The sequence below is a fragment of the Photinus pyralis genome, unplaced genomic scaffold (assembly GCF_008802855.1).
Source record: "Photinus pyralis isolate 1611_PpyrPB1 unplaced genomic scaffold, Ppyr1.3 Ppyr1.4_LG10, whole genome shotgun sequence".
NCBI lineage: Eukaryota > Metazoa > Arthropoda > Insecta > Coleoptera > Lampyridae > Photinus > Photinus pyralis.
Genome location: NW_022170250.1, coordinates 5489297 through 5556032, shown reverse-complemented (window position 1 = coordinate 5556032; position 66736 = coordinate 5489297). Strand labels below are relative to the sequence as shown.

General features: G+C 37.4%; 7 protein-coding genes across 8 annotated transcripts in view; 3 read left to right on the top strand and 4 right to left on the bottom strand.

Annotated features, from left to right (window-relative positions):
* The first annotated feature begins 6236 nt into the window (after positions 1-6236).
* LOC116161774 lies at positions 6237-8353 on the top strand. The gene is made up of 3 exons (XM_031475237.1): positions 6237-6526; positions 7869-8012; positions 8064-8353. The coding sequence occupies exons 1-3, from the start codon at positions 6469-6471 to the stop codon at positions 8213-8215; spliced, it is 354 nt and encodes a 117-aa protein (XP_031331097.1). The 5' UTR covers positions 6237-6468; the 3' UTR covers positions 8216-8353.
* Positions 8354-13591: 5238 nt separating this feature from the next.
* LOC116162133 (zinc finger protein 99-like) lies at positions 13592-15901 on the bottom strand. The gene is made up of 3 exons (XM_031475671.1): positions 15806-15901; positions 15666-15745; positions 13592-15621 (listed from the first exon to the last, which is right to left on the bottom strand). Exons 2-3 carry the CDS (start codon positions 15678-15680, stop codon positions 14062-14064), a joined length of 1575 nt encoding a protein of 524 aa, XP_031331531.1. The 5' UTR covers positions 15681-15745; positions 15806-15901; the 3' UTR covers positions 13592-14061.
* Positions 15902-18830: 2929 nt separating this feature from the next.
* Positions 18831-25750, top strand: LOC116161483 (gustatory receptor for sugar taste 43a-like). Its single transcript, XM_031474837.1, has 7 exons — positions 18831-19011; positions 19059-19252; positions 19296-19728; positions 19779-19894; positions 19947-20186; positions 20234-20323; positions 25672-25750. The coding sequence occupies exons 1-7, from the start codon at positions 18831-18833 to the stop codon at positions 25732-25734; spliced, it is 1317 nt and encodes a 438-aa protein (XP_031330697.1). The 3' UTR covers positions 25735-25750.
* Positions 25751-25769: 19 nt separating this feature from the next.
* On the bottom strand, positions 25770-26814 carry LOC116161651 (Golgi SNAP receptor complex member 1). The gene is made up of 4 exons (XM_031475076.1): positions 26664-26814; positions 26429-26610; positions 26141-26382; positions 25770-26091 (listed from the first exon to the last, which is right to left on the bottom strand). Exons 1-4 carry the CDS (start codon positions 26692-26694, stop codon positions 25854-25856), a joined length of 693 nt encoding a protein of 230 aa, XP_031330936.1. The 5' UTR covers positions 26695-26814; the 3' UTR covers positions 25770-25853.
* Positions 26815-30084: 3270 nt separating this feature from the next.
* Positions 30085-32083, top strand: LOC116161650 (zinc finger protein 64-like). The gene has a single exon (XM_031475075.1). The coding sequence runs from the start codon at positions 30190-30192 to the stop codon at positions 31486-31488; it is 1299 nt and encodes a 432-aa protein (XP_031330935.1). The 5' UTR covers positions 30085-30189; the 3' UTR covers positions 31489-32083.
* A 12162-nt stretch (positions 32084-44245) lies between these two features.
* LOC116162144 (uncharacterized protein CG3556) lies at positions 44246-59578 on the bottom strand. Of its 2 annotated transcripts, none has more exons than XM_031475683.1 (8): positions 59418-59578; positions 51967-52147; positions 51663-51918; positions 51367-51623; positions 45826-45986; positions 45571-45772; positions 45176-45523; positions 44246-44907 (listed from the first exon to the last, which is right to left on the bottom strand). In XM_031475683.1, exons 2-8 carry the CDS (start codon positions 52070-52072, stop codon positions 44846-44848), a joined length of 1392 nt encoding a protein of 463 aa, XP_031331543.1. In that variant the 5' UTR covers positions 52073-52147; positions 59418-59578; the 3' UTR covers positions 44246-44845. The 2 variants fall into 2 exon arrangements, with proteins under 2 accessions (XP_031331543.1, XP_031331544.1); XM_031475684.1 differs by having other exon boundaries at positions 44249-44907; positions 51367-51614.
* Positions 59579-65259: 5681 nt separating this feature from the next.
* Positions 65260-66736, bottom strand: part of LOC116161811 (fatty acyl-CoA reductase wat-like) — a 2188-nt gene continuing 711 nt past the window's right edge. Inside the window, exons 3-7 of the mRNA XM_031475280.1 lie at positions 66606-66715; positions 66367-66556; positions 65901-65989; positions 65670-65850; positions 65260-65621 (exon numbers count right to left, since the gene is read on the bottom strand). Of these exons, the coding sequence (XP_031331140.1) occupies positions 65276-65621; positions 65670-65850; positions 65901-65989; positions 66367-66556; positions 66606-66715 (916 nt within the window). The 3' untranslated portion in view covers positions 65260-65275. The remainder of the gene's footprint in view (positions 65622-65669; positions 65851-65900; positions 65990-66366; positions 66557-66605; positions 66716-66736) is intronic.

Genomic DNA, 66736 nt, shown 5'->3' with positions numbered 1-66736 from the left:
ATTAGCGCACAAGAATGCATGGCGATGTTATGGGGCATCAAACGCTACCAGCCGTATTTGGAAGACCGCCATTTTACCCTGAAAACTAACAACCTCGCACCCATATGGCTAAACAGGGTAAAAGACCACTGCCCGGAAAGGGACAACGAACTGCCCGACTTTCTATCAGGAAACCCGACGGTAGACGAAATTCCTGGCGACGCCCTCAATATTTATAGAGCTCTCGAACCAATAACGTCGGCCAATACCGCACCCCATCTGACGAGCGCAGCGATCGACATTTCCACCCTAGTGGAAAGGGTCAAACGCAACCAGCAAAGGCTGCTAACTTAACGCGCACACGGCAGGAAATCCAGGAAGAAGGCCTCCAGAACCCAGGACAACGATTGCGACGAGAGTACACGGTAAACGTAGGATACCTACCTAAATTTTTCTCATTGGTGAAGTAAAATGCATCGTTAATTAACCGGACCACCTCCTATCCGGAATGTATCTGAAGGTCCTGGATACGGTAACCTTAAACTATATACATTTCGAGATGAATGCCGCTAAGTACAAACATCTAAGGCAGGGCCCCTCCTTACGTTAGTTGTAGTTGACCTGAAGCACAGTAGGGAAGGAACGTAAAATAAAACACTGAAATTGTGAAAAGTTTGTTTAATAATGATCGCAATTATTAAGATTGTGAAAGCTCGGAAATTTAAGTCGAAATAAATTACATTGTAAAAATAAACTTTGAAAATGGTAGTTCACCGAATAAAAATAAATAGGCTGGGAAAAAAGAACTTACCAATAAAAACACCATTAAAAATTAATTGCTTGTAGTGATGTGAATGCGTAGCTTCAAGAGGTAACATATGACTGCATCATTCATGGAGAAAATTGTTAGTTACAAACAACAAGTCAGTACAATACATCAAACGAATCGGTAATTTCCACATATTAAATAAAATGATCAAAACTTATATGAATGTTACTTCAAGGACAAGACCAAGTAATCAACATCAATAAACATAAATTAAGCAAGCATTACACCAAAAACGTAAACAATTACAAACAATAGCATAACTGTATCACATATGTAATTATGTATTGCGGTTAAACCAAGTAAATTTCAAAAATAAAGATTGAAACACAAAAAATATAAAATGTGGCATACAAAACACAAATACGATATAAAGAAATGCAAAGATTACTACCTGCATTAAATAACACAAAATAACAACAAACGTTTATGGAGCGACACGTTCACGATCGCCATTCAAGACAAAATGATCAACGTAACCTCCGTTCGTGCTTTTTAGATGGCACAGACAGCTTTTTCCCACCTAGAAATTGCATGGTTGCCAACTCTCAAAAATGTATGTATCGTCGTAAGTTGTATATACAGGGTGGAACCTCTCATTATGTTTTCACTTCGGCATGTAGCTCTGCAGGGGGGAAAAGGTAAATGACACAAAAAAGGCAGATTCGTACACAAGGAATTGAAGCCGCTAATCAGTCTAAATGAGTTCAAACATTCATATTAAAATTAATAACTGGCCAATCTCAAATAAATCAAATTAGGTATATCATTTACATTGAAAGCAAATAACACCAAATTCAAGACTCACTTACACCTGAGTTACAAACAGCTAGGCAACATCATACAATATAAATAATTTCAATTAAAACTATGTACATTAACGCTTTCAAAATGGATATTGGCACAAATTAGAACAAATTGAATTTAACTCAATGGATGCAGAAAGCAAAGTGATCTTGGCAAAGCTAATTCAACACCACATCTTCTTCCTATACACACTGTAATGATCTTAGCCTCCTACTATCATGGCGGCTAACGCCAACTTCAAGTCACATCGGGATATTCGACCATATTCTGTAGTAGCGGGAATGCCAAACGAACATGGCTGCCTGTTTGAATATTCTCGCTTAAGTTTCCCGCGAGAATCTGTCACTCGGGGCCACTCCGAGTGCTATAAGATCGTGATCGTCATGTAGGACACCTACGTTGTGTAATAACTGGGTTCTCAGCAGGCACTGAGGGCGGTTTATGGATAAGGAAACCAAAAGCAATAGCTGATTAAGTTTACTTTTTGGCCCTCTCGAAACCGGGTTAACTACTACAAACACGCTATGAGTAACCAAAATGGAATCGAGCCATTCCCCAGGTATTACAACACATACATATCAGACAAAACTAAGAGATGTTAAATATTCCTCGCCGGGCAGGAACGGGTGAAAATGTTAGTGTTAAGGTTCACCAAGGGCCGTATAAACTTGAATAACTCGATCCCCTCTAAACAAGCACACGTCCCTCTTGATTACTGACAGCCCAAAATAAGCAAATATAATGATATGCAATGCAATAATCGAGAGTGACAAGATACAACCCTACCGACAATGAAACATGATTGCCAATACCAACAAAAGTTACACATTAACAGGTACAAGTGATTGAATTCAGTAAGTACATAAGTGTAAAGGGTTACAATCTGCATTCAAGTTACACACATTTATAGATTAATTGAATAAAGCAAATACCTCACCTGATATAAAAAGCAAAAGCACACAGCAATGATTAAGGTATAATAAAATATTTCAAGATAAGCCGTACTTTACACTTCAGGCGGTTACAAGAAAAAGACCATGAACACACATGTTAAATCGTATTTATTGACGGACCCAAAAAGGAAAAGGGAAAAAGACCAACGTGTTTCATTCCTCCGGCACCCCTGACTACAGGGATACCGGAGGCGTGCTGCTCAGGGCTTCCTGGCCCTCTTCAGCCAGAGAACGGGATTGAAAGGATGGGTAAAGTTGGGGATGGGAACGAAAGGAACGGAGTTAGGGTGCTGAGGGGGAGAGTACTGCTCCAGCATTCGCCTCGTAGATTTCAACATAATGCTAGCATTATGCGAAGCTACGTATGTCTGAGGAAAACCCCCTGACAAAACCCCAGACAGAGCAGTCGGCAGCGGGATTCGAACCCACGACCTCCCGAATAGCATAGGTGAGCGCAACCACTGCGCCACGCGCCTCGGTGACGGACCCAAGCCACGCGGTAATTTGATCTAACGCCCCTAAAAACCACCCGAAAATCCCCCATTCCCTGCATTTCACGCATTTTTAGGAAAAAACTGGACTGCAGGTGTTTGAAATGGTAAACACATGTGGTCTTCCGAGAAATTCCATCCGCCTCATCTTCGCTCTTTCCCTTTTCTGTAATCCCACCAGATTTCGGTTGGCAGCTTTCGTAACCAACATGATGTATAGGGTGCTTCGTATCGACAATCATATTCACAGGACGTTGTTAAGGTTGGGGCATCTCAACACTAACATTGTTTTCAAATGCTGACATCGAAAACTATTATATTGTGAAACAGCCCTCATTGTTTCATACTCTTTCCTCGAGACTTAGTGATTGTTCACAATGGATATAAGCATAACAAAAACATAACAGATACATAATTCATAATGTTGAATAGTAGCACACCAACGTACCTATTTGTTCACAATGATTACATAATTTTTGTTTTTTTGTAAATGTCCGCGTATCTTTTATGTCATACCGAAACGGTACATAAAAAATACATAAAGTTGGGTCGGTTTCAACTTTACGTAAGTTTTATGAAAAATCTAGTGGAATTAGGTGTATTTCTGTTGGGCACAAAGATGCAGCACTGCGCTGTTGGTTTGACATTTCAGTTACTGCGTCTAACATCTGCAAACATAATCTGGTTATTTTTAAATTGGTAGGTACATAGTTTTTGGCGCATTATTTCATAGTTTGGGGTGGTGTGGTCGTTCGTGGGTTGTTCTTGGATTATATCCAACATGACGTGGAAAACATAGACGTCGAGTTACTAATTAGTTTGGTGCGATTACAACCCCATTTGTTTAATAAAGGTAACAAAAGACATAAGGTTAATAGGTCACAACCGCGTCTATAATTATTGACCGCTGTGAATAAGGTGATCGAATAATGCTGGAGTCATCCTGGTGTGTGAAAAAAACCATTGTTCATCATGCAGCTTCATTTCTAGACACAATCGCTTAAATTCTCCTCTTTTCTCTCGGTCTCGATTTATAGGTCTGACCCACCAACGCCGTTTTTGTTTGGTAACAACTTTGTCTCTCTGTCTTCTTAACCGCAAAAGCAATAAATCCGATGAAATTTCCATCTTAGTGACACACACATATACACCACAAATAATATTGCTATGTTCTTGACGTTTTGCCGGGTTTAAATTTCGGATTTGCGCCTACGCAGATAATTACAATCTTACGGTCACTGTGAACACTTTCTCCACCTGCGTAAAATTATATCTTATGTCAATATTATGTTTTATGTATCTGTTATGTTTTTGTTACGCTTATGTCCATTGTGAACAAGCACTTAAGGATCGCATAATCACGAAAATGAAAAATTAAACAAACTTTGGCTCCGAAAATATGGCCGCCCCAGGCTTCAACGCGCAGTATTGCCCTGATGAGATATTATCAGTCCCCTTTCTTTTGTAGTCTAAGGTTTCACTCGCAAATACTTTCGAACGGCGTCTCTATATATGCCAACGGTACTTGTCGCTTGAACTATGTCTCTAGGTACGCCAACGGTACTGGTCGTTTGAAATTTGAAATCGGACATGTCAGTGTCATTTGAATTTTTGGTCAGGGGGTGATCACATGTCTACAGTATTAATTTCCTACTTCTTCCTTGACCACATTTCAAAATTTCAAGTTCATATCTTTTAAAACACCAAATATTAGTCCATTTAAGGTTTTCGCGTGGACACCCTGTATATTGGAATATCTAAATTAAATTAATATATTGAGATGCCGCAACCTTAACAACATCCTGTGAAGATGATTGTCGATACGAAGCACCCTATACATCATGTTAGTTACACAAGCTGCCATTCGAAATCTGGTGGGATTACAGAAAAGGGAAAGAGAGCGAAGATGAGACGGATGGAATTTCTCGGAAGACCACATGTGTTTACAATTTCAAACACCTGCAGTCCAGTTTTTCCCTAGAAATGCGTGAAATGCAGGGAATGGGCGATTTTGGGGTGGTTTTTAGGGATGTTAGGAGATCAAGTTACAGCGTCGCTTGGGGTAGTCAATAAATACGATTTAACATGTGTGTTCATGGTCTTTTTCTTGTAACCCGCTTAAGTGTAAAGTACGGCTTATCTGAAACATTTTGTTACACCTTAATCATTACTTTGTGCTTTTGTTTTTTTTTATATCAGGTGGAGGTATTTGCTTTATTCAATTAATCTATAAATGTGTTTAACTTGAATGCAGGTTGTAACCCTTTACTTGTGTACTTACTGGATTCAATCACTTGTAAATGTGTAACCTTTGTTAGTATTGGCAATCATGTTTAATTGTCGGTAGGGCTGTATCTGTATTGTACATATTTGTACGTGTCCCCTTATTTGTGTATCGTGCTTTTTAGCCACTCTCGATTATTTCATTGCATTCCATTATATGTGTTTATTTGGGCTGTGAGTAATCAAGAGGGAAGTGTGTTTGTTTAGAGGGGATCGAGTTATTCAAGTTTATACGGGCCTTGGTGAACCTAACACTAACATTTTCACTCATTCCGAAGCCCAACAACTTTAGCCCACGTCTACAGGCACCACACTGGGCCTACCGCCCGGCGCGGCATATTTAATGTATCTTAGTTTTGTCTGATGTGTGTGTTGTAATACCTGGGGATGACTCGATTCCATTTTGGTTACTTATAGCGTGTATGTAGTATTTACCCCGGTTTCGACAGGGCTCAAAAGTGCTGTACTTTAGATGTTAGCTGTAGGCTTTGTTCATTATAGGACTACTCCGAATTAGGTTTTCCTGCAGTTTAGCTAATTCGTAAGGTAAATGCCGGAGTAGTATAGAACCCTCTGCAGGGGCGTCGTATTGGAATTGGTGTCAGCTTCAATATAATCTTAATCAGCTATTGCTTTTGGTGTTCCTTACCCATAAAACGCCCTCAGTGCCTGCTGAGAACCCAGTTATTACACAACGTAGGTGTCCTACAATGACGATCACGATTAGTGCACTCGGAGTGGTCCCCGAGTGACAGATTCTCGCGGGAAATAGGCAGCCATGTTAGTTTGGCATTCCCGCTACTACAGATTCCGGTGTGACTTGAAGTTGGCGTTAGCCCGCCAAGATAGTAGGAGGCTAAGATCATTACCAATATGAAAATAAAATATAATAAAAAAAATTAATAGATTGAAAAATACAACAAAATGAAAGCTCTGTATATCTCGAGGCAACGCTCACAGGCATGTTTTGAATATTTTTTTCCTTATGAACGAAAATACTAAAATAATGATAAGATAAGGAGATAATTATTAGCTATAGTTAAGATATGTACCTATCTAATCTGTTAAACCTCTTGAGGCGTAGGTATAAATGTGTGTGCAAGCTGCCTCATAGACGAATATTCTCACCATGTATTTTAAACTTGTATTGGTTTCAGTTGTTCTCGTGTGTGTAGGTGTTGTCTCAGGTATGTAACGACACGTTTATATTTTATGCACGAACGGTCTCTAAATTGGAGGCCTTCATTTCTTGCCAGTTAAGCATCCACGACCCAGACAACACAAACATATCTTATGGACAGCCATTTGCAATACAAAAATGGACACGTGTTATATCCTATGAATGTCCACTTTTGGATATGGTACATAAAATGGATGTCCATAGTATAAATAAATTTTTATTCGTGCACTTACTCTAAAACAAAAAAAGACAATTTTCAAAAAAATTAAGAAATCTAATATATTACTTCATAACTTCATGCCTTTCTTTAGTTCCTCGCAGCCATTTTTTATTGCCTCTTCGGTTGTCTTGTCACTTTTTAAGGTTTAAGATTTAAAATACTTGTCATACCTACAAAAAGCAAACCAAAACATCAAGGAACCACAATAATTAATTAAACGATCGACCGCGTGTGTCAACAGTAAAACGTTCATCCAGCGAAATGCTCTTGTCGTTGGTATGGATATCCAAAATTGGACGATGAATGAAAATGCTATGGATAGTTGTATAAAAACATCCAAAAACAGATAATATATGTACGGTGTTCATTAGAAATCAAATGAACATGAACCGCATATCCATTGGATATCATGTGTTGTCTGGGGAACTTAAGCGCTTTCAGGCTTCAAGTGGTTAGAATTAACATAGATTGCTGTGATGATTACTTTCTAATTATTGACTCTTCGCTAGTATAGGTTCCTTATTTACCAGGTGTTCCTGTTCACAGTTGTAGCCGAAACGTGTCAAATGCTTTAGAAACATAGCATTACCATGATTGTCACCAGACCCAAACCGGTTGCTTGTAATATACACACGTGGTGCTTTACAGTCACTTCAGTGAATTTAATCAGTTTTCATCATAATTAAGTTGTTGTACGCTGTGATACAAAGCAACAATAAAACACTTAAAACTTGATATGGGCAGATTAATAGATTCGAATACGAAATTAATGCGTTTAAAATGGAGATAGCTTGGTGATAAGAGAGATAGTAAACATTGTTTACCAACGAGCATGTTATTAACGTAATTTCACTATGCACTATGTCCTAAGGTATATTTCCATGCTGCTCTGAAAAATGATCATATATATGGTCGATTCCGACACTGTGTCCAATGTGCCAATTTTGTTAGGAAAACGAGAGAACGCACATGCCAGCTGAGGAAGTCTAGCATATTAGTTTTGGAAATTATTTTGGAGGGGTCAAACTTAATTATTCCTTTTTTTGTCATGGCGTGTGTTTCTACACTTTTTGAAACATATCGAATGCATTATTTTAAAGTTGATTTCTGTTGACGTATCGATTCGTAGGTTCTCAAACCTCAAGGAAGTGCTATTCTTGCGAAGCTAATTCGTTGGAGTCCTCTGATGTTGACTTTAAGCAATGTCGTAGCTTTGTTAATCTTACCGCAACTACGAGTTGTCCAAACGGAAAATGCATATTTTATCTTGAAGGTACGTATAATATGTTAATCTAATACACGAATATCATCTAGATCCTTTTAGAATATCTAGGCGGCAGCTATAACAAACAGATCGTTTATAATACGGTGAGATTATGTCATATCTATGATTGTAACTACCTGAAGCAAAATGGCCGCGGAAAGAAACACTGTGTGGAGTGCGACAGCGACTACTGCAATACTAGCAAATATTGATCAATACGACCAAATCTCTACAAGGATTGTGAACATTATTGTCTGCACACTACTACCACCATTTTGTTATTGTTCATTATTATTTTTGTTCTTTTTTCTTTGACATGATCCTCTAAACTAAACTGTAAAATGAAATAATTATGTTGTAATATTTACCTTTGGAAACCTTATTCCCCCGCCAGAACTCCAGACTTCTCAAAGATCTATAGATTTTTTAAAACACTTTGACCCTTCTAATGGAAGATTGTGTGATGGTTTTTCGAAGAAAAGGCGGCGAGTGTGTTGCAAAGACAAAAATAAATTAAAGGTCTGCGCATATGTGAGGACGACGGTACCCAATTTTACATACGTAGATTATTATCTTGCCCCTGCCTATTGTGATAGCGCTTTTTGCTATGTTCCCAACGAAATTCGCCAAAAATTAACCATGCAGGAAAGAAAAAGCGAATCAGTTTGTACCTACTGATCTTAACCCACCCCAGGCTCGAAGTGAAGATGACAGATTTTACGGCAAAGTGGCAACGTTGCAATCCCAGTATCAAAACACGGTTCCCGCTCAAATTTCGAAAAAAACAATGGCACGTGATTGGATCGTCTAAGGTAGGGCCCCCTTACGTTACACGAAGCTAATACAATGACTCGGGACCCAGTCGGGCAGGAACACTAAAATAAAACGCTGTAATGTCTGCGAGTTTATTTATTATAAACTTATTCTGAAAACCCGGGAATTTGATGGATGCAAGCAAAACCTAAAGTGCCGCACTCTCGCAAAAGCAGACTACCAAGGAGAAAAAGAGCACGACTTGAGAAAAAACCTTGGCCTTGAATAAAACCCAAACTATGCTAATCACAAGCAAATTAAAACACCAACCACCTAAGCAGAACACGTAACACTGCCTTAATTAATTAATGAATTCAAGTAGCGGAGTACGTTTGAACAGTATGCGTAGAGTATTCGTCACAACATGTCATGTACTTTCCTTTAATCGCGGCTAGAAGGTAACTCACTTTTTAGTTAGTCATTGGGTGGTGAATCTGGTTATTCGTTAGGTTTGGGCCAGCGTCTTCGCTTGATTGCCCTCCTGTTTCACGGTTATATTCATGTTGTGACGTAACAATAGGCAGTTATGACAATACACAGTGTGCCCTCAATTATGCTCAGTTTCCACATAATGACATTGGTATAAATCCCAGACTTCCGGAACTACTACCTGTGCTTCGTAACTCCCCTGACATCGGTCACGTAACGACACAAAACTGAAGATGGTTAAGAGATGGGTCGCCGCCCATGGGTAGGACGGCCTTGGTTACAGCACTTCGTCCCTAAAGTTGGAGATTCGAGGGCCCTCAGATCCTTTTATGCCTTAGCTCTAGAATACCTTTCTATTCTAGCGTCCGAGCTCCCTCTCACGGTAGAAAGATATGAGTTACATACAACAAGGCACACGCATTCGCGAATGTTACGAGTCACCCTAAACTAAATACACCTAGCATTGCATGCCCTACTTCACGGAAGTCGAGGTTCTACATAGGTACACCCCCGTGCACCGTGTAACTGAGTTAAACGTGGTCTAAACCTGAGATATCGTAGACTTCCACAAGCACATGGATATTAGTTAACACCTCGCATGTTATAAATTACATATTAGCATAATGGTAGTTGGAAAATATCTGATTTAACAAAAGGCACAATTCATATAAGTACCTACACAAGAGTAAACTACATAAAATATTTTACCCGACACCAAAGTTGTTAAATCCTACGCACAAACACCAAAAACAAAGCTAAACTAATACAACTCAAAATACAATACCTAATTCCACCAACAAGCTTTAACAATCAATAAGTGACGCCAAGCCCCCAAATCCCAAACATCCTCCGGAAATTACAAAAAAAAGATATAGACATTAGTGATTCTATACTCCTCCGGCATTTACCTTACGAATAAGGAAAACTGCAGGAAAACCTAATTCGAAGTAGCCCTATAATGAACAACGCCTACAGCTAACATCTAATGTGCAGCACTTTTGAGCCCTCTCGACAAACAGGGGTAAATACTACATACAAGCTATGAGTATCCAAAATGGAATCGAGCCATTCCCCAGGTATTACAACACATACATCAGACAAAACTAAGAGGTATTAAATGTGCCTCGCCAGGCGGTAGGATTACCCAGGGCCAGTGGGTGCCTGTAGACGTGGGCTAAAGTTGTTGGGTTTCGGAACTAGTGAAAATGTTAGTGCTAGGTTCACCAAGGCCCGTATAAACTTGAATAACTCGATCCCCTCTAAACAAGCACACTTCCCTCTTGATTACTCACAGCCCCAAATAAGCAAATATACTCGTAATGAAATGCAGTGAAATAATCTAGAGTGACTAAACAGTACGATACACAAACAGTGGGACACATGTAACTATGTACAGGGTGTAAATCGAAAAGTGGAACATATGCGTTTAACATGGGAAATTACTTTTTCTTTGCGCAAACGTTTCGTAATTATTTTACGCAAAAATACTTCAAATAAAAGTTATAGAGATATAAATTCTGCATCTAAATCATGTGACACGATTATTCTACCGAAAAAATTAATTATAAAGATTCTGTTTGGCGTCCGACGTCCGACGATCCGAAAGTGTTCCTATTGGTTGAAAATTTTAAAAATTGAATTTTTTAACATTGAATATTACAACTTTTGCCACAAAAAGTACTTATATAACGTAAATGTAACTTCTGATTTTCTGAATGTGAAATGAAATCCGAAGAATACTAAAATAGAAATACATAAATTTGAGGTTTGACTATCAAAACACGCAGGTGTGCCATTATTTAACAACGACACTAAAATTCGGTGAAGTTTCCCTCGATTTGTCACTAAAACATTTTGCGAAATTCGGACGCATGTGAACTCTGGCATATTTTTTATCCGATAAAAAATTTCCGAATCGGATGGCGGACATCGGATGCCATGAGAACTAGCCTAAGTAGCCAAGGACTATGTTTTTCTTTTATCATAGTCCATGGATAGACTAAAAACGCGATTAAAAACATTATTGGACAATGGTACATTGTAGTGCACGGAAGTGATAGTTAAAAAACACACGAAAGTACATCGTTTCACAGGTATATAAATTATAGGTTAGTTTTCGGTGAAATAATAAACAAATGTGGGCTTCACTTTACGATCATTATTATCACTCCTCACTCTTTCCTTCTCTAAGGGTTACACATTGTGATGATCCTAGCCTCCTACTATCTTGGCGGGCTAACACCAACTTCAGGTCACACCGGAATATTTGACCATGTTCTGTAGTATTGGGAATGCCAAACTAACATGGCTGCCTATTTGAATATTCTCGCTTAAGTTTCCCGCGAGAATCCGTCACTCGGGGGCCACTCCGAATGCACTAAGGTCGTGATCGTCATGTAGGACACCTACGTTGTGTAATAACTGGGTTCTCAGCAGGCACTGAGGGCGTTTTATGGGTAAGGGACACCAAAAGCAATAGTTGATTAAGTTTATATTGCAGCTAATACCAAAACGGTGCCCCTGCAGAGGGTCTTAAGTGGTTCTATACTACTCCGGCATTTACCTTACGAATTAGGAAAACTGCAGGAAAACCTAATTCGGAGTAGTCCTATAATGAACAACATCTAATGTACAGCACTTTTGAATCCTCTTGAAACCGGGGTAACTACTACAAACACGCTGTGAGTAACCAAAATGGGATCGAGCCATTCCCCAGGTATTACAACACATACATCGGACAAAACTAAGAGATGTCAAATATACCTCGCCGGGCGGGAGGAGTACTCACGCCCAGTGGGGTCCCTGTAAACCTGGGCTAAAGTTGTTGGGTTCGGAACGAGTGAAAATGTTAGTGTTAGGTTCACCAAGGCCGTATAAACTCGAATAGCTCGATCCCCTCTAAACAAGCACACTTCCCTCTTGATTACTCACAGTCCCAAATAAGCAAATATAATGAAATGCAATGGAATAATCGAGAGTGACTAAAAAGCACAATACACAAATTAAATATGTACATATGCAAGTATGTACAGCACAGATACAGCCCTACCGACAATGAAACATGATTGCCAATACCAACAAAGGTTACACATTAAAGGTACAAGTGATTGAATTCAGTAAGTACATAAGTAAAGGGTTACCATCTACATTAAAGTGACACACATTTATAGATTAATTGAATAAAGCAAATACCTCACCTGATATAACAAAGCAAAATCACACAGTAATGATTAAGGTATCACAAAATATTTCAAGACAAGCCGTACTTTACACTTCAGCCGGTTACAAGAAAAAGACCATGAACACACATATTAAATCCTATTTATTTGACCAACCCAAGCCACGCAGTAATTTGATCTGCTAATACCCCTAAACCACCCCAAAATCGCCCATTCCCTGCATTTCACGCATTTCTAAGAAAAAATTGGACTGCAGGTGTTTGAAATTGTAAACAGATGTGGTCTTCCAAGGAATTCCATCCGTCTCATCTTCGCTCTCTTTCCCTTTTCTGTAATCCCACCAGATTTCGGTTGGCAGCTTGTGTAACTAACATGATGTATAGGGTGCTTCGTATCGACAATCATATTCACAGGACATTGCTAAGGTTGGGGCATCTCAACTTTAAAGGTACAAGTGAATGAATCCAGTAAGTACATAAGTAAAGGGTTACAATTCTGCATTCAAGTTAAACACATTCAGAGATTAATTAAATAAAGGAAATACCTCACCTGATATAAAAAGGAAAAGCACACAGCAATGATTAAGGTATAACAAAATATTTCAAGATAAGCCGTACTTTACACTTAGGCCGGTTACAAGAAAAAGACCATGAACACACATGTTACATCGTATTTATTCATTACGACGCTGTAACTCGATCTCTTAACACCCCTAGAAACCACCAGAAAATCGCCCATTCCCTGCATTCTCTTTCCCTTTTCTGCAAACCCACCAGATTTCGGTTGGCAGCGTTTGTAACTAACATGATGTGTAAGGTGATTCGTATCGACAATCATATTCACAGGATGTTGCTAAGGATGGGGCATCTCAATACAATAATGCGCTTTTTTCTTACTACCTAAAATACATCACCAAAGATGGGAAAGTGCTCTTATGCTTATATGGAGTTTAAAGAAAAAATGGAACAAGCTATAATCCTTCATTTTCTATGTAAAACTAAAGTCGTTTATATATTTTAGCAAGGTCTGATGATGAAGTGAACTTCGAAATGGATAACCTATAAAGAAAAAAAAAAAAATTATTTGCCTCTAACTTACCTGCTACATTAAATATATCCAAAATGATTTTCACATGGAGCAATACATCAATAAAAATAAATAAAACACTTCGAATTGTTGTTGTTTTATTATAATTTCGGATCAATTAGACACCATTTCTAAAACAAAATTAAATCACCGAAAACATGGAGAAAATGATAGTACCTACAAACATTTAAAAATCATAACAACAAAGACAAAACTAAATGCTAGACTAAATGTATACAATTTTTTGTTTACTTACAGTGGTTAATAAATTATTCTAATTCTAATACCTAATTGTGGCTGTGTGACGGAAAGGAAACAACAAATGGTTTGCATGTGTTGCCGTGTATCTGATAATAAGTGTGCTCATTAGCCCCCCGGGAGGTTTTAAATTTGGGTATGCTAAGGACACACTAAGTGGTTATGGGTCCTGTTTAGTGTTCCACAATTATGAGTGATAGCTTTAGATGCGCCACCCTGTAAAGTTACAGGAGTTCCAATCAGAAAAACACGTAGTAACCTAACGCTAGAGAATTGATTATGGCACGGCGATCTTAGACAATGTGCGTCGAGAGATGTTGCTGAAAAGTAGACTTAATGCTTGTCGTATAATTGCAACTGCATTTAAACACTTCTGTAGAATGGTATTTCGACATATGATCTCGCATATCAGACTTAAGGTGGCAGGCATAATCGCAAATGTGACATTTATACCTGTTTAAAGCATCGTGCGAGTGCATCGCCGCGAAGTGCGATTTGAGATTCCCTTTAACATTCGTTGCGTAATCGCAACTGGCACATTTAAAATCTTTAGAAATTTTGTGTTTTAAGAGATGGTGTTGAAAATTTCGCTTAATTTTTGTTTCATAGTCACAACTTGAACATTTCAGATTTTTATAATGTTTCAATGTGTGTTTTACGAGATTGTGTTGTCTGAAATTCCATTTAATATTCGTTCGATAATCACAAATGGTACATTTAAAATCTTTTGAAACCTTGTGTAGTACGAGATGTTTTTTTAAAGAAGGTTTATATTTTGAAGCAAAATTACAATGTGCACACCTGAAATCTTTGGAAGGTTTGTGCATTCTGAGATGTTGTTTCAAATTCATTTTTGTATTTGTTTCAAAAGGACAATTGTGACATTTGAAATCCTTAGAAAGATTATGTATTAGAAGATGCCGTTTCAATGTAGTTGGACGATTTGTAACAAAATCGCAAATGTTACATTTAAGATCTTTGGAAACGTGCACATATGTTGGATGATGTTTCAATGAGCTTTCAAACGATGTGGAATGCATTAAGAGATGAATTTTCAAAGCACGTTTCCAGTTTGTGGCAAACTTACAATGAGCACATCTAAATAAATCTTTAGAAATTTTGTGCGTTAAGAGGTGAATTTTTAAAGTACTTTTAAAGTTTGTTGCAAAATTACAATGTGCACACTTCAAATCTTTAGACGTCTTGTGCGTTTGGAGATGTCTTCTAAAATTCACTTTCATATGTGTCGCGTAATCACAAATGTCACATTTAAAATCTTTTGCGACGTTATGCGTCAGATGATGTGCTTTCAATGTACTTTGACGGTTTGTGGCAAAATTGCAAATGTTACATTTAAAGTCTCTTGAAAGGTTATGCGTTAGAGAATGTGATTCCAATCTACCTTTAATGTTTGTAGCAAAATCACAAACAGCACATTTAAAGTTTGCCGGTCGACTCCACTGGTGTGTCGACACATGTTTTTCAAATTTGTATTTATGATTTGTTTCATAATCACAAACCTTACACGTAAAATTGGAAACCTTGTGAGTTAACAGGTGGCTTTGAAATTTGTGTCTATAATGTGATGCATAATCGCAAATGTCACATTTAAACGCTTTAGCAAGACGGTGCACCAAAAGGTGTTTTTCAAAGTTTGATTCATTATCCGCCACGTAACGACAAAGGCCACATTTTATAGTTTGAATATTTGGCAAATTGTTTTGTTGCTGCACTCGTTCTTCTTTCACAGTTACCAAAACATCATTGCTTATAAAAACATTTTTTCCGAGAGACAAATTTATGTCGTCTTCTTTTTCCGGTTCAACTTTAACAACGCCATCAACCATTACTGCCTATAAATATGTGTAAATGCTACGATTAGAAACTTAGGACTTACCTCCATCGTAGCCATGCCTTAGGACGGGTATTAAAATAAATCGAACAAAGCTAATAGTAATGGACTCCGTAATGGATGCACTAGTAGTTTCAATTGGGGAAAATTTGTTGGTGTTGAACACAACTTAAAACTAAACTAACCTGCGACTCAGCATTATGAAGCAAGAACATCTAACTTCTGTGTTACGAAAAAGAGCCGATTGCGATGGAAATGCCGTTTTTATACACATGTATGGATGTGGCTCTTGTACATGACGATGTTTAGTAAGAGTTGTAGGGACCTCCCTGTATGTACAATATAATAATAGCGTTTTCGATTGGCAAAACTCGTACTGCACGAGTGTTGCACGAGAAACTGAAGAAATCCATATGAAAATTGCTCTCAATGGAACATAAATATTCGTAAATATTTGTTGTCATTTGTCCATAACCTCATTTTAGATGTAGGTAATCGACAAATCTCTATTCTAAAAAATTACAAACGATTTCAGTATTATTTATGATAAACGATGAGGAATATAAATTTGAAATTCCTGTAAAGGACCAATTTTTGGCGTTCAGTTTAATGAGTAAGTGCAACTTTTTGTAAAATAGAAGCTATTTCACCATCTTCGCTATCGCAAGATGACGACAAAAAACTCTCCAATGCAAGAAACAAATTCAAATTGCTGCACGTTTGTTTTGAAAATTTGTTAACTAGTAGCTCCACGAGCTCTCGGACCTCGTGCGTTGAAATTTGCACTGAGTGCGTAATTGTTGCATCACATTTGCCAATGGAACACAGAAAATTGCCCTAAAACTACCAATAGAACGTAAAAATTGCACTCGTGCAGCACGAGTTTTGCCAATCGAAAACGCTATAAGGTATTTCACAGTGTATATTTGGGGGCATGTGTTGTACTAACACTGTAAATTAAGTGCTTAAATTCCGTGCTATTTTACTTCTGACAATTAAATCTCAATTAGATAGATAACCTGCTTAGTAAAGAACGGTTAAACACATCGGCGCCTTATTTAAACAATTTAAAATGTCCCGAGCGGCTACAGAGAGTAACTTCGGTGATGTTGGTTGTTTGTTTTCGAAAAGAAGCAAAACGAACTGTGACATATCTTATACACGAGACTCTGTAAATACTGCAAATGCAAGGAATAGGTACAAACCGCAGTTACTCTCTGTAGCATCATTTACGTCGGCAATGAATACTTCTACACATTCCGATGATTTGGTATTTAAAACACTGTCGAAAAATAATACATTTGCACCTCATACAGGATTACAACAAAGAGCACTTTGTTATCCATTACTGCTGCACACGTTTGAGCGTTGAATGAAAAATAATTAATAATTAATAATTTAACAGTCTAAGGTTAAGCTGTACAAAATTTAGACATTATGTTATCCCTCTAGAGGCGCTGTAGGCCAGTCATTGTGGATCTTTACCTGGAAATAAGTCCGGAAGTTTTGAAACTTTGTAGGTTCATAGGTTTTGGGATCTACAACTAAAATTCACAAAATGCACAATCCGAGATGCCGCCGGCGCCGCCATCTTGCCAAGATGGCGCCCAAAAACAATTTTTTGCAAATATCTCCAAAACTATGCGTTTTTCGAGAAAATATGTAGAGCGCAAAATTAAAGAGGAGGAAGTTTCCTATAAGTTCCTAGTAAATATTTATCACGAAATAATGGCACATCTTTTATTCAATTAATCGATTAATTCATTAATCAATCCATGTTAATAATTTATGATCAATTAATTTATTTATTTATGTAGGGACCTTTAAAAACCGAAAAAAAAGTGAAACCGGAACCGGTACCGAAACCCTTAAGAAATAATTCTACCTAAATAGTGCGAGACCGTAACCTATACCTATTTTATGTGGGTTTCAACCCTCTGGATTTTGGTACCCGCCGCGGGGGAACTTTTTTTGTATGTACAGGGTAAGTCAACAATTGCGCGGAGTAGCTTAATGCCTTGAAGATAAGATTTTTCGATTGAATGCTTCTGTATTATGATATGGTTGAATATTCTCCACATTTTAAAAATATTTGGAATTATACAGGGTGCGCTCACAAAGTAGTACGCTAAAATGGTAAATTTTTTTTAATGAAACCCCTGTATTTGAATGCATATTTGAATTCTACGTGTAATTGTACGACTTTTTTTTATTATATGGTTAATATTCGAAAAAAGATAATTCGTTTTGTAAGAAAAATTTGGCATTGGCAAGCGTCAGTTTATTGTCAAAATTATTACTTGAATTTTGATTCCAGGTTCTATATCCTTGATCCTGTGTAAAGTAAAAGCAAAGAGATTATGGGTACTCTTTGCTAAAAGTCAAATAAATAGATCTACTATGAAACATTAAAAAAATAGCATACAGGGTGTTTTTTTGTAGGTCCAAATTTTCATATTAAAAAATCTCACTTATTTAAATGGAACACCCTGTATATTTTTCTGTCATCTTTTAGCTGCTCCAAAAGCGTTCAACTTTTGATAATCATGTCCTATAGCTATCTTTGATAGTTTTCGAAACATCTTGGTTTTCCTGGTTTTTTATATTCTAATCTTAAATACGTTATATGTAATTTACCTACTAACGAGGCGGCCATGCAAAAAAAAACGAAAATCATCAATTAATTTATTTTTCAAACAATTCAACTTCAAGTTCAAAAGCAACAATAGTAACAAAGGTTTATTGTGCGTCGTTAACCAACGAAACCATGACTTTGTTTCTATTGGTTATTTCATACTGATCTAATGATAGTAAACTAATGATAATAATGATTGTATAAATCCACCATAAATTTCTGTTAAATGGATTTTCATTACGTTGGAAAAAAATGTGCAAACACAGTATGAGTCCATTAGAAAATTCATCTAGCCTTCCGCGAAACCCATACAAATTTAAAAAGCGCTTTTAAACCCGGATGTTTTTCCAACGCCAACTGTCGTGCACTTTCATAATAAATTTCGCGATAAAACTACGGATAAACATTTCTAATATTTACCCTGGTAAACGGTAGATTGCAATCAATTCCGGTCGAGCTGTTTGTCCACACGTATCTTTCTTACACGCCATAGATTTATTATTTATTCAGTCGAGCACTCAAACGCGAGTGATTGCTTCAAAACAACCCTCGCGGACATTTCGCACCGCTCGACGATGTTGGAAAGACGGAACGTTTTCATTTCCGACGTGATGAAGGAGGCCTCCTCCCCAATGGTCTACATCGGCCGATTTTGGGGCCTCTTTCCGCTCACCATCGAGAAACGCGGTCCGTATTTCACGCTGAGGTGGTCGCAGAAGTACTCGCTCTACAGTTTTCTGCTGGGGGCCGCGCTCGGTAAGCGTCGCTCGCCTCCTGGCCCCGTTTATCGTATTCTTTCGCAGTTTGCTTGACCGTCCACGGGATGGTGAACGACCTGCAGGCCGGCAGCACTAAGTCAATTCGCATGAAGCAGCAAACTGGAAAGTACGTCACAATTGGGGACATCAGCATTGTGGTCCTTATCGTGTTCATCGGAATATTTGGAACTCCGTTTAGGGCCAACGATTTCTTCTCGTTCGTCGACGCCATGAACGAGGTAGGGCCGATCTGTGCGTCTCGGGTTAAATTAATCTTGACAGGTCGATTCGATCATCGTGATTTCCGACGCCAAAAGGGCGAGGAGGGTATCGATTTTGCGACTGTGCACGGTCTTAACGGCGGCGACCGCCATACTCATATCCGATTTGGCTATGTGGTGGACCATAGGTGATCAGTCCCAGGGTAGCGATTTTTTAATCGGTAACTACGTCCCGTTCTACACCTCTTACTACGTCATCCTTTTCCTCGAGTGCCAATATTGGCACTTGCTCTACTGCATCAAGCGAAGGTTGCAGCTGCTGAACGCCTGCTTGAAAATCAACGGCGTGACTCCGGAAGATGCCATTCGAGGTGTCATCAACAAACCCTTTAGCCTCTTTAGGAAGACGCAGAAATCGGAACCGAAGGTGATTAGCGTAATCGATGCGCTTGGTAGGCAGAAGACCATCGTGGACATCTTCTTCATACGCAACGGTAAGTACGACCCCACCGAAACTACCTAGGTACCTCTCGAAAATCTTCAGCGGGCAAGTTGCAAGACAAATCGGTCAACGACTACATTGTGAAACTGACGCGGGTCTACCTGAAGCTGTGCGATGCGGCGGACTGCGTCAACAACTGCTGCGGTCTGAGCATTCTGGTACCTATGTGACCCGGTTATTTGCCCGTGCTCAAAATGGCGACGGTTTCAGATTATTTTAACCAGCTGTCTTTTGCACCTGGTGGTTACCCCCTACTTCTTGGTCTTGGAGATTTTGGGTAGGAAAAACGTTCTGGTCGCGACCATACAAATGGTGTGGATATTTACGCATTTAACTCGTCTGGTGATCATCGTCGAAGCGTGTTACGCCTGCACGTCGGAGGCGAGGAAAATACGTCCGTCTATTTGTAAGTTGCTCTGCTACGATTTCGACGAAGACACGAGGAAACAGGTTTTAACAATAATGTTTTGTAACAATTCCGCAAGTGGCTGTTGTAGCTGGAGCTGTTCGCGGCTGAGTTGAATCACCGGCAGATTGAGTTTACTGCTTGTGGGCTCGTCAGAATAGATCGAGCTTTAATAACATCGGTACGTATTCGCCGAGGTAAATGCAGTAAGTACAAAATTATGTCATCGCACTTACAAGATTTTGCTCATATTTTCCTAACTAGCCTCTTTGTTAGACACAATTTGGCCAATCGGGTAAAAGGCAATACGATATCAGTCCCCGCCAATTTTCATTTCATGACACATTATCAATAGGATACGAATATCTATCGCATACGATTTTCAGTAAGGGAATTTTTGGACACGGGAACGCGACTTTTAATCCGGCTCCTATTCAATAGCACTGATCCTTGAATTAGTAGAATCGATTGGCATCGCTGCTTCTGTTCGTTGTTGGCGCATTTTCCGAAAAATTCCCCTAAAAGGTACACGGATACAAAAGTGAAGCATATCCATTTCCGTATGTAGTTGCTATGTTAGACAATAAACCTTAGGCTTGATATGTAATCGAACCCCGTTGTTTGTAAACATTTTATAGATCTCTTAAAACCCTAACAGTCAGACCGACAGACAAAGCCATTACATAAAGAGCATTTTCCGAAAAATTCCCCTAAAAGGTACACGGATACAAAAGTGACGCTTATCCATGTCCGTAGATAGTTGCTATGTTAGACAATAAACCTTAGGCTTGATATGTAATAGAACCCCGTTGTTTGTAAACATTTTGTAGATCTCCTACAACCCTCTCCTAGATTCCGTATGCTACTATGGACTTCGTAAATAACGTACATTTCATAAAACGCTCACATTTTGTTGATTTTGAAAAAGGGAATTTTTGAACACGGAAACACGACTTTTAATCCGGCTCATATTCAATAGCACTTATCCTTGAGTTCGTAGAATCTCTTTTCGTTCTCGAGTTAGACGAGCTACTAACGGACAGACCAACAGACAAACCCATTACATAAGGGGCATTTTACAAAAAATTCCCCTAAAAGGCACACGGATACAAAAGTGATGCATATCCATTTCCGTAGGGAAAAACGTACATTCCATAAAACGAGCACATTTTGTCGATTTTGAAAAAGAGAATTTTTGGACACGGAAACACGACTTTTATTCCGGCTCATATTCAATAGCACTGATCCTTGAATTCGTAGACTCAATCGGCTTCGCTGTCTCTTTTCGTTCTCGAGTTAGACGAGCGACTAACGGACAGACCGACAGACAAAGCCATTACATAAGTGGCATTTTGCGAAAAATTACCCTAAAAGGTACACGAATTGAAAAGTGACGCTTATCCATTTCCGTACATAGTTGCTATATTAGACAATAAACCTTAGGATTCATTAGTAATAGAACCCCGTAGTTCGTAAACATTTTGTAGATCTCCCACAACCCTTTCCTAGATTCCGTATGCTACTATAAACTTCGTAAACAACGTACATTCCATAAAACTAGTAGATTTTGTCGATTTTGAAACAGGGAATTTTTGGACACGGAAACACGACTTCTAATCCGGCTCATATTCAATAGCACATATCCTTGAACTCGTAGAATCGATTGGTATCGCTGTCTCTTTTCGTTCTCGAGTTAGACGAGCGACTAACGGACAGACCGACAGACAAAGCCATTACATAAGGGGCATTTTCCGAAAAATTCCCCTAAAAGGTACACGGATGCAAAAATGAAGCATATCCATTTCCGTAGGTAGTTGCTATGTTAGACAATAAACCTTAGGTATCATATGTAATAGAACCCCGTTATTCGTAAACATTTTGTAGATCTCCTACAACCCTCTCTTAGATTCCGTATGCTACTATAGCATTCGTAAACAACGTACATTCCACAAAACGCGCACATTTTGTCGATTTTGAAAAAGGAAATTTTCGGACACGGAAACACGACTTTTAATCCGGCTCATATTCAATAGCACTTATCCTTGAATTTGTAGAATCTCTTTTCGTTCTCGAGTTAGACGAGCTACTAACGGACAGACCGACAGACAAACCCATTACATAAGGGGCATTTTACAAAAAATTCCCCTAAAGGGCACACGGATACAAAAGTGATGCATATCCATTTCCGTAGGTAGTTGCTATGTTAGACAATAAACCTTAGGCTTGGTATGTAATGGAACCCTCTCCTAGATTCCGTATGCCACTATAGCCTTCGTAAACAACGTACATTGATCCATATGACTGAACAGATTTCTTTGTTTCGAAGTAGTAGACGATGGCTGCTGGCGTTAGTTGTTTTTTGTGGTACGGACAGCGTAGATTGCTAGTTGAATTGAAATTGGATGAAAATGACATGCTGCTTTTTAACAGACACGCTCATTATTTGCGATTGTATGACGACATCTTGTATTGTTGTTCGACTAATGCGCATATATTATGCAGGCTTAATTCGAACTTTGACGGCTCCTGCATCGCACATAACTAGTGAGAATACATACAGGGACATACGTAATAGTTATATACAGGGAGTGGTAAGGATAATAAAATATAATGAGGAGAAAGGACTATGCAACCAAAAATTTAAAATAACCAGATACTGTAAAGCATCATAATTTAATGGCGTCAACTGAAAAATTGGCATTTTTGGGGGACCTCTAAATTTGACGTCGTTAAATTATTGTGATCCCTAAATCACAATTATTTGGAGGGATTCTAGTTTGAGAACGCAACAATGGCGGGTCTGTTAATTCTATGATATGTAGTTTTTGTGTTTTTGTGTCATGATCTTAGGGGTTTACAGATCAGGCAGTGCAATTTTGACGTACCATACTTTAACAATTGGCGGTTCTGGGTAAAGATCAGTTCCAGCGACATCTATCCTGAAATTGAAATGCACATGAAAATCTCCTATGTTCAATTCTTAAATATACAAGTTAATGCATTTGTATGCCTAGCAGTTATGCAACCCACTTTACACATGTGACAGTAACACAAACAAATACTATGCCATCAAAAATGAGTTGCTGTCGAGTCACCTTTGGAATTTTTGTTCACATGAGAAATCGTACTTAATTTGAACTTCCAAAGGCGACTCAACAGTAACCCATTTTTGATCGCCCGTTACCTAGTTATTTATTTTACCCAAAATCGTCCTGAAACCTTCATTTTCATGCCTACTTTATGTCATGACATTTTAGTTTCCATGACAGAGGCAGATCAGACTACGTTTCTGTCGCTTGTCACTTTACCGGCCGCACCGTCACGTGTCTGTGACATTGCGAAATGTCTATAATCACTCCTGTCATCACTGACAGATTGACATTAATCAAAAGATTAAAGAGATTTTTTTCACTACTAGCGTCTGATGACATGATTATTAACCTTTTTTCCACTTGTAAAAATGCTTTCTCGGCATTTGTTCAAAGTGGTTAATAATGTGGACATTATTAACTTCTAGTAGTCAATAATGAGAACTGTCACGCTGTCACTTTTAAAAAACACAAACCGAAATTTCGCTCAATAGGTAAACGTTTAGACAAGTTCTCTAAAATGAATAATTGCCACCATCCGCCATTTCCAGAGAAATTACATACATAAAATTATCACGTTTTGAAAAAATTCGAACGAAATTACTCTTTAAAAATATCTCAATGACAGAACAAAATACGGCCTGTTTGACTTGTACTTCCACGTACTTGATTGACATGTTAAATTAATAAACAAAAAATTCTGTCCAACCGTTCACTTTCTTATCAATATAATATGTTAATTTAGAGGACATCGAGTGCTAGTAGTGAAAAAAATAGTATATACACCACGGTAGAGAAGTCTATTATTGCCTTCGCACCTTACACCCCTCGGCGCAAGCGTCTCGAGATGTAATCTTGGTGCTCAGGCAATAATACTGGACTTCTCTACCTTGATATATAATGTACTATTATAATGAAATGCGATTTTGGGTAAAATTTAATACTTAACTCGTCAGTAAAATGACATTACCTGATTCAGAAATTAAAATTCAATATTTCCTCGCCAGTAATGTGTCTAGACATGTGTACAAGACGCTTAATGGGAAAGTTGCGCTTTATTGTTGTGTATACCACAAAACTTTATTTTATAGCAGAAGTCATCTAAATTTAAAACATCCAAAATAACAAGATTAGGTTCATCCACCGTTTCCATGGAAACAGTATTGTTATATGTTGTGAACTTTATTTTATTTGGGGCTCAGAGTCCCATTTTTAATAAGAATGACTGATGTGATTAGATAGCACAATCATATGTTTCGATTTATCTACTCTTGCGGTTGAGTTAAAGAGATCACTAACCACTCTTACTGCTAATGTGACACTTAGAATACTCATTAAAACCTATAAAATATTAATTTCACATCTTATAGAATAAAAAAGCTAAGTAGGTATTTTAGATTTGGACGATTTGTTTAGCAGATTCGACTGGATCAATTGGAAGCTGTCTTTTGAAGCTAAAATATTTAACTTCATTTCTTCAATTAAAACACGGCCAGTTCTGTTCCTGGTGCAATGTTCATTAACAATTCAAGCATCAACATGAAATTTTTATATTTAGCAGCAAATAATAGATCTGTCATTCCTATTTTTCTTCTTTTGTGTATATTTTATTAAGAGTATAATTAACAATATTAATGCAATAAATAATTCAGATATTGACGTTTATTGAAAAACATTTGAAAAAGAGCTAGAAGAGGAAAGAACCTTGCATTAAAAGGGCACTCGACAAACAAAATTGATAAAAAAAGGTTATAAAAGCGGGGGAAAACGCGTTACTCTTGGCAAAACAAAACTGACAACGCCTCTTTTGTTTTGTGATACGTCAACTCAACATAAATGACCAGCGCAAAGGAGATAATAATTAGCGACTTCCGTCAATGCTATTTCACACCACCGTTACATTTTCTCTTCTTATTTTTTACCCGTAGAAAAAGAGTAAAAAATTAGGTAAGATGAGTTGCATATCTTAATTTTTCTTAAACGTATACAAACGGCTTGGTATAGGCAACCAACATTACACGCGACAAACGAGCTTTTTTTTACAGTTCTTAAACTGTTACCACCCTGATACCATGTTAATATTTCAACCTTATCTTCTTTGTCATACATTTTTGTGTTAAAAAATTACAATTTGATGCTAATAATAAAAATGCTAACCCTAATTTGACATTAAATAATCAAGTTGCTGTTTCATAGCAGACGCAGATTGTCATTTAAAACTAATTCTTGTAGAGTTGGTTGCCTATTATAACCATCCATTAGATCCGTTTGTAAAGTAGTTCATATGAATACATTTAAAAAAAATTTCCTGTATATTGTTCAGTTAAAATATACGGACTGAATATTTCAGGTAATTGAGTGTATTGTTGGTTGCCTATATGCCTCCTTCCGTATATATCGAAAGTGCCTTATGATTTTGATTCAATTTGACTCTTTTCAGATTGCGGGAGCGGTTACAACGTACCTGGTAATACTAATCCAATTTCAGAAGAACGACAAGTAAGAAAAATGAATTGCACACAAAAAACCAACACAAAATGTACAAATAATAAAATATATTAAGAAAAATTCCAATTATACAATTTTACTTCTGCACCCTTAAAGCTAATTATAAAATTAAATCTAATGAAAAGCGTAGAAAAGTAGCAGCAACGTACAGAGCGCGACCACCACCCCGATAATAATCGAATCTCTACGCTTTCGGAAGTTTATTCTCTGAATAAGACTATTTAATACGGGAAATCTATTTGAGATGTCGTTGAATCTCGTCTGAAATCGCTTGAACGTCTGACGTTGGCTCAACAAGTGCTCCTTGGTTTCGACGGCGATCGCTATCTGTTCGTTGACCAGGCGATCAGAGCTAAGAAACAAGAGGATGTAATCAGTGTTACGGGCGGAATCGAACCTACTTTTGTATATGCGAGTTTTCCTTCAGATACTGATCGCGTCGATTGATACCCTCGGGTCGAAAGGAATCTTTCTTATTGGTCTTGAGTAGATCTTCGCGTTCGCGTCTCGCCTCGTGCTGAGAATTGGTCTTGTGAAAGTCGCGAGACATGTCGGCTAAAATGTCTCTGTGCCTTTGTAGCGTGTGTAACATGGCGGCACCCGATACCGGTTGTTCGGTCATTCGTTCGTTCACTTGCGTCAACTAAGAGAGACCGATGGTTAATAGGAAGTGCTAAGTGATGTTGTACCTTTTTAAGGAGCTGCTCAATTTCCATTGACATTGACTCGAACGTGTCTTCGCCGGAAAGTAGCGGGACTGTGTCACTTTCATGCTTGTGATGAGGTGTGTTTATTCCTGCCCCCAATTTGCTATAAGCTACCAGCTTTAGATCGATGTCGTTTTCTAACAGCCGCGCCTGTTTGCGAAGGTCTAAAAACGTATCATAAACTAGTCCTTTGCAGAAAAAAATTAAAATAAATTACCTTCGTACGTAAGCGCAGTTGCTGTCGACATTGTTGTATTTTGTCATTTGTCAGTGTCACGTCAATGACGTTAAACAGCTGATTGCAAAGAATTCGTGTCTAATGCATGAGCAATGGGTGGCTAAATTACACCATATTCCTTTAAAGACAAATTTCGTTTAAGGCCGCTTGACATGGAGCAATACAACGCGCAAGAACTTGCAGAAAGAAATTGCAAGGTCAAATCCTTGCATGCAATAAGCATTGCATGGTATTTGACATGGTGCAATTCTATTTCAATTGCCACATGTCTGCCAACAGAAGAAAAATATGGACTTGTCAACAAAGTTGCTAACCTCCAATAAAAGTTAAATTTTGATTGCTTGAAGAAACATGAAAATTACAAGAACAAATACGATTAATAAAAACAAGTAATGAGTGCGTCTCTCAGCATCATAGTTGCCGCCGCTGTATTTTACTATAGGTTGGTGACACAAAAACAACTAGATTTATCCCTAGAATTGCACGATTCATGCAAGAAAAATAGCACCGGTCCTATAAAAATTGCATGCAAGTCTCTTGCAGCAATTGATCAGCTGGCTTTGAACTGCGCATGCCTTTCGCAATTTTTCTTGCAACTTGCATGTAATTGCAATTTTTATTGCTCCATGTCAAGCGGGCTTTAGGCATTTTTAGCCTTCTGGAATTCTCCAAATTGCCTTCTTTGCCCCCAGCTGAAACTGTCACTGGAAGAAACATGTATAATATTATTTTTCAAATAAGGTAGACAGCGGCGGCTCGTGAGAATAACTTCTCGTGGAGGGCCTACAAAAATTGCATGCAATTGATCAGCTGTCTTTGAACTGCGCATGCCTTTCGCAATTTCTCTTGTTATTGTTCTATGTCAAGCGGGCTTTACGCTCTTCAAGTAATGATTTAATAGGGTCGTTCGTTGATCACTTCGGATGTGGGAGTTGAAATGTACCTTGAGAGGTTCCACCCTGTATATACAACTTACGACGATACATACATTTTTAACAGTTGGCAACCATGCAATTTCTAGGTGGGGAAAAGCTGCCTGCGCCATCTAGAAAGCAGGAACGTGGATTACGTTTGGCATCTTGTCTTGAATAGTAATTTTTGCATTTCTTTATATCGTATTTGTTTTGTATGCTGCATTTTATATTTTTTGTGTGTTTCAATCTCTGATTTTGAAATTTACTTGATTTAACAGCAATTCAGAATGACATGTTAAATACCGTTATGCTATTGTTTGTAATTGTTTACGTTTTTGGTGTAATGCTTGCTTAATTTATGTTTATTGATGTTGATTACTTGGTCTTGTCCGTGAAGTAACATTCATATAAGTCTTAATCATTTTCTTTTAATATTTGGAAATTATCGATTCGTTTGATGTATGTACTGATTTGTTGTTTGTAACTAACAATTTTCTCCGTGAATGAAGCAGTCACGGGGGTGGTAAAAACTGTAATCAAATTGAGTTACGACACCTAATTCCGAGAATATCTTCGACATTCAACTGTAGGCTCGAAACCCGGAACGAGGAGCGACGCTACCTATCTTGCGGGGGTGAGATTATGCTAATCAAAACTCTTCAGTTTAGAATGTATGTGCGATAAATGAGTCACGATTCGTAATTTTTCATCTTGCTTTTAACAAAAGGACTTTATTGCAAGATGAGTCTAATCCTGTGTATTTCACCCTTTCTTAGAATCTTGGTACCTGCTTACCTGACCCATAATTCCCAAAACTTGTTTTTAGCCTATATTAAAGAGTAAGTATTCTTTGCCTATATGTTACTTCTTGCTATTTTGTAATGTTATAATTTTATGTTACGCATTCACATCATTACAAATATTTACAATACAATTTAAGATTAATTTGACGGCTGGTTATTTTATTGGTAAGTTCTTTTTTTTCCCAGCCGATTTCTATTTTTATTCGGTGAACTACTTACTAATTTCAAAGTTTATTTTTGCAATGTAATTAATTTTGTACTTAAATTTCCGAGCTTTTACAATCATAATAATTACGATCATTATTAAATATACGTTTCTCAATTTTAGTGGTTTATTTTACGTTCCTTCCCTACTGTGCTTCAGGTCAAAGCGTTGTCTACAACTAACGTAAGGGGGCCCTGCCTTAGATGTTTGATCACGTGCCACTTTTCAAATTTAAGCGGAATTTTGTTTAGTTTTGGAGGGAATAGTCATTCGGGAGGTCATTTTTAAACGTTGCCGGGTTGACTTTATTTCCGTGTTTTTGTAGTGTGAAGTTAGCGTAGAACCTAGGGGTTAAGTAGATTACAACCTGACAATTGGAAATAGGTGATAGTTACCTTTAACTTTAAATGCGCACTTGTGTTTATTAAGTTTGACTAGTAACATTTTAAATCCCGGAAAATTTAATGCATTCGCAGATGACTTTCTATCACACTGAGCACATTAAAGTTAAGCACTTATTCTAAGGTGCGCGAAATTGACTACTTAATCGCGCTAACTACAAATAAAATCCTTTGCAGCACTGTGTGTAATCTGATACCTTCTAAAACGGGATTTATTATTGGTTGCGTTTGCGTAATCATACTGGTCACAATTTAAATCCTTGGAACTCGTTTTTAGGTCGTTTTCATTGAACTTAAAAATGGAACAGTTGCTCGCATAAAAATATAAAATTTCAATATGTTTTTAAGCATTTATTGGTCCATAGTCACCAATTCGTAAAACGAACACGCATTGTACTTACAAAAACGCCGGCCATCTTGGAATTATGGGATTGGTCGAAATCACGAATAGCTCTATCGCACTTCTGTTGGTTGCATTTGCTGTGGCAGTGCTTCTGTGTCGCATGTCGATGGTATGATAGAGGGAGCTTACCTCGTAGTTTTCCCTTCTCTCTCACTTGCAGTATCCACTTATCATTGATTGGCACGCGCAGTCCATATATGTCGATGGTTGGTGCAAAATTTAATGGCTGCACGCTATATCTATGGAATATAAGATCTACCATGCTATGCACGCTTCAAAAATGAACCATTAATACTAGGTTATGGTAACGTAACTTATCCGATGTATCCACTTGCATTTCAATCTTTCCTATTTATCCGATGGCAAACAACCCACAAATATGTAAAATTCGAACGGGAATTTGAATTTGAGTTTCAAAGTAATTACCACCATTTTAAACACAACCTCAAACTGTACTGCTGTTAAGTGTAAATTATTTTAAAAGTAGATTCCACTTATTCCAGGACCTTCTAGGCTTTTGTCGACTATGTTATCTGTATAGTACCTAGATACTCAAATAAAGGTATTTGTCACAAGGTCCAAAATTGCAAAAAAAACGTGAACGCATCGTTTATGACGTCACGCCTCAAAATGACACCATGACCAGCCTGACGTTAGCACCCCGTAAGCGTGTCGCCAGTCACGGCGTATTTTTAATCGACCTACACCAAAAAGTGATTTATTTGGTTAAAAATCATATTTTTTCATGATTCAAACGTTATGTTGTGTTATAGATAGTCATGGTTGACAATATTGCATTTGTTAAAATTGAACCAAAACAAGAAGAAGAAATCAACTGGTGCCTTGAAAGGAACATTCTTGCAAGCAACTATTTATTGGAAAATATAAAAGAAGAGCATAATGACATAAGGACAAAAGTAGAGTATTATAGCCAAGAGTCCAATGAGGAGGAGCAAGGTCATTCCTCAAATATTAAATCTGAAACCGTAGGGCTTAAATGTAAAGTTTGTGATTACACGACGAGTGATGACCAAAGTTTTAAAATACACCTTTTGATGCATAGGAAAATTAGCAAGTTTAAATGTGCAAACTGTGATTACGTAACAAATGTCAAACGGTATTTAAAAGCACATCTCTTTAAGCACAAAGTATTTAAAGGGATAAAGTGTGCAAATTGTGATTATGCAACAAATACGAAAAATAGATTGAAGCGACATCTCATAATACACAATGACTCGAAAGATTTTAAATGTGAAATTTGCGATTATGTAACAAATAGTAAGGAGAAATTGAGATATCATCAACTAAAACACAGTGATTCAGAAGCTTTTAAATGTAACGTTTGTGATTATGTAACAAATATTAAAAGCTGTTTTAAGTCGCATCTCTTAATACACAATGATGCAAAAGATTTTAAATGTGACATTTGTGATTATGTAACGAATACTATGAAATATTTGAAGAAACATTTGCGAAAGCACAATCTTTCAAAAGTCTTTAAATGTAACGTGTGTGATTATTCCTCAAATCGGAAGGACCGTTTGAAGCAACATCTTTTAATACACAATGATTCAAAAGATTTTAAATGTGACATTTGCGATTATGTAACAAATACTAAGGAGAAATTGAGGTATCATCTTCTAAAACACAGCGGCTCAGAAGCTTTTAAATGCACCCTTTGTGATTATGCGACAAATATTAAAAGATGTTTTAGGTCACATCGCTTAACGCACAATGTTTTAAAAGACATTAAATGTGACATTTGCGATTATGTAACAACTACCAAACGGTATTTGAAGGATCATTTGCGGAAACACAATTATTCAAAAGATTTTAAATGTGATGTTTGCGATTATGCAGCAAATACCAAGAGGAATTTGAAGAATCATTTGCTAAAGCACAATGTTTCAAAAGTTTTTAACTGTGACCTTTGTGATTATGCTACAAATATGAAACACCATTTTAAATCGCATACCTTAAAACATAATAATTCAAAAGATTGTTTTAAATGTGACATTTGTGATTATGTAACGAATACTAAGAAGAGTTTAACGAGTCATTTTTTAAAACACAATTGATCTAAAAATTATACTGGTAACCATTTGTGATTACAACAGTGACTATATATACCTACAGATGTGTTGTGGGGTTGATAAAAATAGGTTTCTTTTTGTTTTAGGTATAGAACTAATTTAGGAGCTAATTTTCACATTAAAAAAACATTTGATATATTGCTTTCTATTAGCAATTAAATCTATGACATTTTGAAAATGTGTTGTGAATTTGTTGTAATTTTAATAATTGTGGTGTGTAAGTTGAATAAGTACAAGAAAGCAATATAACAACTTTACTTTAGTGCTAACATATTATAACAGACTGATAACATGGAAATTGGTTACTTTGTCACTCACTGCCATATATCATACTAGCATTTCATTGGTTGTTATATGGTAACCATGGCAATTGTGTAATAGTAATTTATATATCGTTGATATAATCAGATTACCTACTTTTGGTTTTCTGTATAAGACTTGTCTGTTGGAAATAAATAAATAAGTATTATTATTATTATAATTTTCGTGCGGCGATTCATAGTAATTAAGTCATAGATGTATGTCCTCTAACTAAGACTGCTGTTGTATGGTTGGCGTTAAATAAAATAGTTAGTTGTAACACTTTTACTTTGTTTTCACATTTCATGTACGTAGCGCTAAGTACCTACTTGCTGGTCAAGCATTAACATGTGCTAAGGGAAACTAAAGCTAACTCAACTCAACAATCCTAGCAAAATAACTCTAAACGTCTTGTGATCCACCGTTATGGTTAGGCAAGACACCTCTACATCTGAAACAAAAATATGATATTCTCTGTATATAACCAATCGACAGTTTTGGGCAGATGCCGAATACTAGGGCGGTAACGAAGCTATGGGAGATTGAAGAAGATGGCGACGAGGTCGACGGAAGGCTTCACGCCTTCCCGTTTATTTAATTCTTGATTATTTTGGTGGTGGTGTTTTGAAGATGTTACAGGTAGTAATCATTTTACTCTTTCTTGTACTAGCTATTATTAATCATTGAATTTCTTGCCACAATTTGATATTATTTACATTTTGCTGATTTTGCATAAACTACGATATTTGAATCATGGCATACTCCTTGCCTTTGTTTTGAGTTCCTACTTTAGATGAATCGTGTTTGTTATACTGTACAGGTGATTATGCCATTGTTTTGTTTAATTGAGTATTTATTTCTGTATTCACGAGGAGTTGATTATCAGTGCGATGTTGCTCTGTCCCATTGATCCGTAACTATTCCATGAGGGAAGTACCTAATACAATTTGATTATTCGCTGTATCTGTTACTTTCTTATTCGTGGCGCGCTGCCGTTCCTGTGCGTTAGCTATACGAAGGGGGGCTCTCTTATTTGATGTTTATGTGTGCGAGTGATTCATTCTGTCTCCGTGGAGTAGTTACCTAATACAGTTCGATCTTCCGCTGCATCCGTTGCCTACTCGTCTCGTGCGGTTTGCAGTTCTTAGCATATTAGCAATGCGAGTAGGAGCCCTCTCATTAACATTTCCACTATTTAAAATATGTTCTGCGGTTATAGATTTTCACATGAATACTTGCTATTGGCATTCTCACATGTACTTTTCGTGTTAAATAAAATTATGTTAACTGAAGGCTGGAGTTTCATGTTTCCTATGTACATGCCATTTATTATTTTACAAGTTGTGTTATCTCAATTGATCGTACAGGTATTTTGATGTGTTTTTGTACTGAATTGATTTATCATGTTTTCCACTGCATTTATGATGTCTTGTGTATTTTGTTTTTGTGAACTTGTTAAATTGCATTTGATTTGATTATTTGATGTTTATCATACAATTTGAGATATTTTATTTATGTGTATTGTCTCTTGCATTTTATTGCTGTAGGTGATTTATTTGATGTATTTGTGTGGCCTATGCCGGGGTTTTTGTCCCGTAAAAGGTTTCCCGTGGCTCTGCTTGTAGTTTTTTCCCAGAGTTGCCAACGGTAAGAATAGGGTAAGTCAACGTTTTCAGTGTCGGCTAGATAGACCCCTAGGAACATTACAGTCCTAATAAACAAACTAGTCGCGATGAGTGTGACTGAGATAGTTATACCGCCACCCCATTCTGTCACACGGCTTCAACGTTACGCCTATTCCGGTTTCCTTTCCAGTTACGTTGTTTATGATCGTTGATGGACAATGCAACTTAAGTTCGTTTATTGATGCACTAGAAAAGTGTTAACTTCGTATCGTTTTTTATTACAAAACGGAGAAAAACACTCCATTTCATGATATAGGCAGACGGGGCGCAATTAACGCAATCACGTGGTCATATTTATTTTAACCTAGAAATTATAGTCTTTGTATCTTCTCCGATTGACTGTTATGGTTTGCGATTTGTTTTATTTGGACATCTGCAATGAATATTTATACACATTCCCATCATTTAGTACTTGACCAGTCAAAATGTACAAAATTTAGAGGTTATGTTTAAGCATCATTCGCTCCATACCGTTCGTTTATTGTACAGTTATTAATTTGTTCCAGTGATCACGTGACCTTTTGCATCGTCCGCTTTGCTCACTGTTGAAACGGATAATCGAACGCACCATTAAGAAAAAGATGATTCCTTCCCTAAAGACGGAATTATTGCATTAGACGGTTTATTTGCAGTTTCGTTGTTATCGTTATACTGCTTCTGCGCAGTTGCCATAACGAATTCCTTTATTTACAGACTGTTTAAAATGCATGATATATATATATATATTTTAAATTAATTGCGTTCAAATAGACTGGAATCTTCAGATATATCTATTTATTAAAATACAATATAGATTCCTTTTACGATGTTCTGTTTCGCCGACGGAGGCCGTGCAGTATTTTCTTTAATTTATTTCGGCGCACGCACTTCTTTATACAAAGACGAGATTTTAAGGCCGCTTTCGGTATATTAACAATTTCACAATTACCTTTGACTTTGAATAATCATTTTTAGGCTTCTTACTTCTGGTTTACTCTCTTTTCTTCATTATTACCTACTGGATTTTGATTTCTATATCGATATTCTTGAGCGGAACCCGCCGAATTTTGGATTTTCTTAATATTAAGCAAGGAAGATTTATTTGGGGAGGTCCACCGCCATCTTATCAAGTCAAGCACGCCATAGATAAGTTTCTATATTACCGGCTAGGTAAATTCTACACGAAGTTTGTTGACCTGCACTTCTTGGATTGTAATCACAAGTATTAACGAACCGTTTGGAGAACATTACTCGTGTAAATTGTTTCGATATCTCTTTTTTTACACACCACTTTGTTTATTCTGGGTTACACCACAACTACACTTGAAATTTGAAAATTAACGCAAATTAAGTAACTTTAGCCAATTGTAACAGTACACCAGAGATACTCAATGAGATAAGTATTACATACATATATAATTGAATAACAACAAGAGGCTGGATAAAGGTATATTTGGTTGTTTGTCCATATCAGCACATATCAATCTTACGAAACTTTTTGTATTAAAAAAGTCACTTGAAGAGGTGTTTATTATTTATACCACAATCATCAACCATCAACTTTATGTTTTAAAAGATGTTTTTTAAGATGGAATTTAAAATTTGTCTCAAAGTCACAGCGAGCACATTTAAAATCTTTCAAAACTTTATGTTTTAAACGGTGCCGTTTTAAATTGCGTTTCGAATTTGTCCCATAATCACAATCAGCACACTTCAAATCCTTAGAAGCCTTATGTTGTAAAAGATGTTGTTTGAAGGCACTTTTATCATTTGTCGCATAATCACAAGTAGCACATTTAAATTCCTTACAAACTTTATGTGTCAAAAGATGTTGTTTAAGGTTGTGTTTATAATTTGACTCATAATTACAATTACCACATTTAAAATCCTTAGAAACTTTATGTGTTAAAAGATGTTGTTTAAAGTTACTTTTATAATTTGTCTCATAAGCACATTCGGCACATTTAAAATCTTTAGAAACTTGATGCGTTAAAAGATGTCGTTTGAAGAGGTGTATATTACTTGTTCCATAATCACATGAAACACATTTAAAATCCTTCGAAACTTTATGTATTAAAACAAAAATTACTGGTAATTTTACGGTAAAATTACGTTTTTTTAAAAAATGGCAAGTTACATAAATTACATAAAATACCATAAAAAACATAAACAATTGGTAATTTTACACGTAATATTACGCACTTAAAGAAAACGTGTAATTTCACATCACTAGGGGTGCGTAATATATTATAATCTTTTATTTAATTCTCTTCCCGATTATGTCTCACGTCCCAACACATAAAAGAACCGATTACACAACGTAGGAGTTCATTCGTGCCACCCATATAGCCGACTGCCGTCCAAATTCAAAAGTGTCGCGAAATGTCCATCGTTTCGACTTGAAAGGCAGGTGGCTCTGCTTGTAGTTTTTTTCCCAGAGTTGCCAACGGTAAGTATAGGGTAAGTCAACGTTTTCAGTGTCGGCTTGATAGACACCCTAGGATCATTACAGGTTTACACGCCAGAGCAGTACTTATTAAATCTAGCCTGCCGTGCGCTGTCAGGATGTTAAATTGATTCAATTAATTTTATTGATGTCTATTGTTTTTTTTATAAGGGTTGTACTGATCTTAAACCCAACCCCAGGCTCGAAGTGAAGATGACAGATTTCACGGTAAAGTGGCAACGTTGCAATCCCAGTATCAAAACACGGTTCCCGCTCAAATTTCAAACAAAAGAATGGCCCGTGATCGGATCGTCTAAGGTAGGGCTCCCTTACGTTACACGAAGCTAATACAATGACTCGGGACCCAGTCGGGCAGGAACACTCAAATAAAACGGTGTAATGTCTGCGAGTTTATTTATTATAACCTTATTCTGAAAACCCGGGAATTTGGATGTGGTACATTAAAAGCAAAGCAGGCAAAACCTAAAGGTGCCGCACTCTCGCAAAAGCAGACTACCAAAGAGAAAAAGAGCGCGACTTGAGAAAAAACCTTGGCCTTGAATAAAACCCAAACTATGCTAATCACAAGCAAATTAAAACACCAACCACCTAAGCAGAACATGTAACACTACCTTAATTAATGAATGAATTCAAGTAGCAGGGTACGTTTGAACAGTATGCGTAGAGTATTCGTCACAACATGTCATGTACTTTCCTTTAATCGCAGCTAGAAGGCAACTCACTTTTTAGTTAGTCATTGGGTGGTGAACCTGGTTATTCGTTAGGTTTGGGCAGTGGCGGCGCGTAGTGGTGTGTCTTGGGGGTGCACAATTTAAAAATGGGGCCACGGGCAAAAAGCCGGAGGCGAAAATTTTTTGAGTGTCACTGCAACACGAAGTTTTTTGGGCCTATTAAATGGCATAAAAAAGCGTATTGATTTGATTGATTTGAATTTTCTCGATTTGTCGATGGCTGCGGAGAGAAAGTTCCAAAGCACCACAAAATTTTATACGGTCTATAATTTTGGATAAAACATACCTGTTCTTTTTTACTTCCTCATTACGTTTTTCGATACGCAAACGGTATGCACTATTTAACTGCTGCCTTATATCTTGCTTACCTAATAAATTAAATCTCAATTTAGCAGATATATGATGTGCCTTTGAAGATTGATATTTTTTAATTTTTTCGGATAAATGCACTAAGTCTGTAACGCCATTCTTTCTCCATTCTGATGCCTCATCCCGAGCTCATCACCAAACAACAAACACGGAAAACAATAGACTATTGTTAAAGGTACAACCACATAACCAGTCAGGTTTTTCATACATGTCTATTTTAAACGATCGTTTATTCTTCCTTTATCGATTTTCGATATTTCCAAACTCGGTTTTGGGCTCGGTTTTGGGCGACCCGCATTTTTTATTTTAATTTGATCTTCTAATTTTAGTAAATTAAATTTAATAATTGTCTTTAAATAATGAACGGTAACGTCGCAACGTTACTTGTTAAAACCGAAACGATCAACACGCTCTACTTCGCAGTCCGGCGAATACTGGTACACAATGAGAGTGTGCTCTTGCTATACTTTACAACTTGGACCTTCGCGGGGCGCACGGGAAAAGGCGACGTAGCGTTTGAACGAAGCAGAGATCGTAGCTAATCGTGCACTGCACAGGAAGGCGGAATGGGAATAATTCTTAATACACATTCCGCGGTGTGTCAGTGTACCCGTTAGGTTTTGCATTTCAGATAAGATAAGTGAACTATTTTTATTGCGAGATACGAACGTGCAAGAATGTTAAATACATAAATAGAATTGTTATTGTTTTCGTTTTTTTTAAATTGATTTTTGGGAGTGCACGTGCTCATGTGCACTTATTGAGAAACCGCCACTGGATTTGGGCCAGCGTCTTCGCTTGATTGCCCTCCTGTTTCAAGGTTATATTGTTAGGGATTGGGCTGGCACATTTGCCTATTAATCTGTAGCGCAGTTAAGATTGTTAGGGTCAACACATTCATGCATTTATTGATAGGTCACCTTACTAGTTATTCGTATCATTGTATATCGAATAGGGTGGTGTGAAGTTTGTAAAAACATGTCTGATCTATTATTCATGTTGTTACGTAACAATAGGCAGTTATGACAATGCGCAGTGTGCTCGTGGGGCCCACAATTATGCTCAGTTTCCACATAATGACATTGGTATAAAACCCAGACTTCCGGAACTACTACCTATGCTTCGTAACACTCTCCTGACATTGGCCACGTAACGATACAAAACTGAAGATGGTTAAGAGATGGGTCGCCGCCCATGGGTAGGACGGCCTTCGGTTACAGCACTTCGTCCCTAAAGTTGAAGGTTCGAGGGCCCTCGGACCCTTTCGTGCCTTAGCTCTAGAATACATTTCTATTCTAGCGTCCGAGCTCCCTCACACGGTAGGAAGATATTCGTTACATACAATAAGGCACACACATTTGCGAATGTTACGAGTCACCCTAACCTAAATACACCTAGCATTGCATGCCCTACTCCGCGGAATTCAAGGTTCTACATAGGTACACACCCGTGCACCGTGTTAAACGTGGTCTAAACCTTAGATATCGTAGACTTCCACAAGCACATGGATATTATTTAATACCTCGCATGTTGTAAATTACATATTAGAACAATGGTAGATGGAAAATATCTGATATAACAAATGACACAATTCATATAAGTACATAAGAGTAAACTACATAAAATACTTTACCCGGCACCTAAGTGGTCGAATCTTACGCACAAACACAAAAACAAAGCTAAACTCTATGAATACAACTCAAAATGCAACAATCCCACCACCAACAAGCTTTAACAATCAACAAGTGACGCCAAGCCCCCAAATCCAAAACATCCTCCGGACATTACGAAAAAAATATCGACAGGTGGTGATAGCGGTGGCTCATGTCCCCAGAATCTCCAACTACTTGACCGGTTGCATCCGACGTTGAAATATACAGGGTATTTAAAGGAATATAGACATCTCAAAATGTAATCTAGTGTAAATTTTCATATAAGGTATTTTTTTACCGGATAGTTACATCTAGGTATAGTTATGTGGAATTGAATGGAAAAAGCAGAAAATCACAAGAATATTTTGAGAAACAATCTTTGCAATAGCGTAACAGAAGTATGAATTTGTTTATTCGGCGTCTTTGTTGTACGTCGCGCAAAAATCTCCAAGATGTAATTTGTTTTTAGAACTTCAAGATCATATTTTTAATCATAATCATGTCCTGCAGGCTGTGCAGGGAATGAACTTAATACTGAAGGTATTCTTTACAATACGTATTCATTACGAAAATATAAGAAAATAAACGAAGTAGATTATTGGTTAGTATTGTTTAAAAGCCAATAAACATTTTTATGTCTTACTAACCTATAATAGCACATTTTATATCTGTGATACGCGAGCATAAAGTACTACTTTATGCCCTAGGGCATTAAGTATCACCATACTCATATATATAATGACAAAACAAACAAATATTTGCAGGTCATTGAAAATTAAAAACGTCAATTATTAATTGTCAATACCTACTAAATCACAAGATTGACCTTATTTCGTATAGTTTCTGGAACTTCTTGCTCATTCACGATGAATTGAATTATTTAAAATTACGTTTGACGTTTGGATGGTTTCAATCACATTAACAAATTCGAACCACGCATACTCGATCAAACATAATGAATTATTTTGTAAACGAATTTTGACGAAGAAAACTATTTGTAAAACATAAAATTGTGTATGTACCACGGGCATAAACTGATGTTTATACTCTCGGGCGACTAAAAAGCTCTCGGGCCATTTTATTTTACCATTGAATAAAATTTTTATGCAATGATTCTATAATAGTTATTTCGACTGGTTATATGTAGGATCTTGCTACACTATAAAAAATAGTTCGCACTTTGCCTTTACGGGTATGATGTGTTGCCTAAACATGTTGGAAACACTTTTATACGCGAGTGGCATTGTATGCGCGGTCTAACAAGTCTCCTGTATTGTTCGTAGTTGTATCGAACAGTTTTAGAGGCACTGTTTTCATGACGTCACACATCAAAAATGACGTGTTTACTCTACCGCCCCGTTAGCGTGCCGACAGTCACCGCGTATTTTTAATCGACCTACACCAAAAAGTGGTTTATTGTTTATGCCATTACTTTGGTCAAGGTAAAGTTCTACTTTTGTAGGACTCAAACGTTCTTATTGAGATAGTCATGGATGACAATATTACACATGTTAAAATTGAACCAAAACAAGAAGAAGAAATAAATTCATCCCTTGAGAGGAACATTCTTGTAAGCAATGGTTTATTGGAAAATATAAAGGAAGAACATAATGAGATACCGACACGAGCAGAGTATGGAGAAGAAATGCAGCAACAAGGTCATTCCTCCAGTATTAAATCAGAACCTGTGCAGCTTAAATGTAAAGTTTGTGATTACACGGCGAGTAATGACCAAAGTTTTAAAGTGCACCTTTTGATGCATCAGGAAATGAGCGAGTTTAAATGTGCAAACTGTGATTACGTAACAAATGTTAAACGGTATTTAAAAGTACATCTCTTTACACATAGAGTGTTGATACGGTTAAAGTGTGCAAATTGCAATTATGCAACAAATACGAAGAATAAATTGAAGAAACATCTTTTAATACACAATGATTCAAAAGATTTTAATTGTGACATTTGCGATTATGTAACAAATACTAAGGAAAAATTGAGGTATCATGTTTTAAAACACAGTGGTTCAAAAGCTTATAAATGCAACAATTGTGATTATGTGACAAATATTAACAGATGTTTTAGGTCACATGTCTTAACACACAATGTTTTAAAAGATATTAAATGTGACATTTGTGATTATGTAACAAATACGAAGAGATACTTGAAGGATCACTTGCGAAAACACAATTCAAAAGATTTTAAATGTGATATTTGCGATTATGAAACAAATACTAAGAGATACTTGAAGGATCATTTGCTAAAACACAATGTTTCAAAAGTTTTTAAATGTGACGTTTGTGATTATGCCACGAATATGAAACACCATTTTAAGTCGCATACCTTAAAACACAATAATTCAAAAGATTTTAAATGTGATATTTGTAATTATGCAGCAAATAGTAACAGGAATTTGAAGAATCACTTGCTAAAACACAATGTTTCGGAAGTGTTTAAATGTGACGTTTGCGATTATATAACGAATGTTAAGAGGTATTTGAACGATCATTTGCGAAAACACGATTATTCAAAAGATTTTAAATGTGATTTCTGTGATTATGCAACAAATACTAAGAAGAATTTGAGGAGTCATTTGCTAAAACACAATAGATCTAAACGTTTATGATTATCGAGCCATTTGTCACGACATTCCTTAGGACACAACAGTGATTTTTCCTGATATCAAAGAATAGTGATTTTTATAAAGAATTTAATACCTTCTCTGAACTGTAATTGAATGTCATGCCACTTCTAATTAGGTTAATTTGTAATGGTGATCTGCTATTGGAATGATAAATTTGATGTTTAAAGTGCTCTGCCCTCCGTTGCAATGTTTAGTGAGCGAGTTCATCATTCGTTTCGTTAGGGTGAGTGTTTCCATCAGTTTGACTGGGCCTTTTAAGTTTGAAAAACAGATTGGGTAGTGAAAACCGGAAAATTACTGACTATAGATAACCATGGTATGTTAAAAATGATGGTGTTGAGTTGATAGGTTTTTTATTTTAGGTATAAACCGAGTATAGAACTAATGTAGACACTTCAATTTTTGTCACATTAAAAAAACATTTGATTCCTATATTTCTTTCTATTAGCAATTATGGGTTGGAACCATATAAAATATAGGTTCCGGTTCCCCCCGCCACTATTTAGGTACAATCATTTTTGAAGGGTTTCGGTTCTGTGGCTTCAATAATTTTCAGTTCCGGTTCTAGTTCCAAAAAATCATTGTTGAAAAATTAAACATTGTTTTTTTTCGGTTTTTAAGGGTTCCAACCTCGGTTTCAACATAATAATGTAATTGTTATTAAAAAATTTAAATTATTAATTATAGAAAATAAATAATACACACAATACAAGTACATTGTTCTTTTGCTTTGCATAAGCATATTTTTTAAGTTTGATTGACATTTAAATTTTTAGCTTACCGTTCGTTTCACCTCTGTCAACTTCCTGTCTTTTTCTACTTTCCTTTTCTTCAACAGCAGTTTCAACTATTGCTTCCCTTATACGCTCTTCAACCTTCTTTACTGTTTTTGATTCATTTCATTTTATAGGTATTTTACTTCCGTCCGTGCTTTTTTTAGATGACGCAGGCAGCTTTTTCCCACCTAGAAATTGCATGGTTGCCAACTCTCAAAACTTGTATCGTCGTAAGTTGCATATACAGGATGGAACCTCTCAATATCTACAATAGACAAAAATTAACAATCCGAGAAATTAACTCTTGCATTTGAATAGTTTAAAACTGACTCCACTTCGTTCCTATTTGTGAAAGAAACACATTTCGAAGTCTTTTACATGAAGTACATTATTAATTAGCCCGACCTTCTCTAGTCCCAGAAGATATCTGAAGGTCCTGGATACGGTAACCTTAGACTAAAGTTGTATTTCGAGATGAATTCCGATAAATACTCTCAAAACTCCCGTTTAAAAAACGGTTTTAAAACGCTTTGATAGGATAAATTCGGTATTGGTAGTATGGTATACGTTTTTGAGTAGACGAATTTTATACCTGTAAGCAATATGAATGCTGGAGGACGGCGTGATCTCATCGGCGGCTCCGGTGTTCTTGCTGATGTAGCAAGAGTGATCTGGGGAAAGGATGGAATACGCACAACCCAACGTATTGTAGAGCAGTTGGAGTTAGACTTCATTATTTTATGAACTGTATTAGTTTGAATTTCTTATTTCTCATTCTTATTAATAAAATACTTATATACCTACGTTTAAAATACAATTTTTAATCATATTTATAAACCGCAGAGTTCACCTTCTACGTTGATAATACGTATATAAATAACCGTTTTTTAGCATTCGTCTGATAAACGTATATAAGACCACAGTTATACCAAATGGATGCATAAATTAAACTGACGCTAAATTTGTGAAAAAATAACCTTCTGAAGTCCCTTTTACATAAAGTACATGAAATACATTGTTAATTAGCCGGACCTCCTCCAGTCCAGAAGGTATCTGAAGGTTTTGAATACGGTAACGCATTCAACTTTCGATAGTCAACTCAAAAACAATGTGCTGTCTTTTTTTGGCTATAAGATAAGTAGGAGAAGCCTAACGACTTTTAGAAGGCGCAATACTTCCAGATTTTCGTCGTCATTATCGAGATTCCCCCATAGTTTTCCATACAGTCCCAGTCACCTCTTTTAAAAATCGGAACTACCACTCCTTCCTCCCATTTTTCCGGTTGTCCCCCTCCTCTCCATATCTTGTTTATTCGTTTCCTCAGGCTTAATGCTATTTGTAACGAAAATCCATGCCCATCCATTCTTATTTCGTACTTCTGTGTCGCCTGTCCTTTTTTAATAATAATAATAATAGAGTTTATTGTCCTACAGACTTTCTTCAGTCTCTTTAAATATTGCTCCATATTTTTTTTTACTTTCTCTTTTCCCGCTTCCAATTCTCTCTGTTATTTTTCTTCATCTTTATTTTCTGACATGTTCCCTTTTTTTCTGTTTATTGACCTCCCTTCTCCCCTATCTCGCCCTTTCTTTCTCTCTCCATCATTGCTCGGTATCTGTTTCTCTCTTCTGTACACTCTCTGACCCACCATTCCTCTTCCTTTACCTTATTCCATGTTATTATACTCTCCTTTATATTTTTCCACTCCTGTGTGCTTTCTGCTATCTCACATACTTGCTCGTTAGTCTCTTTATCATAGCTGTATCTCCCTTCGTCTTTGATTCTTTCTATCTTCCCTGTTATTTCCATCAGTTGGGGATACGATTCTGTCATTGTTCTTACCTTAAAATCCCCGATTTGCGTTCACTAGTATCTAATCAATTACCGACCTCCCTTTCACTCTCATATGTATGTATATTCCCCATCCCTATCTCTCCAATTCCAATCCGGCCAATTAAGTAAGTGCAATTAACAGTAGCTAAATAAATGTGTTGCATTGAATGTTATCAAAATCAGTCGTGTGCGGTGGCCTTGGAGGCGCTCTAATTTTTTCAAACGTTGTCCCCGATGTTTATGATAACGAGCAACCTATAATGAACAATAAAAAAACGAAGGATAAATTAAAATTTTTGGTCGTAGATACTTATATTATTATTAAGAGCAAATATAATAATAAAAATAAACAATATTTTTACACGTTTGCCTCATGTTAACAATTGTCTAAACAATAAAACGTTAAGCTACAAATTTGATTCAAATACTGTAAAATTTCTGTATTGTCAAAAATACGCTATTATATAACAATTTTAAAAAATAATTAGTTTACAGACGTCATTAACTCATCTCCCTCCGTTTTTTTTTCAATTAAGAACAGCCATCTTCTTAGTTAAAGCTAAATTTAAGCAAGTGACGAAGCAGGTAGTATACGAGATAAGAATGCAAAACACCTACTTACATTATCTATGTATTTTGTTCCTTATAACCTAAAAATGCATCCCACTTAAAAATACGTCGACCCGCCTCTTCTGCTTAGACACACGTACGTTTACAATAATTCATTTAAAAAATCAGTGCGTAGTAGTAGTACCTTAAAATTTAAATAAATTACAATTCCATTTCATTAAAACACACAATTATAGTCAGTATCAGTGTGACTCTTTTTTAACACTTAACAACACTAATTTAGGCATTTGGAAATTAAGAAACTCTATTTGTGCTTAGCTGCAAAAGCCTTTAAAGACGAATTTATAGTTTTTTGTACCAGAACAAGTAGTGATCGCCCTCTTCAATTAGCAGACCGTCGACGCCTGAAACAAAAATTAATCTAAAATTGTGTCAAAGTCACCAGGTTTGTTGTCAACCCGTATCGTTTTACAAAAGAACCACAACACCAGTCATCCAAAATGGTTCCAGTTAGCAGGTAAAGAACACACACAGATATATATATATATATATATATATATATATATATATATACAGTTTCTGGAAGGTGCGGGTATATAGGCATTGGGGTAGAAATCAAATTGTGTGAAACCTTCGCGGTATCTTCATAATGGCTAAAAACAATGAACTTACCTACAGGTGCCACCAGGTGGTTACCAGGTGGCGCTTGCGGATCCGGTATTTCAGGCAGACGATATAAGAGCCAATAGTGATATCCCATAGGTTCCTCTTTGTACCCGGCGATCGAATGGACGTAGTGTCCGTTCGGCCATTCGGACGCTTCGAATGTGTAGTGCGGATCTAGGTCCATTGCCATCACCATCACGTTGTAGAATGACGTGTTGCGTGGTGCGATCAGCGCCATCGTGTAGTTTTCGGTTACGTTCGTGCCGACCCACAGCGTGTATGTGATGGAGACGTTGCGAATTTCCGAGTCGTTGCCGTGTTTCGACTGGAGGTTCGTTAGGCCATCGAGATCGACTGAAAAGTGGGTACAGTGGGGGTGACAGTGAGAGGTGGGTACGAACCGTGGTTCTCGAGGTCCGGGGATGATTTGCCGCAGTTTAGCGTGCGTATGGCGCCTAGGCCTTTGCCTTGCAGTGAAAGGACGACGTTCGCCGTTAGGCCGGGATCTGTGAAAGCGCCGTCGGGATCTTGTCTGGACTCGATGTAGTACTTGGCACCCGTTTCGTTCCAGTGCGCGCTTGCGTCAGTGATATCTTGTAGAGCCTAAAAGACGAAGTGAAAGAGGAACTTCTTTTGGGTGAGTAAAGGTGACTTACTTGAATAACGAGGGCGGTGTTGTATAGGTTTCCGAAGCCACCGTCGGGTTGCTGCTCGCGTGCTAAGTTTATCGTGGGTCTTCGAAGGGAGTGCTGCAAGTTACGATGTCTGTGATCTTTGCTGATACATCTCAGTGCGAGAATCACCATGGCAACCGTATCTGGAAGTACAGTATCGGTTAGAAATAAATCATCGAGAGAATGGACTGAAAATAAAACTACAGACGTAATTCTTCGCCCGCTTATAGTGCCCCATTGTGCACAGATAACATTTCCTAATGACATTGACGCTTTACCGTCCGAATATAACTACATTTTTGAGAAAGCGGACTTTAACTTCCAGTCAAAGCCGCCATTCATTTTTCAAGACCCAGGATTTTCTTTTCGGTACTTCAAGTTTGAAACACCTCCAATAGCTCCACTACACTGCTGTATTACATTTACTGTACCGGGTGACCTAATAAGACTGTTCCTCTGCCATATTTCGGGAACCGTTCGTCGTATGACTTAGGGGTAAAAAAAAATTATTGGGTAACTCAGTTATAAAGAATCGCTGTTTTCAAGTTTTAAAAATGACCACCAGAGGGCGTAACTGCCATCTTAAACTTTAAAATTGCATATTTTTTTAATTTCGCATAATAAACATTCTTTGTTCACATTTTTAAAGAGAACCAGTTTATCTATCATTTTCGTAAAAACAAAAAGTCAGTTATTTCAAAAACAAAGATGGCGTAAGGCGTTCCTAAAAAGAAATCCAATGGAATGATATGACTTTTTCTTTATGAAAAAGTAGCTAAATAATACCCAAAGAGGCCAGTGAAAGCCGTTTTTCAAAATCTCGTTCCTAACCTCAAATATTGGGAAAATGAGATTAATTAAATAATTAATAAAAATGCTTAAATTGTATCTTATTTGACGTATTTCCGGTATTTGTCGATGGCGCGAAAGATTGTTCAATTGCTCAAAATATATCGCCAGCATATTAAATGCTTCTTGGTTAGAAATCGGCATTATAGAAAAGATTATAAATTCAAAAAACTGCACTTTCTGAATGTAAACACAGCAGAATAATTTACAAATGACGGCTGTTATTATTTTATAATGCATTGTGTTTCATTTGTTTAATTTTCCAAGGCCTACCTAAAAGTGTAGGTTGCTTTTCTTTTGCGCCATCGGCAAATACCGGAAATACGTCAAATAAGATACAATTTAAGCATTTTTAGTAATTAATTAGTTAATTAATCTCATTTTCCCAATATTTGAGGTTAGGAACGAGATTTTGAAAAACTGTTTGCACTGGCCTCTTTGGATGTTATTTGGCTATTTTTTCATAAAGAAAAACTCATCATTCCATTTGACTTTTTTGATTTTTTTAGGATTTTGGGTCTTGGTGTCAAAACTAGCCCCCTGGCGGAGAAGGATTCAACTAAATTAACTATATTTTGGTTGATTCTCATTGCCCAAGGCATGCTCTTTTCAACCATACAAATTTGTTAGAATCGGTCAATCCGCAGGTTATTACAAAAACAGTTGAACGCCCTACGCCATCTTTGTTTTTGAAATAACTGACTTTTTGTTTTTACGAAAATGTGAAAAAAGAATGTTTACTTTATTATGCGAAATTTAAAGCAAATGCAGTCTTAAAATTTAAGATGGCAGTTACGCCCTCTGTTGGTCATTTTCCGAACTTGAAAATCTTTTCCGGCGATTCTTCATGACCGATTTACCCAATAATTTTTTTTACCCCTAAGTCATATGACGAACGGTCCTCGAGATATGGCGGAGGAACAGTCTTATTGGGTCACCCGGTACAGAAAGCCATACTGCAAAATGGATCCAGAGAATATAGGAATACGACTTTCCATCGATCATAGAGCAGGGACAAGCCGTCGTACTGCTGATGCATTGTCAAGAAGACCATGACCGGTTGATTGTACGTATTGTAGTAGCGGAGAAGTAAAGGTGACACCTGTGTGTAGAACGACGTTGGTGGCCGGATTGGTGTCTGAACAAGAAACTGGGCCGGATTTGAAAACGATTATGGAGTCAAAGGCGGACGGCCAAGAGGCATTCTCCCAATATGATTGTGTGATAGGATTCCCCGGTGAAACAGAGAAAGAGAAACAGAAAAAGAGAAACGGAAAAAGAGAAACAGAGAAAAGGAAACAGAGAAAGAGAAACAGAGAAAGAGAAACAGAGTAAGAGAAACAGAGAAAGAGAAACACAGAAAGAGAAACAGAGAAAGAGAAACGGAGAAAGAGAAAAAAACAGATGTCCAGTAAAATCTCAAAATTGTGTCAAAAAATTTAAACATCGCGCCGTAAATAAACATTTCATATCAGCGACTAGGAAGATTTCAAGAGGATCACAAAGGAGTTTCGAAAAGATTTCAAGATTTCAAAAAATTTCGAAATAATTTCACGCTTTCATAAAGAGTTTGACGATTTTGAAAAAATCTCGATATTTCAAAGTTTTCAAAAAATTCAAAAAGATTTCTAAAGCATTTCATTGGGATTTTAAGACCAAGAAAAATTGAACATTTGAAAAACGTATCATTATTTCAAGATTTCAAAAGCATTTTAAGGAGCCTTCAAGAGAATTTTAAGAAAATTGCAAGAATACAAGCAGATGACACATACATTTCAAGAAAAGTTCAAGAGACTAACAAGAGAATTTCAAGAAGACATCGAAACCGATTTAAGGAAAGCTTCGAAAATTCAGTATGTCACGAAGCGTTCAAGAAAGTTCCAAAGAATTTTTAAAAAATCGAAAAATCTCGAGATTTAAAAACTATTTCTAGAAGTTGAAGGAAATTTAAGATTTCTAGAGGATTTTAAGAAAATGTCGAGAAAGTTTCAAGATTTCATTTTTGAAAAATCGAGATTTCAAAAAATGTCAAGATTTTAAAGTTTCCAAAAGAATGTAAATTTCAAGAGAATCTCAAAAAAATTTCAAGAAAGTTTATAGATTTCAAGATATCGGGAAGATTTCAAGCAGAATTTCAGATTTTAAACTTTTCAATTTTTCAAAAAGATTTCAATACAATTTAAAAAGATTGCAAAGTTACAACTAGATCACACGAAGATTTCAAGAAAATTTCATAAGAATAACAAGAATATTTCGAGATCAGTATTTTAACATTCAAGAAAATTTCAAACAGATATCTACGAGATCTAGATGAGAGATTTTAAGGGGATTTTAAGAAGATTTCAAGAATACCAGAAGATTACAAAAAGATTACAAAAAAATTGCAAAAGAATTTCAAAAGGATTTCGGGAAAATTTCAGGGATTTGAAAAATATTTCAAAAAAATTTGAAGATTACAAGATGATTACAAAAAATTTCAAGAGGAGTTCAAAAGGATTTCAGGAAATGTTCAGGACGATTCCAAGATTTGAAAATTAAAAAAAGATTCCACAATGCGTTTTCAAGAAGGTTGCAAGAGGATTACAGAACAATTTCAGAAAGATTTGAAGACAAAACAAGAAAACTAGGATTCCAAAAAGATTACTAACGAGTTTTAAGAAGATTTTAATATCTCAAGGAAATTTTAAAAAGGATTTGAAGGTTTCAAGAAGATTGCAAGAAGATGTCAGGATTTCAAGATTTCATGAAAATTTTAAAAGGATAACAAGAGGATTTCGAAACGATTTCTAGAAAATTTCGAGATTTCAAGAAGAGATCACGAAGATTTCAAGGAAATTTCTTTCAAATAGTTCACGGAAATTTGAAACATTTCAAGATTTTCTTTAGAACAGTAAAAATCATCAGATTTCCAGAGAATCTCAGGAAAGAGAATTCAATATTTCAAAAAGATTACATTGAGCTTTCAAGAAAAATTCCAGGGGAACTTCAAGTTGGCACATCTTGAGCCTTGTTTGTTTGTCTTTTAACAAAAAAACAAAAAAAAATTAGAGTGTTTAGGAACAATACCCTAATCTCAAACACTAAGACTTGCCATACTGAGAACTACAAGAGAGTCACGCTTTCTCCTGCCGAAAAAATAGATGTCCGGTAAAAACTCAAAATTGTATCAAAAAATTTAAAGATCACGCCGTAAATAAACATTTTATATCAGCGACTAGGAAGATTTCAAGAGGATCACAAAGGATTTTCGAAACAATTTAAAGAATTCAAAAATTTCGAGCAGAAGAACCGGGGCGGAAACGGAAATAAAAAAAAGAAACAGAGAAAGAGAAACAGAGATAGAGAAACAGAAAAAGAGAAACAGAGAAAGAGAAACACGGAAAGTGAAACAAAAACAGAAAGAGAGACAGAAATACAAGATATTTGTAAGTGTTTAAACATTCATAATACCCGAATTACGGCTCTAAACTACATCCTCGGTCCCACGGAATGGTGGAAAGGATGAATCGAACGATTAATCGTTGTTTGACAGAACGACAGAGGGACTCGGACCAGCACCTACTTCCATTTCTCCTAGCAGATTGATCCGCTGTACATGACCCAATGAAACAAAAACGCGTCTTGCAGTTGCAGGTGTGATTTTTGGTCGGGAACTAAGATTGCCATGCGATTTAAATTTTGGCAGCAAGCCCGGTGAAGACTTGGTAAGTAAAGATCAGGTCCTCAGGATGCCAGTGACAGGATGAAAGTTACGATGTGCGAGCTCAAAAAGGAGGGCACAATACCGATGATATGGTATGGTTGTACAATCCAAAGAGGCGAAAGGGTCTATCACCAAAACTGCAAAAGAACTGGGAGGGTTCATATAAGGTTGTGAAAGGGATCAACGACGTGGTGTACCGGATTGAGAAGATGTCCAATGGTAAGCCGAAAGTGGTGGATTAGTTTGCTGGAGACAACAACCAGCCAAGGGGGATGCGCATACCTACTGAGAAAAAACCAGATATGACATTTGAGCACTTCGAAGAGCGGTATGGCAACCACAGACGGGTCCGTTTTGGTGTGAACCAAGATTTGTTTACGTTGTCGACAGTTAGGCTGTGGATTTGATGGTCTCGAATGGCTATCCGTAATATGCTAGAGGTAATCTTACGCGCGACTGGTGCGGAAATACTGGTGTTCGATTATCCAAGACTAATGAACTGTTTCTTCCCTAAAAATGGATATTCCATGATCCTCGACCTGATATCTTGAGTTTTGTGACGAAACAAGTTCTAAGGAGGGGGCAATGTAACGGACAAGCGGTGACATTAGAAGAATTATGTTCTGTTTATAATGGTTCGAGCGTTACCGTTTCCAGTTCTAAACATAAATGATGATAAACCCTAAAATTTTGACACTTAAAGTATGTAATATAATTACCTTTGAATCTCATTTTTAACTATTAATTATTGTTGGAATTAATTTGGGTTATTTTAAATTTAAGTTACATTTATTACATGGTGCACCTCTATATTTTCCCGTAACGTGATCATGATCTCCGACTTTTATCAAAATTTTACTCCACACTTATGCCAGTGACTAGGATTATTGTGTATTTCAGTCTCATTACAAATCATTAACAAGTTAATTCGTCATTTCACCACCAATCGCCAATAAACGAAACATACTCACCGATATTGTGATCCTTTGCGGCGTTCGCAATGTCCAAAAGTCGCCTAATTTGCTTCTTGCGTAGGTGGGCGTTCGCGCTGCAGGCCGTCAGTGTCGTAAAGGCGAAATCCAGGTCGTGGACGATCTCGTGATGTTGCATCGTTCCGATCAGATCGTGACCGTGAAACTGTCTCGGATCCTGACACAAGGTGCTTAGGGCCAAAGCGTACTGGGTTAACTTAGGAGGCACGATCGGTATTTCGTTATGTCTGAAAGAGCTGTTCAAGTCTAGGGGTGCGACCGAAATCGATTTATACCTCCACAATAGGGTGACGATTTCGATTTCCATCTGCTTGGCGGACAGTTGCATCTCGAGCGCGTTGGGAAGGATCGAATTTGAATCTCTGGTTTGCTTCGCCAATTGGAGCGCCATTAAAACGGCGGGCGTCTCGTTCCTCCAGCCCCAGTCGCTTTCCCTCTGCGACACGAGCCACGATAATGCTTTTTGTACGCTACCCTCGAAATCGATATTTTGCGTTGTGCTTGGAATTGCCGATGATGTATCCGTCGTAACTGAAACATTTGGCTTAAGGTTGGATAAAGAGAAATCCCTTGCCCCACCTCGCGTCGGCCACCAGCTGGTGTGCGTTTCCTCATCTGGAATCTCCTCCGTGTGTGCTACTGCGATATACGCCAATGCTAACCATATTAGTATTCCGTTCGCCATTTTTCTATGACACGAAGTGGAAAGCGAGATGTATCATCCAAAAAACATGGAAATGCGTTTTACTACGATGACGACCTGAAAATGTTAGCCGTTAAATAAAGTGGGATCTTGCGGTGTCGCGTTCGCCTGCTTATTAAATTAGATAAGAAAGTTCGGGACACCGAAACTTTACGGTTATTAAAGAACTTTCTCGACATAAATTAGCACTTTCCGTCGATAACAAAAGCAGAAAAAAAAATCCGATCAGATCATCCCTGCAAGTCTTATTGTTAGGGGAAATACGTATTGTTGCGAACTTTCGGTGTCGAGGCCGGAAAACTTTTCCACGTGAGGCGCGTCGAAATGGGAAGCGCATTTAAATATCATCCGCAAGTGAAGGGGCGCGCAAAATAGGCTAATGAAGTATTCACGAAAAGGTCAAAAATGGAAAAGGTTAAGCGGAGGGATCAGTGCTCGTACGAACTTTCACGCACAATCAAAAATTAATCAGGAAAATTCAAATTCGCTTGATTGCGTTCATTGACGAACCGTAATCGCGTTACTTGAAAAAAGCGAGTTTCGTGAAGTGTGTCAAGGGATTCGATTTGATACATGAGGTATCTCAGGTTACGGGGGTGGGGATGAAGTGCATCAAGGGAAACAAATGAACATCATCGTTAAGTATGCGTCACCATCATATTCAGTGAATCGATATCATCTGCTATTCCACAGATATTAAGGGCGGATTCCTGTAATTATGTTGTATTTTTTACTAAGTTCGTCAGAGCGAGAGGCCACCCCTGCTCAAGGAATCACTTAGCATTAACTTTTGTAGATTAAACTTCTGGGAAGGGAGAGATTCGCATCCGAAATTGTTCCCAAGTCTTTTTAAACTTTTGAAGCCTTTATTGAGTATTTCTGAAATCTATTGAAACTTTTTATTGCTCACTTTTTGAAACCGTTTTGAAACTTGTAAGATCTGTAATTTGTGTTTTAACCTTATTCTTTCTCTAACTAGATCACGGCGTTTCATTTCCGACGCCGTTTTGGGATCACCCGCCGAATTCGGTGCGACGATGGACACGGACATTTGCGTGTCGTATTCTATAAGGTAAAAAAGCGGAACAATTCGATTCGGCTTAAAAAGGACCAACATATTGGTCAGCTCTTCTTTAGTCAATTTCATCGTATAAGCTGGTAAAAATGCATCGCATTTTAAGTCTCCGCTAGAATGAGTTTCACATAAATACCGCCGAAAATAAGAAAGTTGCGTTTTGCGCATGCGCAGTACGATTTTTAAAAGTGCATTTTATTTGCTTTTGTTAGAGGGACCTAACACCAAAGTTTCGTACAAATCGCTCCATAAATAATTAAGTCACGTTTTGCGCATGCGCAGTACGATTTTTGAAATTAGCCATCGATTCTAGAATGTGGATGAGTAATAATGGAAACCAATGTAAAAAACTGCGTCGTTCTAACCCTCGGCGTCTCCGAATAAACGTCAAAATATGAAGAATGCGCATTCCGAAGGCAACGAAGGGTGGGGGTGGTAGGGACATAAAACCCTAAAGTAGTTGCCATGCAGGCCATGCAGCCTCACGCTTTTTATAGAACCGTAGAGCCGTTGACACATCGCTCGGCTTCGCCTCGCAGTTTGAAACACAAAAGAAGGCATCGCTCGGCTTCGGCGGCTGCGCCGCCTCGCCTCGCCCATGTACCGAAATCGCCGTCGATGCTAGAATGTGGACGAGCAATATGAGAGACCAATGTCGAAAACCGCATCGTTGTAACCCTTGACGTTCCCGAATTAACGCCAAATTATGGGAAAAGTGCAATCTTTATGCAATTTAGAGGCGGAGGGGGGGGGGGGGGTAGGCGGTAGGTTAACGTAAAACCCGAATGTAGATGCTACTCGGTTTGTGTAGAATTGCTCGCATAGAATCTTTGCCCAGTTGCTCGGCTTCGCCTCGCTCGTTGCGACGCAAAAGAAAAGACATCGCTCGGCTTCGCCGGCTGCGCCGCCTCGCCTCGCACGTTGCGTTTTTATTCGCGTCGTTCTATTGCGTTTCCGAATAAACGCCAAAATATGAAATCTACCGATGAGGAGAGGGTGGGGAGGGGGGAATGTCGGATGTGAAGTCGGAGGATACAAATACGACTCCAAAGTAAAAAACCGCATCGTTCTAACCCTCGTAGTTTCCGAATAAACGTCAAAACGCCGAAAAAGTGTCGTTTAACGGCCCGCGGGTGGTTAACGAGGGGGGGGGGGGGGGTGCGAAAGGGACGTCGGGGGAAAGACTTCGGAGACTTCCCGAACACTTACCCTCCCAGAGGCCGCTCCGCCGCCGTAAATATTTTTTACTGGCGATTATTCCGCGTCTCGAATTCGGTACGACTCTTTTTAAAAATTCGCCTCTCTCGCACCCCTCGACGAATGGGGTGGTGCGGTACGCCGTAAGTCGGGGGAGGTTCGGGGCGACGTTCGAGCCGCAGAAAGTTTTTCTTAGGTCGTCGGGTATTCGCGTCGCGAAGGATAAAGCGGAGCGACGTCGACGATGCACAGCTTTGCACCCCCCTACCCCCCAAACAAACTCATAGCCGGTACGGCGACCCCATACGTTAGGCGCGGAACCTTCCGGACTTTACATCGGACGCGATTCGAAAAAAAAAGTGGACACGTTTTCGAGCAATTCCGCCCCCGTCTTCCGGTACGGGTCCTCCCCCGCGGGGGGGGGGGGTCGCGAGTTTCGCCATCGCGTCTTTCGAAAGCCTCGACCCACCTAACCCCATCCACAAGCTCGATTCTTCGAGTTTGACGGGCGACCCTCTGCGAATTTTTTCCGGAAGCGCATTTTTGGGAGGTAGCGGCGGGGAGGGGGTGAAGACGAATTTTCCTGGGGTCGGAATTCGGGGCTCGTGTAAAAATTTGGCGAATATCCTATTATAACTCCGCTGAGTTGGTCGGCATGTTTCTGCAACGCGGCTGCTTATGCAACACAAGTTGCCTATATTGTAATCTTTAATTATTATAATCTTATTGCATTAAAGAGTCTTAAAACTACTCCGACTTTTGACCTGTGGGCATCCGACTGTAGTTACCTGAAGGCAAAACCCAGTGCACTCTTACAATGGCGCCCGAGCAGGGAAAACACAACAAATGGGGCTATTAACCTCTGATGACCTTGAAAATGAAGTAGGACAACACAATATGGGGTCATTGACCTCTGATTGCCTTGACAATAAAATGACACCGCAAAGAAAATTGACAAGTGGAGTTAGCTCCAGAAGATAAGGAAAAGACAGCCTTTACCCTTAGATCAGGATTATGGCAATTCACCGTCATGTCATTCGGAATGAGCAATGCGCCAGCCACTTTTGAGCGACTAATGGAATCGATTCTTAAAAGAAAATTTGCCTGGTTTATTCCGATGATATTGTTGTAATTGGAAAAACTTCAAGGATCACAGTAGGAACCTTGAAGACTCACAGGTCAACTTGCAGCAGATTCCCAAAAAGTGCAATTTCTTTCGACGCCTCGTGCGATATAATGGGAATTGTATCCCGTTTATTGAGTATTTCTGAAATCTATTGAAACTTTTTATTGCTCTTTTTTTGAAACCCTTTTTGAAAACAACCTGTAATTTGTGTTCCAACCTTATTTTTCCTCTAAATGATTTTTAAATCGTTTTGAATATCTTTCTAACCTGATTGTAATGCTCATCGGGTTTCAAAACAAGGCCGACTAGGGTTAACCTGGCCATAAGTCTCATAAAAGGAATCTTCCAAGCGATTCAAACAACCACTTTTCAAGAGCCAGTTGAATATTTTGACAACCACGAGGGCGGTGACAATTGTGTTTGAGTCAGGTCTATCGGTCTAATGCCGAAACCCAAAATGTTAATGCAGTATTGAATACCGTGAAATCCCCGATGCTACAAATCATAGAAGCAAGTAAGATGGGAAACGGAACCAAAACTAAATCAAAATTAACAGGAAAGCTATTTGGTGGCTGGAAAATAAACGGAAAAATAATTCTGGTATCTGGTAGAGATATACAGGAAGAGACCTGCTACAGGTCTCCGGAAAAAGTGTTCTGGTGAAATACAAATTCATGTTTTTGCAGGGACAAGGAGGAGCACAAATATGTGGGAAAATAGAAGGGATTTAATTTCAAAGGATGGGAACAACAGTAGGCGACATCTAACGGAGGAATTTTACAACACCTATTACAGGGGTTTACAACTAAAATGTTTTCTTACAAATATTTATTGCAAACATTTGGAAATTTTCTTAACCTTAAGAGATTTGATCGAAATCAGTGTTTTAGGACTGTCTGGATTTATTTTCTGAAATATTTTGAAATCAGCATTTTTTAACCCCAATAGGTTGGATCAGAAGGAGTTTGCAAATAATTGTGAAACTAAGAATGGTAAGTGCGGTTTTTTGGTTTTCCCAGTATTTGAGGTTAGGAACGAGATTTTGAAAAACGGTTTTCACTGGCCTCTTTGGATGTTATTTAGCTACTTTTTCATAAAGAAAAACTCATATCATTCCATTTGATTTTTTTAGGATTTTGGATCATAGTGTCAAAACTAGCCCCCTGGCGGAGATTCATGTTGCCCAAAGAATGCTCTTTTCAACCATACCAAATTTGTTAAAATCGGTCAAACGGTTAAGAAGTTTAAGCAGGTTATTGCAAAAACAATTGAACGCCCCACACCATCCTTGTTTTAAAAATGTGAAAAATTTTTTTTTACTTTATTATGCGAAATTTAAAGAAAATCCACGAACGTTTCTCGAGGTATGGCCGAGGAACAGTCTTATTGGGTCACCCGGTACGGTGCACTTGTAGGGTGGCCTGCTATGAAGGCAGTGGAGGGATCTTTTCGTCGGGCCCGAGCCCTAGGAATCGCCCCTCTGGGATTAAAGACTGGGGGACCAGTCAATTAAAAACTCAGTGACAACAAGCAATCGGACTCAGACAGTCCAGGTTCTTTTTCAACAGGACCCTTTGGAAAATCTGGGTCGTCGAAGTTTCTAAAATAGAATAGAAGCCAGATAAGGGAGATCACTTATAGAGGAGCACACGTGCAAGTTTTGTGGCGAGGCAGATAAAACTTCCCGAGCATGTGGTCGGCCACTGTTGCGCTTTAATCAGAGACAGATGTCAGCTCCTTGGCGACAGCTAACTGGAACTGGGGAGAGAGATGCAACTCAGGCTGGTCCTATCCTTTATTAAGAGGAACAGACTCTGAACCTTGCGAAAGGAAGGGGGTAGGCACCATGGGCCTTTGGTGTGCCTAAGTGCTTCCTGGTTGGGCTCCCATGTGAAGGAGTAAAAGATTTGTCGACACAATCCTAGAGATAACGCGATAACCAAAGAGCAATCACATGAGAAGCAAAGGTAGGAGCCAATCTGGTTTGTTCTACAATCACTAAGGACTCAAATGGTAGCTGGGAGGATGCATAAAATTGCATCGACTGTGGACTGGATCAGTTAAACAATGGAACACCCCGTATATTTTAATCTAAAAGATAGCATATTAAAGTCTCTTTTCAAAAATATAAAATTAAAAAATTCAAGAAGTTTTTACATTAATTTAAAAAAGGATTTAAAAAACATTTGAATTATTTTTTAAATGGAACACCCTGTATATTTTAATCTAAAAGATAGCATCTTAAATTCTGTTTTCAAAAATGTAACATTAAAAAGTTCAAGAAATGTAGGTATATTGTTTCAACAAATTTTTTTAAAAAATCAAAAATCTGAGTGCATTTTTTTAAATCCTGAACCTAATCTTATTTTTTAAATGGAACACCTTGTATATTTTAATCCAAATGATAGCATATTAAATTTTCTTTTCAGAAATGTAACATTAAAAACATTAAACTGGAGGATAATCCGCAACATGATAGGTCATTTCAAAAAAACATGAGAATCAAAGTTTCGGTATGCAGTTTTAGGCAAACAAAGTGCGCCGAACTCCGGAAAATCGTGGATTACTATTTCTTCCAAACTACAGGATGTCAAAAAGGCGCTTCCTGCCAATACCGATACAGCCTTATGAGGGAAAGGGAAATATTCCGGGAGCATTGTGATTTGAAAACAGAATCAGTCTAACGTTTCAATACGTTCAGCTCATTTCCGTGCCTTTAAGGGCAAAGAGAATTAAAGTTTGACCGTTTAAATAACAACAAAGAATCACAGTGGCAAAATTTGTTAATATTTTAATTTGAATTCACCTGGAAGTGATAAAGAGATTTTTATTTTTGCTTTGGCCTTCTTAAAAGGAGTAATTACAACAAAATCTTAATATGAGCTGGTCGAAGGGGTTAAAACAGTTCAATATCAATCCAAATTCAACGAATTTAATCAAACAGCCGTTACATTTTGACGCTCAGCGGCGGGGCTTAAAAAAGGGGCGTGTTAAATTAGTTCAAGACAAACTTTTTTCGTTGTCCGTGATATTCTGAAAATGGTAGGATAACAATGGAAACGAATTTTGGTACAATTAACAGCCGTTCATTTTTAGAGACCAACCTCACGGAATTCGGTGTGAAAAATATGACTTTACGCATGAGAATACAGAAGGGCGAACGTGCGACTCGGATATCTAGAAGGTGAACAAAGTGAAAGTAAAGAAAACTTTTGTTCCAAACCGACGTAAATTCAAGTCGAGGGCGAAAACGTGGTAAATCCGAGAACGACGACAACGCCGTCGGGGTAATTGCAAGCCCCCCGACTTGTACCAAGGTAAAATCGATTGCACGTATAAAAAGTGCCCTACAAATAAACAATCGACAGTCTTTCCATACATAAACAGATTTCACTCTTTCTATTTGCCGACGCGTCGTCAATTTTCAATAGCGCGCCCCCCGTTTTTCCCCATTAAAAATTTAAAGGTAAATAAAATCGCTCTTACGACACCGGTTACCGTGACCCTGTCGCGAAAAAGGAACAAGATAACTTTAATTATGATAATCAGGCTGCAAATTACGTCAGTTTTATCAGGACAGATAAAACCGACGCTAACGATTTTTCTCGCGTTTAATTAAAGTCGTCTACCTTTAATTAAAAATGCGGTGGGTCAACTCAAATCCCTTTACTGAGAATGAGACCAAAAATTTTGCATATTGATTGATGCACTGCAGATCTACATTTCGCTACCCCCAAACGCGTTTTGTGATCCGGTCCTAATACGGGGACAAAGTCGAGATTACGTGCACTATTTACAAAAATAATAATAAAGTGTCTAAATAGTCGGCATAGACGAGGGTCGAATTTAAAATTTAAGAGCGTAACCGTTTAAAAGCGAGACCTGGACGCAAGGCGTCGAAAGCGTAAAGAAAAAGAGGTGTTACATACCTGATAAGATGGAAAATAAATGATGAGCTTATTTGGTGTGGCGTGTGGTCGACTATGAAAATAAAGAAAATGCACATATATTACAGCGCCTCTTTCGGTGTTTTCAGCAGACGCTATCGATTTCGTTACTCATTCACGTTTGCCTTCCACTCGGTGGCTTCCGCGCGCTCATTGAGATCTAGACATTGTGGAATCCTCGCTTTTTTCGCGACTGAGGCGCGTGTATGAGTCAGCGCGTTCTTATTAAAAATTCGAAATTAGGATGTGGACATCCTGCTTTTGACGTGAACTTATTACTTAACACTGGCTTTCTGCGATGAAGGTAATGTAGGTTCTAGTCTCATCCTTATATGTGGTTGATGTGATTTCCATTGGACGAGCATTCCCTTTTCCTCTCCCATGAAGCTCAATCAACACTTCCCAAACGTGTGTTTTGTATTCCTATCCGTACCCCATAATCCACGGGGCAGCTTCAAAGAGCATTTTATGTAGATGTCATTTCATTCGACAATGCCCCTCTCCCTCCCCCATTGGCAGATCTGCCAATCAGAGGTTGGAACCCATAGGAAATAAAATTTCGGTTCCGGTTTCTTTTTTTTCAGTTTTTAAGGATTTCAACAAAAATAAATAAAATTACTATAAAAAATATAAGTTATTAATAAATATAGAAAATAAATAATACAAACAATTAAAGTACATGATTCTCTCGATTATTTGATATAATGTGTGCATTTAATGTAGATGTCATTTCATTCGACAATGCCCCTCTTCCTTCTCATTTTTTAAGGGTTCCGTTATCGGTTCTGTGACCAGTAATTTTCGGTTCCGGTTCCTGTTTTTTTCAGTTTTTAAGGGTTTCAACATAAATAAATAAAATTACTATAAAAAAATATAAATTATTAATAAATATAGAAAATAAATAATACAAACAATTAAAGTACATGATTCTCTCGATTATTCGATATCATGTGTACATTTATTGTAGATGTCATTTCATTCGACAATGCCCCTCTTCCTTCTCATTTTTCAAGGGTTCCGGTACCGGTTCTGTGACCAGTAATTTTCGGTTCCGGTTCCTGTTTTTTTTCGGTTTTTAAGGGTTTCAACATCAATAAATAAAATTATTATAAAAAAATATAAATTATTAATAAATATAGAAAATAAATAATACAAACAATTAAAGTACATGATTCTCTCGATTATTCGATATGATGTGTACATTTAATGTAGATGTCATTTCATTCGACAATGACCGCCTCTTCCTTCTCATTTTTTAAGAGTTCCGGTACCGGTTCTGTGACCAGTAATTTTCGGTTCCGGTTCCTGTTTTTTTTCGGTTTTTAAGGGTTTCAACATAAATAAATAAAATTACTATAAAAAATATAAATTATTAATAAATATAGAAAATAAATAATACAAACAATTAAAGTACATGATTCTCTCGATTATTCGATATGATGTGTACATTTAATGTAGATGTCATTTTATTCGACTATGCCCCTCTTCCTTCTCATTTTTTAAGGGTTCCGTTACCGGTTCTGTGACCAGTATTTTCGGTTCCGGTTCCTGTTTTTTCAGTTTTTAAGGGTTTCAACATAAATAAATAAAATTACTATAAAAAAATATAAATTATTAATAAATATAGAAAATAAATAATACAAACAATTAAAGTACATGATTCTCTCGATTATTCGATATGATGTGTACATTTATTGTAGATGTCATTTCATTCGACAATGCCCCTCTTCCTTCTCATTTTTTAAGGGTTCCGTTACCGGTTCTGTGACCAGTAATTTCCGGTTCCGGTTCCTGGTTTTTTCAGTTTTTAAGGGTTTCAACATAAATAAATAAAATTACTATAAAAAAATATAAATTATTAATAAATATAGAAAATAAATAATACAAACAATTAAAGTACATGATTCTCTCGATTATTCGATATGATGTGTACATTTAATGTAGATGTCATTTCATTCGACAATGACCGCCTCTTCCTTCTCATTTTTTAAGAGTTCCGGTACCGGTTCTGTGACCAGTAATTTTCGGTTCCGGTTCCTGTTTTTTTTCGGTTTTTAAGGGTTTCAACATAAATAAATAAAATTACTATAAAAAATATAAATTATTAATAAATATAGAAAATAAATAATACAAACAATTAAAGTACATGATTCTCTCGATTATTCGATATGATGTGTACATTTAATGTAGATGTCATTTTATTCGACTATGCCCCTCTTCCTTCTCATTTTTTAAGGGTTCCGTTACCGGTTCTGTGACCAGTACTTTTCGGTTCCGGTTCCTGTTTTTTTCAGTTTTTAAGGGTTTCAACATAAATAAATAAAATTACTATAAAAAAATATAAATTATTAATAAATATAGAAAATAAATAATACAAACAATTAAAGTACATGATTCTCTCGATTATTCGATATCATGTGTACATTTATTGTAGATGTCATTTCATTCGACAATGCCCCTCTTCCTTCTCATTTTTCAAGGGTTCCGGTACCGGTTCTGTGACCAGTAATTTTCGGTTCCGGTTCCTGTTTTTTTTCGGTTTTTAAGGGTTTCAACATCAATAAATAAAATTACTATAAAAAAATATAAATTATTAATAAATATAGAAAATAAATAATACAAACAATTAAAGTACATGATTCTCTCGATTATTCGATATGATGTGTACATTTATTGTAGATGTCATTTCATTCGACAATGCCCCTCTTCCTTCTCATTTTTTAAGGGTTCCGGTACCGGTTCTGTGACCAGTAATTGTCGGTTCCGGTTCCTGTTTTTTTTTCGGTTTTTAAGGGTTTCAACATCAATAAATAAAATTACTATAAAAAAATATAAATTATTAATAAATATAGAAAATAAATAATACAAACAATTAAAGTACATGATTCTCTCGATTATTCGATATGATGTGTACATTTAATGTAGATGTCATTTTATTCGACTATGCCCCTCTTCCTTCTCATTTTTTAAGGGTTCCGGTACCGGTTCTGTGACCAGTAATTTTCGGTTCCGGTTCCTGTTTTTTTCGGTTTTTAAGGGTTTCAACATAAATAAATAAAATTACTATAAAAAAATATAAATTATTAATAAATATAGAAAATAAATAATACAAACAATTAAAGTACGTGATTCTCTCGATTATTCGATATGATGTGTACATTTAATGTAGATGTCATTTCATTCGACAGTGCCCCTCTTCCTTCTCATTTTTTAAGGGTTCCGGTACCGGTTCTGTGACCAGTAATTTTCGGTTCCGGTTCCTGTTTTTTTTTCAGTTCAGTCAGAAGCTTATAAATGCAATCGGTTCCGGTTCGGGTACCGGTACTTTTCGGTTCCGGTTCCAACCCCTGCTGTCAATAGATGTAAATCGTTCATACTGAACTTCAGCGAACTCTTTGGATGAAATTCACTGCAGAGTAAATATCAAAATATGCAAAAACCCATTTTATTTTTTAGTGGGCTGTATTTCAACCAAGGCTACTCTACCAACCTAATTTATGAACGTTTAAAATGTTCTGTACTGACGTAATAAGTTCAATGTATTTTATGACCCCTTCTAGTCCATCGAGATATTCGGTTTGTATTTGTTTCAATCTGAATATGGTGGTTGAACCGTTCCAGCAGTCCGATAAGGTCGAAGAAGTTGTTGTCTCACAGAAGATACTGGTTTAAGCCTCCTACTTTTGAAAACATCATGGCCTACCTATGCTCGACAGTTTGAGGCAAATGGAACGACGCAAAGAGGACGATTGCACTCATTTTGGCATTGCGAGGTTTCAGGAGTTAGAAACAGATATCACCTTGAGTTGTCCGCTTTCCATTTTCAAACGACCAGTACGTACCGTTGGCGTATATAGAGACACCGTTCAAACAACAAATACCCGAGACACCATTCGAAAGAATTTGCACGTGGAATAATGGGGGTACGTTTGGCATCTTGTCTTGAATGGCGGTCGCGAACGCGTCGCTTCATAAATGTTTGTTGTTATTTTGTGTTATTTAATGCAGGTAGTAATTTTTCAATTTCTAATTCCGTGATTGTCTTCGACATTCAACTGTAGGCTCGAAACCAGGGGCGGGTAACCTATCTTGCAGGAGCGGGATTACGCCAATCAAAGCTCTTTAGTTTAGAATCAATGTGCGATAAATGAGTGGCGATTCAATGATTTTCATATATCTTGTTTTTAGTTAAATTTGTCTACAAGGCCATGTAATTTTACATCTTGCTTTTAACAAAAGGACTTTATTGCACCAAAGATGAGTCACATCCTGTGTATTTCACCCTTTCTTAGAATCTTGGTACCTGCTTACGTGACCCATAATTCCCAAAACTTGTTTTTAACCTATATGTTTCCTCTAGAAGTTTACCTGCTACTTTTTGTGATGTTACAACTTTATGTTACGCATTCACATCATTACAAACAATTAATTTTACTACATAATTTAATATTAATTTGACGGCTGGTTTTTTTATTGGCAAGTTCTTTTTTTCCCAGCCTATTTCTATTTTTATTCGGTGAACTACAATTTTCAAAGTTTATTTTTGCAATATAATTTATTTCGACTTAAATTTCCGAGCTTTTACAATCAATAATAATTGCGATCATTACTAAACAAACTTTTCACAATTTGAGTGTTTTATTTTACGTTCCATCCCTACTGTGCTTCAGGTCATAGTGTTGTTTACAACTAACGTAAGGTAAGGGGTCCTCTGCCTTAGATATTTGATCACGTTATACGATCAATGTTAGATTATTCCCTAAATTGTTACGCTCTCAGCACTTTTCTGATCATTTTTCAAAGAGGGCCATCGAAGACATGCCAGAACAAAAGCAGTAGACAAGAAGGCGATATTCCCACAGCTTCTGAAATATTATCAAATGCGGCGGGGAAAGATCTCATTTCTTGTGCTAAAAATCACGACGCTGCCAAATGTTGGCAATCGAAAGAAATGTCCTACGAAGATTAGCAGAAAGTAGGTACTTGCTTCAGGTGCTAAAAAATTCGACACTCCTTGTGCAATTACAATCATTATCACCTATTGATAAGCCGAAGTAATCGAAAGGTATGGAAATCATACAGGGAAACAAGGTACAGCAAACCATATATTATCAGCGCACCTTCAGTATTCTCCCAGATGTTTTGAAAGTTAATATCGTTGATAAAATCAGGCAAGCTCTCAGTTCGGATAATTGGAGAAACCGGAAGTCAACGCAATCAGGTATATAACTTTGAAGCAGTGCAACAAGGCAATGCTGTAAAAAATGAAGGGGAAATATAATTTTTGGAGGAAAACTATCGCTGCTAAAATGGAGTTGAGGCGACGGACGTCATCCTCAGAAATAGAAATTGTGATTCTCCTCGAGAAATGTGAGTCCTCGGCTTGAAATGGAATAGAGGAGACGACACTTTACAATGCGTAATCAAGGATTCGAAGTTTGAAAAAGAAGTTACAAAGAGCTGAAGTACTGGTTCCAAAAATATCGTCACAGACAATTACGCTCTCTTTCAAATTAAATATAGACAGGCTCATTTTCTCCTCATTCTACCTATTTAAGCAAAAACCAACTCTAATAAAATTAATCAAATTTATTTACGCCGCCAAAAATGATCAAACACCTGCATCGCTTATCTCGCACGTGACATTGTTTGTCGAAAAACCTAATTCTTATCCGATATCAATTTTTTATCAACACCTGACCAGATGAAACCCATGTAAAAAAATATTTCCTAAGTTACCCGTATACTGGGGGGTATTCCACGCCTGTATTTCTGTTGGATGCTGAGTGTTTTGTTTGTTGGTTGAAGCTACTGGAAAACAGTATAGGAGGACCGATTTATTAAAAAACAAATTTCACAAGACTATATCCTGTCCACAACAACCCAATCCAAAATGTACAAATCACGATGTGATACATCACTTGAAGCTTACGTAGCCATCTTTTTGCTTCAGGTAACGTCTCCATGGGATCCTTGGCTAGATATACGCGTACACCCCTTGCATAGATGTCAAAGAACGCATTCCAATCGATCGTGCCCATATCGAAGCAAAACTTCTTCTTGTCCGACTCGCTCATGCTGCGGTACAATGCTTGCGTGTTGTCATTGGAGAACTTCCACTGGTTTATTGAAAAGTATTCGGTTGCACTCATGAATTTGCCTATTTTACTGTAACCGTCTACAAGGCTGAAATTTAAGCTTCAGGTAAACTTGGCGTGTGCACTGCGAACGTACAACGGTTTCTTTCCTATGAGCCGTGCGACAAAGTCGACGATGTATGCGGGAATGTAGTGAAATAGGAGTTTCAACGTGATGTAAAGGTAGTAATTACTGGTTAGAGTTAAGAAATAGAAACATAACATGTTTTTCATTGGATACTTCGCAAAGTGCGTTTCGCCATATCTCATGATTTCTCCTGGAACATTTTTACCAACATCCTAGAGAAGCAAACTTTACGATACTTACGCATTGTAAGAGGATTTTCTCGGGTACTGACGTAGTTGAATATGGGAGGTTTGCGACAATCGCCCATAGCTACGTTATTTTCGGGCTCCCTATTAAGAAAAAAATGCTTAAATGTTCTGGTTGTTCGTCGTTACATAATAAATCTGCCTCTGGCAACATCACACAAATTTCCAAATTCGATATATGAAAGTAGTTACGGTAATTACCCTCGCGGTAATCCTGTCGCTTAGACTGGAGGCGGATGCCCTTATCAGTAAAAAATGAGAATAATGGCCGAGAGCGCACCGTCAAATTCGGGTCGTAAAGAATTTTGAAGCTATTGTGGAATCGGTGGGAATCCATTCCAACCCTTCTAAAGGGCAGAAATCATTGCCCAAAAATTGTTTCCGACTATTCTCGTGAATAAGCGAAGTTTCAAGTGGAAACGCCGCGATGTACCCGTTAGAGACACGTAAAAAGAACTTACTCCACTCCAACGCTCCAGGCGGCTGCAATGGCGTTGTTGATGGCATAATCTGCAGGTACTATATCGGACAAAGCATCCGATTTCGCGTACAAAACATGAATTAAACCGACAGCACTTGCCAACAGTACCCCGGTGAGGCCATAGTAATTATCAATAAAACCCTCAATTGGCTCCTTTGCAGTGGGAATAACTATAACAATTTACCTTGCAACAAGCCCGTATAGTTAATATCGTCGTACCTATGGAAGGGCGAACTATGGCCAATGGTAGCCCTCCGCTTTCGTTGAGTACTACGTCTTCGGCGATCGCTTTTGAGAAAGCGTATGTATTTGGCCAATCTCCTAGAAGACTGTAAATCGTTATTACTACA

Coding starts and splice junctions, on each gene's coding strand:
- LOC116161774 (XM_031475237.1), top strand. CDS start 6,469: ATGTATTTTAAACTTGTATTGGTTTCAGTTGTTCTCGTGTGTGTAGGT. Junction 6,527..7,868: donor GTGTGTAGGTGTTGTCTCAG/GTATGTAACGAC, acceptor ATCGATTCGTAG/GTTCTCAAACCTCAAGGAAG. Junction 8,013..8,063: donor ATGCATATTTTATCTTGAAG/GTACGTATAATA, acceptor AGATCCTTTTAG/AATATCTAGGCGGCAGCTAT.
- LOC116161483 (XM_031474837.1), top strand. CDS start 18,831: ATGTTGGAAAGACGGAACGTTTTCATTTCCGACGTGATGAAGGAGGCC. Junction 19,012..19,058: donor TCTGCTGGGGGCCGCGCTCG/GTAAGCGTCGCT, acceptor ATTCTTTCGCAG/TTTGCTTGACCGTCCACGGG. Junction 20,324..25,671: donor ATCGAGCTTTAATAACATCG/GTACGTATTCGC, acceptor GACTCTTTTCAG/ATTGCGGGAGCGGTTACAAC.
- LOC116161651 (XM_031475076.1), bottom strand. CDS start 26,694: ATGTCGACAGCAACTGCGCTTACGTACGAAG. Junction 26,611..26,663: donor AACTGCGCTTACGTACGAAG/GTAATTTATTTT, acceptor ATACGTTTTTAG/ACCTTCGCAAACAGGCGCGG. Junction 26,092..26,140: donor GAAAACTCGCATATACAAAA/GTAGGTTCGATT, acceptor CTTGTTTCTTAG/CTCTGATCGCCTGGTCAACG.
- LOC116161650 (XM_031475075.1), top strand. CDS start 30,190: ATGGTTGACAATATTGCATTTGTTAAAATTGAACCAAAACAAGAAGAA.
- LOC116162144 (XM_031475683.1), bottom strand. CDS start 52,072: ATGGCGAACGGAATACTAATATGGTTAGCATTGGCGTATATCGCAGTA. Junction 51,919..51,966: donor CAGCTGGTGGCCGACGCGAG/GTGGGGCAAGGG, acceptor CAAATGTTTCAG/TTACGACGGATACATCATCG. Junction 51,624..51,662: donor ATCGTCACCCTATTGTGGAG/GTATAAATCGAT, acceptor AGACTTGAACAG/CTCTTTCAGACATAACGAAA.